Below are 72,089 nucleotides of genomic sequence, written 5' to 3'. Positions count from 1 at the left end.
GAGTAGGGCATGAGGCTACCTCAAAAGGTCAAGGAGAGATAAATCAGCTGGACATGACTGTGGTGCCCCTCTTCTATGACAAATTTCTGTTCCACACAATCTCAATCCTTTACACTGTTGTGATTAATACATTAAACCTCATACTCAGCCTTTTTCCATTAAATTCTGGGCTTAACCCTTCTTCTACATTACATTTCTGGTAGCTGGGATGGACATGGACAGATCTTGACATCACCATGGGTTTGAGTCATTGGAACACTATTAACCACCAGGGAAAATGATGCCCCAGCAGAAAGCTTTAAACAAAGCCACACTTCAATACCTTCAGATTGTTTCGTGTCCTCAAAAGCCAGGGCTTGATCCACATCCCTTATGCTGGTTGGTCTGACACAGAACCATTTGAACAGATAACTGATATTTCCCCTCTGGCTTTTGGCCAAAACTCTCCATAGGAAATTTTTATTCAGCTGACTTCTTTTTTTTTTTTTTTTTTTTTTTTTTTTTTTTTTTTTTTTTTTTTTTTTTTTTTTAAATGCTGGCAATACGATTTTGAAAGCTAGGAAAAAATGATGCCTTTAGAATGGTGTCTGTGCTTTCCTGAGCTGGGGGAGAATAGGAAAAAGAGAAATCTTTCTTGTTTCACTGTCAATAAAAATTAACCAGACAGTTTAATTTGAAAATTCCCTCTAAAATGATGCTATTTTAACAATTTTTGCTATTTTTTTTCCTTAAGAAAATGCTTATTGAAATTTTTCCTTCATTGTCCTATCACTTATTCTATAGAGGATGGTATCTCTAGGTAGAACATGTTGACAAAGTTGTTGCAAGGTAGAAGGGAGAGGTAGCAGGAGCAACAAGGTGACCTTTTATTGCTCTGTATTTTACACTGCAGAGAAGAACATCCCAGACTGAATCACAACCTCCACATTGGGTCAAAGTGAAAAGGAGACCTTGTAAGCAGATTGCAAGGCCTTGGTTCAGGACGTTTTGCCTTTTATGTTTCCATTGCATTCCCACTTAACTCTCTTCCTTCTGCAGCTGAACCTTCCATGCACATTTTTGGCCCAGTTTTTGCAGATGTCAAACACCTACAAAGCAAGATCTGCCAAAGCTGATGTAGGTGACACACTGCAGAGATCCAGCTGAATTCTTCAGCTTCTTGACCCGTGACAGGACCCAAGGAAATGGCACAAAGCGAAGTTGGGGAGGTTTAGTTTAAATATCAAGACAATGCTCTTCACCCAGAGGGTGATTGGGAATGGAACCCAGGGCAGTGGTCACAGCACCAAGCCTGACAGAGTTCAAGAAACATTTGGACAACACTCTCAGGGACATGGTGGGATTTTTGGGGTGTTGTGTGCAGGGCCAGGAGTTGGACTCCTCTATGCTGATGGATCCCTTCCAACTCATCATATTCTGCAAACAGAGAAGGAAGGAGAGAACGTGTGGGCGCCTGAGTTAGAGCTTAAATCTTAACACAGACCACAAACTTGGACAGCTAGCAAGAGGTGAATGGGGTCAAAAACCAGTGAGAGCTATAGCTTAAATAGGTAAATAAATATAACAACACTGCTGACCTGTTTTTCCTTGCCAAATCTCATTGCTCATTGAAAACAGTCAGTGATGTTGAGTATTTACGGTAATTACATCAATTTATGAGCCTTCCTCCACCCAGGCTGCTATGCCAGAGATGTTTTGAAAACTTTTGCTTATAGGAAAAATCTGTCCTAAAAGGGAATTTGTGAGCTGATCAACAGATGCTCTAGGTCTGACCCCCCCCCAAATTGGTGGCAGTATTATTGTGGGTGCAAGCAGCAATAATGCCATCTGTCTTAACCCAGTGCAAATAATTGTGCAATATTTTGCTGGCCTAAGAAGTCAGACTGTCCTCACCTGGCTCCCTGGCTTAGCCCTGTATCAAATATGGGTGATCGCTCAAGTTGTTCCAGTCTGCTCTTTAGGGACCCACCTCATCTCAACACTGTCCCTACACACTCTTCTTCCAGTCCAGCAAGAGGAAATGAATAATCCCCTATGGGCACAGGTCTGTCCAGGGCATAAACAGTGTGAACTTGTTGTCAATAAAGCCCTGTGTGATTTGAGGGGAAAAAAAAAACTTTTGCAAGTGGCAAATCCTCTTCCAGAGATTAATATTCTTATTTTATCATATATGTGCCTTTTAATGATCACATTATACTGAGCCCCACAGTGCTGCTTTAATCAGTCTTTAGGTTAGCTGTGGGTCATGTGTGGGTCAACACAAATTGCCCTGAGCCTCAGCCATGCCTCTGACAACAGAGGTAAAACAGGATGATGAGCATCAACCAGAATTATCATTATCATGACTGAATGAACAGGCACAGCCCTCCAAAGAGGGTGGAAAACATTGATTTTTTACCTGATTTATTGCTATTTATGCACATGCTTATCCTGTCTCCCGGAAATGCATACAAAGGCTTCAACTGATCTACTCATGTGAGTTAAGTACTTCAGAGTTTGCAGGCTTTGGGCCTAAATTCATGCGAGCAAAGCTTTTTGTTGCATGCCTTAAATTTATCTAGACCAGAAACCTTTATTTCAGCTTGAAACTTCCCAGACCCTCTGCCTGTGCTTTCATAAGAGGGTGACCTTAAGCCCCCAACATATTCTGTTGAAATGTGATTCAAAGTTCTGGCAGAAAGGCAAGACTGCTTTTTTTTCTTTTTTTTTCTTCCCCAAGAAAAACACAATAAACAAACATAAGCTGCTGCCTTTCTCTGGCTCTTTACTTATTCTAGTAGATGGATTCCTCAGTCAGACAGGTAAGACACAATTGAATCTGTGAGCCTAATTCATATCAGTTCATGCACCCTAGACTAGCTCCCAAAACTGCACATTACACCATCTGTCATGAATAGGTGGAGGGTAAATGGCAAAAGAAAATCTGCCTTGTGACACAGATGAAAATCATTAGCACTGGGGAAAGGGTGCTGTTACCTGAAAAAAAGGCAACACATGCCTCAGGGAATGAGAGCTCATTAGAGTGCTTGTCTCTGTTTCCTTCATTGTTAACCTTAGTGGGTAAACATAAACCCAAATGTTCATTTAAAGGATTTTAATGCTCAGTCACATGTAATTTTCAAGCACTTCCTAAATGTCTGTTCTTGCCAGGAGTCGTTTTTTCTCTCCTTCATAACATTTGGGCCTTCCCTCCATATTGCTCCACATCTCAGCCTGTGGAACTCCGTAACAGCCTCTCTCTATGAAAATACTCCATTTTCTCATCCACCCCCTCACAAAACACACCAGAAGCCCTCAGCTTCCTCCCAGAGCTGCTCTCCATCGTGGTGCAGGGCAGGGAACAGGCCAGGCTTTACCAGGACAGTTTAAAGCCAGTATCTACAACCAAGGTCCAAATCACATCACTCAGGCATTTGTTAAACATCACCACATTCCCCAGTACTTCCCCTAGTTCCAGATTGACTCAAACAGTTGTGTGAATGGGTTGTGCCTTCAGTGAGGCCTGGACTATGGTCCTTCCATATGATACAGTGGTGCTGCCATGTCAAAATCCCTGTTTTATTTTCACTCATCAGCCTAGAAGGTGACAGTACCCCCTTTCCATTCAAATGATTCAATTATGAACTTCTCCGGTGCTTGCCCTGTAATGAATTCCTTGATCAGAAATACTCGAGACATTGTTAGTCCTGGGTATAATTGGATCTTTGTTCTGTGACTTGAACCTGCTATCAATACTTATTGAAGAACTGAACACACACTTGTCCACTGAGTGCTTAAAAGTGACTCAGGTTATTATGTTGCGGTTGATTTACAACAAAACCGTCTGAATTATGAACTGCGCGAGGAAGAGCTAATTGAATTTGAAATGTTAAGGCTGATGGTGCTTCAGATTGTGATTAATACCAAGTCAAAAGCCTTCCCCAGGGATGTTGGCATCAAGAGGTGTTCAACAGCTCCACAGGCATGTTTATAGTAGGGCAAGCCTTCCATTGGCAAAACAGGATTTATCTTTTTAGAGGTGGTTAATCCACAAGTTAAGCTGCAAAAGGTTACAATGGGAAAGTTGTTGAATCATGAGTGAATTAAGAAAAACAATAAAGTCTCACATCAAACCGGTTTTCTTTCTTTACATTTTAGCCCTCACATTTACGGAGACATTTTCAACCAGGTGCCTACATGCAGTTTAACTTGAAGATTTTAATGCCAAGCAGCAAGTTTGCTGCTATTCCTACTGCTCAGCAAATGCTAAACTCTACATTAGTAATTAAACCTAATAAATAGTTGGTGGAGAGGGATAAAATCCTCCATAGTCTAATTCATCCCACTTATCTGAGCTATCTAATTTAAGAGGGGATGAATTGTCCTTTCTGAGGTACCTGTGTCTCATCAGAGACTCCGAATGGACCTTTTTGCACCTAACCTTGTGAGAAATTAAAGGAAATACTACTTGTAATGGCCAGCTGAGACAGGAGATAACCTCTTGGTCAGTTTGTGTGACCAGCCTTTGCTCCTGTTTTCCCTGCTGCACACATTCATAACTTCCTCCCAGTGATAAGACCTGGGAGTGTACTGTCTGGTCCATCAATGCATGGAACAAAAAAACTGCAGAGGTTCATTACATGCAAGATTAATACCCTTCAACTTCAGGCATTTGCCATCCAGTCTCCTGCATGTCATCAGGCTTAGCTCTTGCTGCAGCAGCGTAGAGAAACATTCACTCTGTGGACATGATACAACTGAGTCACTTTAGAGGACAAGGTGGATTGTGCTTCCAAACCCACACACCCTTCTAACTCCCAAACTCCATTGTCTATAAGAAAAGCAGATAAATAATTCATAAATAAGTGTTTTCAGAAGTGTAAGGTGTTTAATCACACATGACCCACTTTCATAGTCATTACACTGGTGACCAGGGTGGACCCAAATCACAGACCAGAGCAGGAAAGGTTCTGCTCCTTGAGCAAGAGAGATATTCAAATGTCCAGGATAGGTGTTGGAATTAGATTAATGCACTTGATGTCATGTTTTTATTTTAAGGTCGACTACATCCCTTCTGAATACACCTTCATGAGGTTCCCTCAGTACACTTTGGTCCCTCCTCAAACTGACGATGGATGAGATACTTTTATTTGTTTATTCTATGTCTGTTACTCTAAAAAGAAGACAGCTTTTAGGGGAAGGAAAGCTTTTGCTCTGATTCTGGCTCCCAGAAGTCCTATGCTCAGGAAAGATAAATTTTTAAGGTTTCTTTCATCTCTGGTTTGTTTTTCGGTTTTTGGGTGGTTGGTTTTTTTTTTTTTTTAAATGAATAGCTGACTTCTACTTTCTATGGAAAGGCACATTTGTCATAGACTTATCACACACAGTTGTCAAGATTACAGATCTGTTCCTACAGCTTTTAGTGTTAGCAAAAATAATTCCTGACTCCAGAAGAGTCAGTTATTTGTGGGCAGCTTTAAAGGATACGTTTGTATTTCTTGCTGGATTAATAGCTGCAGAAGTGGAAGCACAGAAAAATTTGAGTCCTTAACCAATCCTACCTCTGCAAATACATAAACCAGATGTTCTTGTGATTTCTAAGCTGACATATATTCACTTCAGTGGAGTTAAAGGGATTTCCTGGGTGGATAAGGATTTAAGCCATTAACCCTGGTTGTTCCCTCCTCCCATCTTCCCAAAGTATCAGTTGTCCTCAGTGCCTGTCTCCTTGAACCCCTCTGTGCTGTACCCTCTTCACCTCTGATCACTTTTTCCAGCTACACATTTTGATGACTCTTACTGCAATACTTGTGCAGATGAAAAATATATAATAAATATTTTATTCTCCAAGAACCCCATCATAAGAGCATTATCATGTGCCTGGGGAGGGGTTTGTCAGGCAGTGTTTCTGCCTTGCCTGGCTGTTAAAAAAAACGCTGAGCTTGCTGTGCATGGGATGACAGATGCCTTTTCTTTTGAGATACCAATATTGCATCCCTGACTCAGGGTCCCATTTGACTGTGAACTGATGCAGAGGAATGTGCCCATGTCTGCAGGCCCCACCACCATCAAAAGTGGGATTCCCCTCGCTCTCTTAACAATGAGATTGTGATATTGGCATTAAAATTTGATGATGGCACAGCATTAATCACTTCATGTGTGATCCCAACAGTAAATAGAAAAAGGTTCAGGCTGAGAAACAAGTTCAGGACAGAAATTTTGTGTCTGCTGCAAGAAAGCAAATACAGAAGAAAGAGCAGATCCAGGTGAGGAGGAAAGTGAGAATAAAGAGAAAGGAGAATAAAGAAGGTAAGAAAATGCAGTATCCTCAAATGGATTTACACTAAAATATTGAGCTCATGCCTCACCACACATTTTCTGGTGAAGAACACATTCTCCCATTGCTGTAAACCCCTGGCCAACAGTAGCGATCACTCTGTCTACACTATGAGAAGAAGAAACCTTCCTTTAGCCTTGGCCTACAGGATGTTAAATATAAAATCTGATCTTTTTACACAGGCAAATGTGTTGCTCCTTGACCAGACAATGATAGAAATAGTTTTCATTCATTTCCTAGACTAAACCACATCTATACTCTTTGGATATTCCTGCAAATTCAACCTCTCCCCTCTCCCTCCAGGCTTCAAGTTCCTGTCTAAATCAACTGCACAAATGGAGTTTTCTCTCTGCCCATGAGCAGCTGAGCCAGGCTTTGCAATAAGGCTGACAGGAGAGTAGACCTCTATTAAGAGAGGTGGCAGCAAAGAACAACAGAGTGATTAAATGCAAAATTGAAATCATAATGGAAATTGGGGGACTGAAAAGAAATTTTAATTAAGTAAGCAACTGCAAATCAAACAAATGTATTCATTATTTAATCAACTAGTGAGTGCAGAAATCTCAACTAATCAGGAAAGTCTCGGGGAGCAGATAAAGAAACAAATCAAGAAACCAATTTAAAAGCCATAAGAAAATAGCACACACCCTCACTACAAAAGACTGTTTGTCTTAGAAACAGAAGGGAAGTTTCTTTTTTTCCTCCAAACATCACGTTTCTTATCTTTGTAAGTTCTTTTCTTATTATTATTTTTTGCTGGGATTTGGGATGTTATTTTCTTGCATAGTTGCTTTTAATCGGTTCCATCACAGAAAGATTGACTGTAAAATGATGTATTTCTTCGCCTACTTCCACCCATTTTTCACCTGCTGCACAGACCCCTTGAGGTGTCACAATAAATGAATTTTTACTAAAGTAGATAAAACACTGGGTGCCCCGAGCTACTGCTCAGCTCCATGTATGAAGTGGGACATTAGCAGTTCAGAGCACAAAGGAGAGGTAGCTGGGCTGTTTCACAGATGTGAGCAGGGCCAGCAGAGGAATGTGATTTATTATTAACCAGAGCTTTGCCAGAAATCTGCCAACCTGCTCCTGCTTAAGATTAAGGTCTTGGAATTCTGGAAACTTAGATTTTGGGGTTTTAGTGTATAGTAATACATGTGAGTCAAGATGGAGGGCTTTGGGCATTGTCTGAGTCCTTCTTCTTCACCTTCTTCCTCCTTCTTCTTCACCTTCTTCCTCCTTCTTCTTCAAGGGTTTAGGCGGTTTTCTGTAATTGGTTGATGGAGTCCGCTTTGCGGACTTCAAGTAGTTAGTTATTGGGTTTAAAATAAAAATAATTTAGGTGGCATTTCATAATTGGACAGGTTGTCCTCAAAAAGACCGGGTAGAGATGGAGAAGTACTCCATCTTACCTCGTTTCTCTAACTTGCTTGGCTTTGAACTGAAAGAGGGGACATTTAGATGAGAAATTAGGAAGAAATTCTTTACAATGAGAGTGGTGAGCCATTGGAAGAGCTTGCCAAGAGAAGCTGTGGCTGCCCCATCCCTGAAAGTGTCCAAGGCCAGGTTGGAAGAGGCTTGGAGCAACCTGGGACAGTGAAATGTGTCCCTGCCCTTGGCAAGGGAGTTGGAATGTGATGACCTTTAAGGTCCCTTCCAATCCAAACCATTCTGTGATTCTGCGATTCTGCGATTCTGTGATTCTGAGATTCAGACCTGCATAAGGCTGTGCCTTTAGGCATGTTTCCACCCTAATTTTTTTCTGCCTGACCCATGTGAGTACCAGAGCAGGGATCCACCGTTCACTTCAATGAACTCCTTGCAAAGTCAGCAAACAGCTCAGCATGAGCACGGAGAGCCCTCTCCAGCCTCAGAGCTACTCTGGGGTAACCAAATGAGTCACAAGCAGCCATGTAATTACTTTTCCTGTCTTCCTTACTTAAGAATGTGGATCTGTGTACAAAAGCATGAATCCAGAGAGAATTTGCCATCATACCTTGTGAGTGTAGACATGTTTGCACTCAAAGCAGTTGGGTAGGGGCAGAAGATATGTTAAAGAATAGTACAAACAAGTCATTTACTGCACAGTCTTGTAAGTATAGCCTGTCTACAGTCTAATAAAAATCACACATTTAATTAGTGGCTTCATTCAGCATTGTGTGAACAGTGATTCACTGTGCCAAGCCAGAGGAAATGGGTAAAAAATAGACCTTGCATGAGATATCCGAGGGGAAAAAAAAAAAAAAAAAAAAAAAAAAAAAAAAAAAGGCAAGCCTTTTTATTCACAGAGTAAAAATCAGCTACGTAACAAAAATACATGAGAAAACATGATGGGGCTTTCAAGACACAAGTGCAGCAAACTCTTACATAGAACAGGTGGAAATTGAGTTCACCTTTGCACCAAAGGGAAAGGAGTCTGATTTTATATCCAGGCTCAGGGACTGGGACAGCAATCTCGTTTCTTATTCTTTCTCTGTGGCTGGAGCACAGCACAAACACTTTTCATATTTCTGCTTGTCTGCATTATTTGGTAGCTCCTACTGTCAAAAGAGCCAGGCACTTCACACTCCTAACATTTTTCACCTCATCACACCTTTTTGCAGCGGAAAGTGCACAACCCTTCCTCTGCACTGAATTCCCAATGGCCTCAAGAGTTGCTTGGGGCTGAGAAGTGAAACCCCTTGTTCTGCAGAGGCAGGTCTCAGGAGGCTCTCAAGCTCAGAGCTGCTAACATCTTTTTAAATTAGCAATTCCAGGTACTTCAGGCTCTGACAATAACACTTCCCAATGCACCCATCTTGGGAGTACCAAACATCCCAGCATGAAGCTGATCATACAGCAAAATTAGGAGCTACCAGGTGCAGTCTGGGCTGCAGATGTGCTTCAAAGACGCTTGCAATATCCCACTTTGCCCTCTCCAAAATTCAACAGTTCCCCATGTTCCTCCTGAAGGTCCTCAGCTGAGGAAGCTGATTTTTTTATGGAAGATTAAATCATGGTTCCGCCTCCAACAATAGGAGCAGAACCTTCCATGGTGAAAGGGGTCAGAACTAAATGATCATTAATGTCCCCTCTAACACAAACCATCATATAAGAACCAATTTCCTGGGCTCCATGGCCACAGAATCACAGGGGATGCTGAAAGGGTGATGTGTGCTTCATTCCCTGATGTTAATGCAATGTTGATCTTTGAAATAATTAAATTATAACTGGGCAGGGCTGGGAGGAAAGGAGAAGTGTAGGATTCTATAGCTTTGTGACTGAGGTGCTCCCCTATGATTCCCCTATGAGGAAGGGTAGCTGACTTCCAGTCCACTCAATAGCTTACGGCTTAATAAAGAAAAAGTTTTGGTTTCGTCCGGCTTTGCTGTGAGTTTGGTGTCCCAGCAGGGGAGAGCAGAATCATTGCAAGACCAAATGGATGCCTACCACTCCTGTCTCTGGAGGGTCCATGGAAGCATCTGCCCATCAGGAGCTCATGGACAGTGCTAGGGAAGCCCAGCTCAAGCTTGACATAGGTTTATTTTTTGCTGAATCAGAGTTGATTTGTCTTAAACTGCAGAAATCACAACAGTAAAGTAATTTTACATGGGAGTCATGCTGCTGCCTAACGCTGCTCAGAGCATTCTCAGCACAGGACATGATTCAGTGTCCCAGCTCAAGCATTATTCCAATTTTATGGTCAGGATAAGGCATCCCCTGTGCCCTCCAAGATGCAGCTGCCCCCATTGCCCAGGGTTTGCACACGTGCTCTGGTGCTGCTTCACCACCAGCAGCCAGCATCCCAGAGCATCTCCTGCTCCCTCCTAACCACATTAACAGGAGGTAATGACATTGTTGGGATCGAAAGGAAACGGCAAATTGGATTGTGACCCCCTGGCAGGAGGGGTGTGATGGGTGTGCTGTCAGCCAGCACACGCACACGGACCCACGCACATGCCCACGGAGTGACCTGTCCCTCACACACACACCAGGGCTGGGCTCTGCAAACACACTCCCAATTAATTAGGCAGAGATCAGAAACTAAGAGAGCCTCTTAGTCTGTTTTACGGGAGGTAATGCCATTCGGGGCTAAAAATAAATCCATCAGGTGGAAACTGGATGAATAAGACCGGTTTAAGGAGGGTGAGGTAATTTTTAGGTTACATCATGCAGATATGTTGCATCCCATTCAATATACTATGAGAGAATATAGCAATTTCAGCTCTGCTCTAAAACCATATTTGAGTGAGCAATCTCAGGAAAGAGGATCGAAATCTTTCCATGCTCATAAAGCTGCTTTATGAACTTCTCCATCCTACAATGAAGAAAACATTATTATCCCCAGAAAATCCATTTCCCCAAAATCCCTGCTTATATGTGGAACTGGAGGTCAGATTTCTGCTTGCTGGAGGGGAATCCCAGTCAGCACACATCTAATTATGCTCTTGTCTTCCACATCTCACATAGCTGCTCCTGATAAAAGAAGAGACAGGAAAAGTGGAATCAGTTGTAGTCTGGTTTATGATTTTGCATTATTAGGCCATTGGGGACTGCCAGACAAGCTAAGAGCTTAGTGAACTGAACTCTCTAAGACCTGCTAAGTACTCAGGAGGCACTATGCAAACCCACAAAACAGGAGCATTAATCATCAGGCAGACTTGTCAGGATACTCAATACATGAGTGACAGATGAGAATGGAGTGGAAAAGAGAAGAGGGAAAGGCAAAAAATGAGAATTAGGAGCTTTCCACAAACCCCTCCTCAAAATGTCACAGTTCTTCAGAACTTTCTTTTTTTCATTTATTTTGAGCAAGCCTTTGTTTTTCATTTCATAGGGGCATATCCATGCTTTAGCACTGATTTCACTGGAATTACTCCAGATTTACTGCGGTCTAGCTGCACGGCATTGGATCTTTATAATAATGTGCCTCATTAGTAGCTACTTACAGTGTAACTGAATTATAGCACATCTAGTTCTGGGCAGTTGCTGCAGAATGGGGCACTGACGTGACACCTAATAAAGTACTTGTTAAAGCCTTCTGGGAGTTACAGTGTTGTATTATTTACGAAGTGCCATTGTGTTTTGAAACCAGAAGACCAGATGTTAAAATCTGTTTTATTTACACACTGTCACCAAGGATTAAATCTATTGTCTTGGCTGAGAATATCCCAATCTATGCAATGTATATGTTGGCGTGGAGCATCCCTGGAGGTGCAGGGCTCAGGCATGCCAGGATACTCCAAGACCATCTTTGGAGACAGAGCAGTTCAAAGAGGATGTGGCTGGGCTGAGCCTGAGCCAGATGTTGAAAACTTGTGCAAAAATAAGGAGGGGATTGTGTTCTTCCCAGATCTGACTTCCCATGAAGCTTTTTTATGAAAACTCATGCAGCACTCCTGCTGGCTGAAGAGTGCTCTTCGACTGCAGGATACCTCCTAAATCAACAAGAGATCCCCTTTGGGAACAAACAGATTCTCGCCAGTTTTTTGGGGATTTTTTTCCTGAGAAGCAAACCTTTGTCCACAAGATCTGAATGTACATTAAGAGAGGCTTCTGCTGTGAGAAGATAAAGGCAGTGTAAACGTCAAACTCTACAGCAGCGACATGCCACAACCACACTTGCTGCTCCTGCTGCTTGGTGCCTGGGAGCAGCATGTCGCCTGGAGTCCTGGAGCACGTAGGCAGAGGTGTTTCCTGCCACGTAGGGAGTTTAGCCTGGTCCTGCCCTGAGGCTCTGCCACCAGGCTGCTGCAGATCCCACCCAGCTGTCACATCCCGGTGCTGCAGAGCCCTCCCTGCCCAGTGTTTCATGAAGGAGAGCCACGCCGAGCTAGCATCAGAGCTCTGACAGCAGAGCAGGACCCTCTCTTGGGGGGGAAAAGAAAAATAAAAATAATTTTTTAAAAAGTGGATTTGGGGGCTCTGAGGACATTCTCCTCCTTGAACTAGAGGGGATCCAGTTTTTCTGAAACCCACGCATTGGTGAAGCGTCTCTCCTGCCAGGCTGGTGCCCAAGGTGCTGCTGAGGCATTGCTGGGCAGGCAGCTCTTGTGAGCTCCCACACATCCTCAGCCATGGGGCCCATCACTCCCCTGGGCTCATCTTCAGCTCTGAATATCAGATTGGGTGAAGTCACTCCAGTGGAGATATATTCCTTGGTTTGTTTTTTTTTCACCAACATATAGAAGCAAGAAAAAATTTACCCTCGAAAATGTTGTGGTTTTGAAGTACTTTCCTGAGGTGATTTGATCATTCCTGGAGTGTGACCAGCAATGTTCAACAGAGTGAGCTGCTGTAAGCAACCATGGCAGCCCCAACACCACAGAGGCTGTGCTACAAATGTTAGAATTCCCCCGTCTGAAGCTTTGCTGAATTTTTGAGAGACACATGAAGTGGAAGTTTAACTGACCACAAGTGTTGACCTAATTAAAGTAAGTGCTTCACTAGAAAGTGGGCTTGTCCCTGGGCTCATCAGAGGAGTCTGGGACTTGCTCTTTGCTTGTGTCCTGCCTGTGCAGTCATCCACCATCCTCACTTCCCACTGGCCATATTCCCACTGCCCCAGTGTTTTCCCCATGGAAACAACTTGCCCCATGAAAATACCACCGACCCCCTCCCCACCCTGCAGCCAAGCCCCACACGTCTTTCCCAACCATCATCACTCTATGAATTCATGCTGAGTACTCCAGGGTTTTTTGAAAGATAGAAGTTTTGCTAAAATAATTCCATAGCCAAGAGGGTTTAGTTCATTTTCTAGAGGGATGAGTTTAAATTGTGAAATGCCTAAAACCCAAGACTGTTTTTGCTTCCACAACACTGAAGGAAGGCAAACTAGAAATCCTGAGATGGATTCACTGAAAAAGGTAATTTCTGTACAGAAGGCCACTGCTCTCAGATCTGCCTTTGAAGTTTTCCCTACAAAAAACCCAAAGAGGTATGAAGGGAGACGAGGTTTTGGACAGGATTTCACAGTGGAAATGTCCAAAACTACGAAGATAATTAGGATGGCAGAGGCTGGGCTGGGTGTGAGGGTGATGGGAAAGATGTGTGCTGATGTATTTACAAACAGTTCCAAGGGTGAGGAGATGGGTGTTGACGTCTTTGAAATGGGTCTTAACGTCCCTACGGAATTCAAGCCCCAGGTTTGTTACAGAGCCCAGACAGTCTGACTCCTGAAACAAGACAAAGAGTCCGTACAAGCCTGAGTTTCTGAACTTTGGGGGACAAGGACATGTTTAAAGGAGGGAATATGTTGTAGGCATCCTGCTACCTCAGCAATGGGGAAGGAAGAGGACAGCATGTTGCCAGGAGTTTGGGATAAAAGGAGGCAGCACCCTCCAGAAACCCAAGAGAGAAAACCCCGTAGGGATGGGCCCCAGGGGACTCTCTCCCTTTATTCGAATAAAGTAGCGGGACTCCTCTGTCCCCTTTGTGAACACTGACTTTTTGAAGTGAGATTTTCCATAGGAGGGCAAGGTTCTTCTTGAACAAAAAGGCTGGACCTCCAGGAAGCCACCACCCAGCACTCAGGCAGCAGTGGGACTGTGTAGGGACATGGAGTGAGCTTTGGATAGGACCAAAATCAGCCTGTGTTGCAAAATGTACCAGGAGAAAGGCTCTATTTTAAAAAATCTGTTTTCCTATAATTCTTTAAATCTTTAACAAAATACATCCCATGCGAGGTGAGCCTTAGAGTGCATCGTTCTCCCACTGTGGAGGCACCCAGGTGTTTAAGAGTTTTGGGACCTGGTCCCAGCTGTGTTCCATGGAGGTGGGATGATCATTCTTTATTTGGGAGAGTTGGAGGTGGTAAATGAGCTTTTTACAATTAAAAATTTTAAATTAAATGAAAAATGAGTTGTAAGACTGATCAGAGGAACATGTGAGGCTGATCAGAATATACCATGCAAGAAAAGCCTGGTTTTAGGACTGGATCCAGAGCAGAAACCTGTGCACTGGTGCTGAAAAAGTGATGTGTGTTTAGGAAAAATCAGGGAGAAAAGAATTATTATTAAAGTAATTATTTATTATAGAATATATATAATTAAATATTAATTATAATTTTAATATACAATTGATGATACTTGTGTATTGTATATAATATGCAATTATACATTATAATATTATGTTTGTTTGTGTGTTTGTTTGTTTGTTTATTATTAAAAGTGTTTAGAACAAATTAGGAAAAATCATAAAGAAAGATTGAGGCACTGACTGGAGGAGAGAACCTGGAAGAGGAAATTTGTGATCTTATTTGGTTCCTGAAGCACTGAGGCACCAAACATGTGCAAGACCACAGACAGCTCCTATCCCCCCTGGAAGCAGCCCGTGGACCCCTCAGCATTCAGCAGCTTCTTGACTCGAACTGGGAAACAGTAATTCCAAATTCAATGAGAGCAGTGCCGTGACTCTGATGGGTAGGACTGGCTGTCTGAGGGATAATTTTGCATTTATGAGGCCTGTGTCTGTGTCACACTTCCCTTTACACACCACCTGCTGCAGTGTTCTCCTCCCAGATCCTGCTCAGCTCAGAGCTGGGATGTTCAATCAGATGTTTGAGTACACCACGGGCAGGGAGTACCTTTCTCCTCTGCTGAAAGCTCATGAGGACCTTGTAAACTGTGTGGGATAAATTAAACCTTGACTCAGCTCCAGTGGCACGATGGAGCTAAAGCAAGGCTGGATTTAATCACAGGATGGTTAGTATCGAGTGGCAGAAGAGGCTCCCTTTGCTGTCTTTACCATGATGTGAAATGCAGCTGGTGCTGGAGAGGGGAAGCTGCCCCTTGCAGGTAACACCAAAGAGATGCCTGGGAAAGCTTTATGGACTCCCTGTTCAAATGGATACAAACCACAGCGGTCTCTATAGGCACACACAAACACGTTTCATAGGAACAGCATTTCAGAGCTGTCATATTTTTCCCCTGAGGCTACTGGCAGGAAAGTGTGAAGTTTATTGGTTTCCTACAGCCCTGTTTGTAAACACAAACCAAGCTTTAGCTTGGGAAAAGTTTTCCTTCCATCTGCCGATGCGTTTAGCCTTAGAGGGTGTCCTGTCACAGGGAGCATCCGGACGAGGCGGATCTGAGCCGTGACCCTGGGAAAGCTCTGCTCTGGAGGGGATGAACAGGAGCAGGGGGGCACAGGAAGCACAGGGGGTATCGATTTCAGACTCGCAGACTCCTGCCAAAGGGCCAGCCCTGAGGCTGCCGGTGCCCTGCCATGCCATTAGCCGCTGTCATTTCCCAGAAGCGAGGCCGCGCCGCGCTCTCTCCTCGCTAATCCGCGAGGCACATTGCCACGCTGTAGGTTTGTTTTGAGGTGGCGGGCAGGGAGGAGATCAAATTAGCCTCCTAGGCATGTACACAGGCACATTGGCCCCCCTCCTGCCTCTCCAGGGTCAGCTGCCTGCACACGGCTAACATTAAGAGAGCTTTATTAAACGCAATCAGCGGGATAACGCAGTGGGCGCTTTTCCCCTCCCCAGATCCGGGAGTGCCCCAGGACAGGACCAAAGAGCTGAACCTGTGAGCAGCTGCCCCCTGTGAAGCCTTGTAACATTTGTGACTCAGCTTTCGACTGCTCAGTGCAGAGCAATTCCCCCAGGTGGGGAAAAAACCCACTGGGGCTCCCTGATGCAGGTGTCCCACAGGAGGAGCCACGACCATCAGCCTCATGGGGCTCCGTGGGGACTTGTGGCAGATTTTCAGGTAAGGTGAGCACTACAACCACCCCCACAACATTCCCCAGACACATCCAAGATGATCTTTATGTCACTGAATACACAGTGGACCTACCACCACCACCCTAAAGAGAACTCCAGCACCCCCACCCCAAAGGGAACCCCACCACCCCAAAGAGAAACCCACCACCATCACCCCAAAGAGAATCCCACCACCATGACCCCAAAGAGAACTCTACCACCCTAAATACAACCCCACCACCATCGCCCCAAAGAGAACCCCACCACCCTAAAGAGAACTCCACCACCCTAAAGAGGACTCCACCACCCTAAAGAGAACTCCACCACCCTAAAGAGGACTCCACCACCCTAAATAAAACCCCACTACCCTCACCCCAAAGAGAATCATGAGAACACCGGGGACAAACTTGACCCGCTCATGCCCCTAATGACTATGTGTGTGCAAACACTGCCCTCTGCCTCCTGCAGAAAGGCTTTGTTGTCGGGTTCTGGGGCTCTGACAGGTTTTTAATTTTCATCTCCTATGATTACAGAGATTCCTCCAGGCTGGCTGCACGCCAGCACACAAAATGTTGAGAGCAAACCGCCGACGTGCCCAGCTTGGCACTGCTAGTGCCAGCCCAAATACTCAGAGCCATGTGGTAAGTGGGCTGTAAAAGTCTTCAGCCCTACAATAAGGAAAACCTGGAGATTTTCTTATATGTCTTATGAAAGGGAGAGATTTGGGCTTGTTTCACCCTTTAGGCTCATATTTCCCAGCATTTTTCTCCTAGGAGAAAGGTTAGGAACATTTTTGTTGGTTTTAGCTATGCTGAATCTCAAGGGAAGAGGAAAATAAAATGCCATCAGAACTAATACCCAACCCGAGACACCTGTCCAGGGCTGATTCCCAGAACATTCCTGGAGGACCAGCAGTGTAGATAAGCACAGCAAAGCTGAAGTTGAGCAAGGGGATGTGGGAGCAGAGCAATGAAATTATGTTTCCCAACATGACAGCTGGCCCAGGGCATGTCCGGAAGCCAAATCTGTGCTTCTGCCTAGCCAGGACAGCAGGATGAAGTCTCCAGGCCTGCTTGGCTTGCAGGCTGTTCCCAGCAGGCTGTTTCCAGGAGGGCACAAGGGCTGTGTCCCATTGTTGATGCCCCTGGACCTCTTGTGGGGTGCCCATGACGAAAAAGTCATCACTTCCCTTCACCCCATGAAGGGCAGCACAGGCAGAACCTCCCAGCAGAAGGGAGTTACCTGGCTCCTGCCACATTTTGGGAAACCCCCTTGGCCTTTTATCTGCACCATGTACGGCCCCTGATAATGCCAGGGTGGAAGAGGAACAGAGGGCAACAAGGCAGCAAACCAAATCCTGTGAGGGGAAGAAAATGCGTGGAGGTTGCACACAAACTGCTCACAATGAGCCCATAAGAGGAGCTGGATCTCCCAGGTGTGGCCTGTCCTTCCCCAGACTTTGGGTTCTCCACTGAGGTGGCAGCTCTGCTCCCATTTCCTGCTGTTTTGTCACAGGGAACTCTCCTCTAAAGAATGCATCCTTTTTTTTTTTTTTTTTTTCCCTTCTGGTCAATAAAACTGCATTTTGACTTTAGGGTGAAGATTTGGATCAATTCTCATTTTCTACAAAATGATTCTCTCTTATACACCAAGGAATAGAATTGAAAATGTAATCTATCTTGTTGAGAGGTAGAGTCAGGGTCATGAAAATTAACCCCCAAGTGCCATTTAGTGTGCCTTTTCACGTGCCAGCAAATAGCAAAGAACATCTTTGGATTGCTAAACAGTAATTCAGTAAAAAATACAATCAGTTTTGCCCAGGCCTCTGAAGGAATTCTGCCACCAAGTCACTTTTTCTCCACAGTGTAAAAATAACTTAAAACAACCCCTTTCAGCCATGATTTGCTAGGAAATACTCTTGCCAGATGAAAATTGGGATCTGGGTGACTTCGTCTCACTGCATTACATTCTAATATTTGGCTGTATAAATTGAAGCAGAACTGGACTCCTTCAACTAAACAATTTCACTTTTAATCCATAGGATTAAAAATTGGAAAAAAAAAAAAAAAAAACCCAACCTGAATAAAACGTTATGAGTGTTCTCTTTTAAGGCCAGGAAAATGTGACATTTTAAAATTACTCAGACTGATGACGAGAAAACGAGGTGTAGCCGGGCCAATAGAGAAAGCTGTGAGGAGACACTACCCTGATATTGCCTTCAGATTTATAATTTGGACTTTATACTGCAAGCAGGGGTATTGGAGGCAGACATTTAATTCATCATGTCATTTGGACAGTTTTACTGCTGATCACCAGAGATGAAGCTCCTAAAGGAGGCCTGGGATGGATAAATGGGCAATGTGATCCACCAGGGTGTGCAAGAAATGTCGGGGTTTGTGGATGAGGAAGGAGGATGTTGAAATCTTTCTTCACTGAAAGGGTGGTCAGGCATTGGAACAGGCTGCCAGGGAAATGGTGGGATCATTATCCCTGGAAATGTTCAGAGAATGTGTAGGTGTGATGCCTGGGGACATGGTTTAGTGGTGGACCGGGCTGGGCTGGTTTAATGGTTAGTTTTTTCCAACTTTATTGTTCTGTGAAATAGGACAAGACCTAGGAATGACTCCTCCTGGTGCAAGGAGTTTGTGTCAGCACCAAGACACACCAGTGGATCAGCTCTGCAAAAAGCAGCTGGAATCTTCTCTGGGAGTCAGGCTGATGGGGTCCCTTCTGTGAAATTCATTCAGCAATTGCCTGTCAGGGTTTTGACCAAGCACTTTATTCTCTTTAAACCAAGGAGTGACTGCTTTCCATTGCTTTGTGCTTTCCATTGCTTTGTGCTTTCCATTTGGGCTGATTACTTAAGGAAAGGAAAAAAGTGTTACTCAGGAGGTTTCTGGTGCCGGATGGCAGCAGTTCATACTTTGTGAATCAGGCTTGGTCATGTCTCAATATGCTGTTTCCAGGATATGCACAGTAACACAAGGGACTGTGATGCACCACAGCAGTGATGTGGGGGGCAGGCAGGGTAAAGACTTTTGTTAGAACCTCAAGGCTTTGATTCTTTGGGGGGAAAAAACAAAAACAAAAACACAAAAAAACCCAAACAAATGAAAGCAACAAACAAACAAATAAACCCCAAAAAACACAAACAAGCAAACAAGCAAAAAACAACAAAACAAAGAAAGAACAAACGAACAAGAAACACAGAAAGAAAACACCAGAAGGAAGGAATCTTCACAGCAGCACTGCAAAGAAACTGAAGCCAAACTGACAAAGAAAAGAGCCTTTGGATTCCATTCAAATTATGCATAAAGGAGAAAACTTTGAAAGCAGCTCAACCAATTTTTATCCTCAGGTCTGAACTACATAGAAGTGATCAGCTCTAAATGACAACACTTTAATTTGGCACTTAAGTTCCTATAGCACTTGAGAGAGTCCAGGATATCTTTGTTCCAGGGTCTAAAAATGTCAAATAAAATACCCTCACAAGAGTTTCCAGGCTGAAGGAAAGAAAACATTTAATAACAGGTGCAATGGATTACTGGGAAATGATGAAGTGGTATCTGTCAGCATCCTGGCCGTGATACTCGTCCATCAGCACCTTAATTACTACCCAAGGCTCTCTTGCAGCAATGCAAGTTCAAAGGAGGGCAATGAGGCCATTTACAGATATTTCTAGGTGTCTGTAGGAAAGCACTAAGTTGCTTGTTCAAAAATTGTATGAGTGACAAGGAGAAGGTGTGGAGCAGGTTAGAGCTGGGAATTAGGGGCAGGAAGAAACAGACAGGAGATGTTCTGAAAACACAATCTGACTGCTGCAAAAGGAAGGCAAAGCAGGGGAAAGTTAAAAGCAGAGAGGTGTGCCAGCCAGCACAAAGAGATGGTGAAATGCAGGGGTAGGACTCTGCTTGCCGAAGGCCAGGGAAAATGCTGCTGCAAATTTGGATAATGTAAATGCTCTGTGGGAGCATGGGAGAGGTTGTGTCTGCTGGATGGCAGGAAGAACAAACCAGGAAGAACAAGAAACAACCTGTGTGGGGAGAGATTGAAGGGGTAGAAGAAGATTCTTATGAAGGGCATTGGCAGGAACCCAGTTCATGCTGTCCACAGAGATTTGCCGGGGATGGAGTCAGCAGCTGAGTTTGGATGCCCAAATGCCAGTGAGATAGCTCAGCCCCAAGAATCAGAGGAACACATTTGAACACCTCCCTGCCTTTTCCTGCCTTCTCCACGGTCAGCAAGTGCATCTCTGTGGAACAAGAGCCGGCAGAGCTGCGAACGTGCCCAGGGCAGAGGCGCTTGTGGGTGGGAGACGTTTGCACAAAGCCACCCGCTGCCAGCCCCTGCCGTGACACCAGCGGGTGACAAGGAGAGATGCCACCCAGCACAAGGACCTCACCCTCCCCACGTCCCTGATGGCCAAGTCCCAAAGCAGCGCTGGTGTCAGCTTTTCCGCTCTCGCGGCAGCCGCTCGAGTGCTGCTCTAGCACTTCAAAAGGGGCTGCTGGAGAGGCACTAGGGCAGCCACCGAGCAAGCCACTGCTATCTGTCTTCAGGGATAAGATAAGACATCAAAGTGATTGATTCCCAGCTCTCCACGTCACAGCAGAGTGTGGGGGCTGGTGACAGCCCACGCATCCCCCCATCCCGCAGGAGCGCGCTTGCATGTGGGGAGGGCTGTCAGGTTCCCCATGGCTTTCCTTTTTTTTTTTCTCCCCCTTCATTTTTTTCTTCCCCACCCCCCCAACTTTATCTCCTTCCTGTTGCCAACCAAGCTTAATTTGCGCTTTTCGGAATTATTTCCTTACCTTTAAATAACAAAAAGGAACACCCACGGAAAAAATGTCTTGGTGCCCTGACAAGCAGATTTTCAATGGGAAATTGTGACCACCCAGCAGCAAAAAAATGATCATTATAGGCACATAATCCATTCTATCAGTCCACCAATCACCGCAGCATGAAATGGCCCGATTAACAGCCCCCAAGACCTAATCCTTCACCTTCCTTTAATACCCTGTCAAATAAACAGCTCATGGAAATGCCTGTTATTTTGCTGGATGCAAAAGCCTGCCTGCTAGCCAGCGGAAAAAATGAAGGAAAGTTGTAGAAAAGAACAAGTCCCTGATTTATGTTAAATTTCCTAGCAGATAGCGGTTGACGGTCTACTTGAGAAGCAGCTGTCAGGCTGTTTTGCTCCTCCCTCCTCACTCTCCTTGTTGCTCAAACCCATGGTATCATCCCTCCTCAGCAGCACTGGGAGCAGTACGTTTGTCACACTACTAACCCAAAGAAAATGAGGACATCTCTTATCAGAGCTGAGCCACCCTGAGAAGGTGCTGGCTGATGGGAGATAGGAAGAGGTTTGTTTGAGGGACCTCTGAAAGCTCCTTATGGCCGGTTGTGAGGTATCCAGATATGGGCTGCCACAGGGTGATCTGAGGGTGTGTTTAATTTGTGACTTTCAGAGTTTCTAACAGCAGAAAGGAAAATACATTGTCCCTACTTCCCCCCAGAGTGACTTCTGGGCTGCTGCAAGGTCCCAGGTTTGTGGTCCTCCTGGCTGATGGATATTCTCACCAGGGAGAACTCAGCTTGCTGTGTTGATGCGGTGTTTTTAGGGACTCTTGCAAACTGGTTTGTTCAGCCTGGAGAAGGGGAGACAGAGGGGAGATCTCATCATGGTCTGCAGCTTCCTCACATGGGGAAGCAGAGGGGCAGGCACAGATCTCTGCTGTCTATGACTAGTGAAGGGACCCAAGGGAACAGCACGGAGTTTAGGTTGGATATTAGGAAAAGGTTTTTCACCCAGAGGGTTGTTGAGCACTGGAACAGGCTCCCCAGAGAAGTGGTCACAGCACAAAACCTGACAGAGCTCAAGAAGTGATTGAAAAATGCTCTCAAGGCACATGGTATGAATCTTGGGGTGTCCTGTCAGGGCCAGGAGTTGACTCAAGGATCCTTGTGGGTCCCTTCCAACTCAGCTTATTCTGTGATTCTGCTGCTTGAGTGAAGGTCCCCAACCAATGTCTTTCACATCCTTGACATTGTGAAGCCCCCATTCCTGAGACCCACACATAGACACATATGAAGCCACAAAATTAGGAAATTACTTGGGAAAATACAAGTCTTTGTGTAAAGCAGAGTATAGAGGTGAATAGAGTGGGCCTGGAAAGCCAGAGTTGAATAAACCTCACTTGCTTTTCATTGAAGAAAGACACTGCTGGGACAACATCAAGTTCCCAAACACATGGTGTGGAGGAACAAGGATGTGCTGCCTACTGTCCTAAAATCACCTCCTGCTGCACAGCAGTGACCAAATAAAGGAGAAATTGAGTCCTGAGGCTGCCGGACCATCAGAGGAGGGAGGAAAAAAAAAATAAATAAAAAGAAAAAAAAGTGTTACAATCAGTTAAGCAACAGAATTCTTTTCCAAGGAGGCAGCCAATAAGGCAGGAACATGGGGATCCAAATAGCCTGGAGGAGCACGCTGGTGGCTTTAGCGCTTCTCCATTAGCGAGGAGGGACGGACACGAGGGGTCACTTTCTGCTGGGGCTCCTCCCTATCAACAGCTCAACCCAACAGGTGCAACCCGGTGTTTAAATCTGAGCAGGGACAGTGGAGAGCTGCCAGAGCAGCGAGGAGAGGAAGGGAGTCAGATGCCGGCAGAGATGAAAGTGGGGATAGCGGCACACGGGCTCCGGGGAGGGACGGCGAGGAGCAGGGAGCTGCAGCCCACCCCCAGCACCACGGCTGCTGCATGTCCCCTGTAACATGAGTGGGGGATCTGCACACAGTTCCAGAGGTCAAGTATCCGCATCAGAAAGCTGTGGGAATCACGGGAAGTGATTATTAATAGCCTTATCAGAGAGGCTGAGGACTTGGCAGGTGGTTCTTTCATGAGAAGGAGGTACCTGTTTTACAGGGGAAAGCAAGTTTGGCCCCTTGGTGCTGTCAATCAGGCCCTCTCTCTCTGACTGGAAAAGTCTCTGCTGCAAGAAAAATACAGTGGCAGTGGACAAGAGCAGTAGGTTGGATGTGTGCCCTGCTCTGCCCCACCCTTTATGTGAAACCGTGGGCAAAGCCTCCCCATGCCATCCCACATAAGTAAATTATTATTGATTATTGTCTCTCTTTCTCTTGTGGCCAGGCATTGGACTGATGAGGCACAAGGGAGATGGTTTTCAAAGAACCCCAGGAGCCTTGGCTCTTGCTTAGGCCCTGCTTCATGTCTTCTCAGATATACGGCAGAAATCTGTTTTTCTTACCCCTAAAAATGCAGGTGTGGGACATGCCCTGGGGTAGAGAGGATCTTCCCTGAAAAACTAGACTTCCACTTCTTCCAGCAGGCATGAGATCCAGCAGCAACTTCTGCTTTGGGCTGGGTGTCACACATCACAAGAGACACCAGGTCACAAGCCAGCATTTTGGTCACTAGTATCAACAGTTTCAGAGCTTTCACCCAAACCAAGGCAGGAACAAGGCCAGTTTCTCTCTCTGGGTGGGTGACTTCCCATGCAACAGCCTTGTTTCTGCCAACCCTGTCCTTGGTTTGCCTCCCTAACTTGGGCATCTGTATTTAATCTAGAATTCAGTTACCTGAAATTCCCAATATTACAATAATTTCCTATCCTGGGAGACACCACAATGTAACAGATTGGCGCAGAATGCTTCTCAGTAAAACACAGATCGTTTTCAAAATAGTTTAGGTTTTGGTGGAAAGAGGGCATGGGACCAAACTCCATCATCCAGGAACAACCCTGAGGATGATGCCAGGTTTGTGAAACCCCTGAGGATGATTACAAATTTGAGACAAGCTAGTTCTCTGGTCAGAAAAATTCTTTCTTTCTGGGTGTAAGGATGAGAAGGATGTGTTGTGTGCTCCTTTGAGGGGGTTGGATGGTAGATGCATTGCTGATATTTTCTTTGGAACAACTCTTTCTCCTCCATTCTTGTGGAAAAAGAGCTCACAATACCTGCATATCCAGGGCACCCTATTTGTCTTGTAATCTCAAGCCCAGAACTGTTACCCTGATGCACAATAAAATAAGTAGATGTAAAATGGCTAGAAAATCCATCGTTTGCTAAGCAGTAAGTATGATCAGCGCTGCTTTGTTCACTCTGAGAGTCTGAAAAAAAAAAAAAAAAAAAAAAAAGAGCCCCAAAATTTGAAAATGTAGATTACCAGCAAACCTTAAAGGTCATCTTGACACATAAGGCATTTAATGAATTCTGGATTGATCTTTTTCTTAGTTCTTCTGCAATTGAATTATAATGATTGTATTTAGAGAGTCTTATTTTTTTTTCCTTTCAGAAACAAAGTGTTTGGTTTCATTGAATAAACTGGGGGCTTTGCTTTGGAAAGTTTAATTGCAACTAAAATACGGATGTAGATGTTGCAATAATCATCCAGCTCCATTATTGTTTCAGTAATTCAAGTAGTCTGATGTACAAGAAAAGAAAGTAAATTCAGCTTTGAATTGAAGGCTATGTGTAGTTGGCATTTTTGACTTCAGGGTATATTTATCAGCAGATTATTTTGGGGGAATTTATGCAGGTATGACTAGGACTACGTTTTTAAAGAGATTGTGTCCAGACACCAAAATAAATGGTCAGGGCTTGTGATAGTCCAGCCTGAAGATCTTCTAATAATATAGGCCCAAGCACTTGAAAAAGCTCAGATCCAGCGCTTCCTTACGTAGAGGGCATGACATTTTCATAACTGCTTAAATCTACACAGGAATTATCACTAATTCCAACTTCCAAGAGCTACATTGAAAATGTGCTTATTTAAAATTGCTATTCAGCAGCTCCTTATTTATAGTTTACAAAGCCTGAGTGTGCAGGAACTCCCACTGGAGGATCTGTAATTTTTGGCAAGGGGCAGAATTTAAGGCTTGGCGCTTTTTTTCATGCTCCTGTAAATCAGCCTAGGGAGCTTTCTGCCATTCAGCCTTCCTGGTCCTACACTAAGGCACCAAACCTCTCCAGATGCTGTGTGCAGCTCCCTAATGCCCAGCTCAAGGCTGCAGGGTCCATGAGACGTCAGGGAAATAAAAAGTCAGGATGAATATTGTAGGATATAACCTGTGTGAGCCAGGTTTCCGGGAGGATTTTTGTCCCAGCACGAACTTCAGCAGTCAGTCCTGTAACACGTGTGAAGCTTCTGGAGCTTTATTTTCCCTTTATTAATTGAATAATACAGGCCTCTGCCTAGCCAGACTAAATGGGATTTTAATTGAATGTTTCCTTTAAAAAATCAATGGCATGGAAACGACAGGGTCAGTGTTGCTTGAGCATGTGCTCCATCCTCCCAGATGATGGCATGCACCCCCCAAACACATCCATGTGAGCAGTGCAGCTCTAGAGTAATTATCACTATTATAACATTCCTCTGAAATCTGCATTCAGCTCTCGTTTCCTTGGGCTATGGGTAGGCGCACACTTGGGGAGCAGGCAGGGAATTATAAATGTTGCAGCTGGTGCCCGTCACCTCACCCAAAAAGCCTGGGAATGCTGCAGGAATCACTGGGCACAGCCTCATGACCTTCCCTCACCATGCAGAAAGGCAAATCAGATGATCACTGTAGCGTCTCCTTGTTCCTGTCCTTGCTAAAATGAAAGTCACCCTGTTCCTCACCCCGTGATTGGTTCCCAAAGGCAAGGGCTGGCTCTCACATGGCTCCTCCAAAAACCCACGCGCAGCACCAGGCTGTGGATGGGCTTTTGCCTGCCCTGATCTGATTGCTGGAGACAGCTGGATGTGGATCTGCTTGGGATGGGGCTGTCTTTAAGGGCTGGCCTGGTCTTTGGTCTAAACAGAGGAAAAAAATATCCCTGAAAATGAGTCTGAAGGGCCAGGACTCGATGTGAGCCCTTGGCTGGTGCAGCACCAGTGTCACCCATCCACAGACAGAGCTGTGCCTCAGACTTGGCTTCAGGCACCCTTTGCCTCCCAGTTTCAGCCCTCCCTTACAGGAGAGGTGCCCTAAGCAGTATTTCCATGGTGGTGAGCTCCCAGCACCCTTGGATAACCCAGAAATGCTCCTGCTCCATCTCCTCTCCATGGATGGGATGGGTATTCCCAGCTCGGCTTCTGCAGGTGCTTCACAGTGGCAGCTGCAGCTGCAGGGCTCTGTTCCTGCATTTTTCTGCCCTTTTCCATGCCCACATCCCATGTCCCTTCATCTGCCCCTCCTCAGTAATTCCCTGTGTGCTGCCTCAGGCCTCAGGGCTGATTCTGAGCACGTGCTGTGGGCTGTAATTCCTGCTGGTTTTCCCTCCTGTGCCCCAAAAGGGACACATCATGTTTTTCCCCCAACTAAAACTCAATTAGCTTTGCCATGCATGTTCTTGGCCCTTTTCTGGGTTTCCTGGCCCCTCTGATGCACCTCTGCAAATCTGTCTCCTTTTCCTACACATGCTTTTCCCACATCATTCCCTTCACTGTGTCCAGACTTACCAAATTCTGAAGCTCTGACTGAAACAGGGACATTTTTAAACTGTGCGAACACTCTAGAGTTAAATCCCTCTCCAGATTTCCCTTTTATTTTTTTTTTTTCTTTACCCAAAAAAAGGATTTTTTTTTTTTTCTGGTTAACTCATAGTGTCTGCATCCCTCTTTGCTCCCAGCTACATCCGAGTAACAGAGAGAGAGAAGAATTCTGTGCAGCATGAGCAGGAGAGACAAGGGCTGCTGTGCAGCAGCAGCTGCTTCTGGGACCACTCCACATCTCCCTTGCCCCTTCTCACCTGAGCAGAGCTTGCATGGATGACTCAGAGCTAAAAAAGGTGTATGCACATATAAAAAAAGTCTGCACAGCAGAAATCTAACCCTGTGCTTGTGGAGCTGGAAACTAAAGAATTCATACCAAGATCAAAATGCAGTTATCCCTTTCAGATTTACTGCCAGTTCAGTGAGGATGAATATCGGCCATCTTCCAGGTCATTACAGCCTTCTCCAGCCATTGCTTTCCAAGCTTTCTTTTCCCAACCTGAGGTCTCAGGTATTTTCAAAATACTGCAGTAAAGCAGCAGCAGTTTCTGGGACATTGGTGCCAGTTTTAACCAATATGATGAAGAAAACCTTTAAAACCTTCAAAACTTCTCCTTTTTTTTTTTTTTTTTCCAGTTTAAAACTCTGCTTTTCCCTTTAAAAGAGCAGTAACTTTTCAAATCAGACATTCTGTAGCTCTAGGATGGGCTATTATTGCCCTGCCCGTGTTACAGCACATCAATCTCAGCAGCATCCAGGCAATTATTTTCCCTTTCACCTCCAGGCTTATGAGCTGATGGAGGGAAATACAAAAGCTGGTGCTTGACTTTGGGGTGAGCTTTTTTGGGGAGCAGTGTTCCACTTGTTTTGCCCCTGAGCAAGGCAAAGCTCCCTCCACATCCCCACTGTGCCTGGCTGGCTTGGTACCCGTGATGTCCCCACCAGAGTCCTTCAGACAGCGCCTTGGCTCAGCATCCATCCCCTGCACTCTCCAGGGAAAGGGCTATTAGAGAGAACATGCTTCCCTCCAACTTCCCCTGGCTCGCCCAGTCTTGGAAATTCTCCATCCACAGCTGGCTGTAGTAAAGGTCAGCGTTTTCTGTCGGCTTTTTTTTCTTCCCTCTCTCCGGCCTGGAAAAAAGCAGCACAACCACAGGTGATGCAATTTGATTAGAAGCTCCTGAGGCTTAAATTAAACAGAATTATTTATCAAATGTCTAGGCCATTAGCCCTGTCTCTGGTAATAGCCATGCCAGGACCTCTCCCTCTCTCCTCCCACATACATTTCCCTTCCAAAGGCTCAGTGAGATCAAATAAAATAAAATAAATACCCTCCTCCTTTTCAAAAAGAGGGAAATGGCAATGACAAAAACAAACAAGTGAGGGCAGAGCTGGATGCTTTGCATGACTCTGACTGTGCTGCATCCCTGGGGGGCAGTGATGCTCCCCAAGCCCCTCCAAGGACCACATGAGTCTTGTGAGGGTGGCAGTGCTGCCCACCGCCATTGTCCTTCCCTTCATCCTCATCTTCAGCCAGCCAAGCCTTCATCTATATGAATAAACCAGACCCAGGGGGGTGTAAGCTCACTGCCAGCTAAATCTGGGGTGTTGCACACTGCTCTCAGCACCCATATATTTCCTTGATCCTCTTCCAAGGGCTGATGCTCCTTATGCCATCAATATCCACCCCATCCCAACCCTCCATCCTCACTGAGGAGCACCCTGAAGAAACAAGATGTCATGGCTGAAGCTGTGGGCATTTTATTCTTTCCTTTTGGAATTTCTCTTTAGTTTGGGTTTGGTTTTTTTTCCCTTAGTTGATGGTAGAATTTAGGTTTCAGGAGAGCGGGGCTTGTGCATCTTTCACTCCTGCCACAGCAGCTGGGCTTTGTCTGGGGTGAGACCCTGTAATGAAAGTCAGACTCAGCTCTGCCTTGCTGCTGGTGCTCAGAGCCTCAAGTCGATCATCAAGTTATTTTGCAATGTAAGGTAAATCCGTAGGAGCTGGTTATGTGGCAAATGATCTCAATGTTGCTGAGAGGAAATCAATAAACTGGCTGAGCCTGGAAATTTTTACTTCTCTGGCTTTCACATTTCATCCCATAGGTTCTGCTTGTCTGATCAAGTTTTTTTCTCTGGGACAAAATCAGTCTGACAGACATGAAATTTGTGTTTACACTGAGAAACTTTGTTCTTTTCTGTTTTCCTGCATAAGCAAACTAAACACTTTAAATTTTAGTCATCTCCAGCATGCCTGCCCTGCAGGAATGTTACTTGTGCTATTTGCAGAGAAATGATGCTGAATAAAAGAGTACAACTTATCCCTTGGTATTTTACACTTCCCCTACCCTTGGCTGATTATCAAAGATTCCAGCTCTATTTAGTAGTCCTTCCCAGCTTTGTCCAAATTATTTTTCTTGAACATTTTTTTTTTTTTCCTGAAAGCGTGTTGAGTTCAGTCTCCTCCATGGGAATACCAGGATTTCCACTCCAGCCAGGAAATGCTGTGAGTGCAGCCTGTTCAAAGCAAATAAATCAGCTTGCACAAGGAAAAGTGGCAGGAAAGTCTCTCCTCTAAAATATCATTCACCTCTTGGGCCAAAGTTTAGAACCGCTTCTGTTTGACTCGCAGCAATTTATCAGTTCCCAAATGAAATTAACACACATTTAGGTACAGTCCAAAGGGGTCAGAAAACATGAAAAACCTGGGAATAAGAAACACAAAGAGCTTTTATGAAGACTTTTTACTTATTTATTTGTATGTATAAAGAGAAACTTTACAAATATAAAGAAGGTATGGGTTTACCATCTTGAGAGAAGTGAGGTCTGTTTCTAATTTAATAATTAATTACAAATATCACCCGTTAAAGTTCTTTCAAGCTCTTGTTTACTAACTGAAGGCCTGTCATAATGCTTTGAAATGGTATTCAAAGGGAACCCATGTTGAAATAAATGAAGTAATATACATGATTAAAATAAACATAGCAATTGTCTGATTAGGTATACAAGTAATACAATAAATCTTATTTGACAGTATGTTCTGACTGTCTCCTGAGTTGGGAGGCAATTAAAAATTAAAAGGCAATGAAAAATGCAGCTCAGAATGTATCAGGCCAGAATTATTCTTTAGACAAAGAGCAAAGAAAAGTCCCAAGGCTTAGTGGTCACTCCTAAAGAAAGGAGGAGTTCAGGCTTTCTAAGTGGACTCTACTTCTGACAAAACTACTCATCCTATGTCTGCATTAATTCATAACCTGAAAACAAAGGGCATTTCAAATGTCACAATGATGTAGTGCTCTGACATGGCTGTATTTTGCTAAGAAACCTATCTTTAGCTAGATTTCTCTTTAAAGTCTGTGCAGGACTCAGCATCCTTTGGATGTTCTGCTGCAGTGCCACAGAGATAACCTCGATTCTGGCCTTTTCCACTTGTCTGAGCTGGACTCCACAACCTTAAGCCCATTGTCTGAGTGTGGCAAATTTTCAGTTCAAGAAGACATTGAGGGGCTAGACCATGTCCAGAGAAGGGCAACAGAGCTGGAGATAAGTCTAGAGAGTGAACCCTATGGGGAGCATCTGAGGGAGCTCAGGGGGTTCAGCCTGGAGAAAAGGAGGCTCAGGGGTGATCTTCTCACTCTACAACTCCTGACAGGAGGGTGCAGGGGGCTCAGGCTCTACCCCTGGGAAACAGGTGACAGGATGAGAGGACACAGCCTCAAGCTGAGCCAGGGGAGATTCAGGTTGGACACCACAAAATGTTTCTTCACAGAAGGGGTGGTCAGGCACTGGAGTGGGCTGCCCAGGGAGGAGATGGAGTCTCCATCCCTCAAGGTGCCCAGGGAAGGACTGGACACGGCACTTTGGGCTTTGGTCCAGTTGACACAGTAGTGATCGGTCAAAGGTTGGACTTGAAGATCTTAGAAGTTTTTTCCAACCTAAATGATTCTGTGAAATACAGGTCCTATTTCTCCTTTTCCTTACTTTTGCTCTGGTCACTCAGACCCATGCAAAGCCAGCGCAAAATCCCACAACTGTGCTCATGCAAGGTCAGTCAATGCCAGTAGTGTTGCCTCAAAGTTAATTACCCCCTAATTTTCTATTCATAGTAAAACTACGAATATAATCCTGAATTTAACAAACACAAAAGAGCACTTAATTATTCCGGTTACATTGTTATCCCCAGACACTTTCTAGTTCTGGACAGGATCTGCTCCTCTAGGGCAGGAGGTAATTGCTTATTTCCTTGTACACTTCAGTGATGGTTCTGGAGTAGTTAATGATTTATTAGGAGAGCTGGGAATGTTCGGCTGCTCTTCAAGTCAGCCAGAATCTCTGTGCCCAGCACCTCTGATGCTGATAACAAAAAACCCAGCAGCCCAGAATCAGGGTCACTCATCAGGAGTGCTGCCAGGCGGTGACACAGTGATGACACAGGCTCTCTGCAGAGATTCCCCTCCTGCCATGAGTCAGGCCTTGGGAAGAAAAGATAATTCTGGTGTTCTGAGGACTCTCCCACCCCTTGTTTTCCTGCTGCAAAAACCTCCTCCAAGCCAGGGGAAGCCCAGCTGTGTTGGCACAAAGCCTGTGGTCGGGCTGGAACTCTCCCCAGACTTACAGGTTGTCAAATAAACATTTGCATCAATTTAATTCTCAGTGACTCATGATTGAGTGGTTCAGTCCCTCTCTGGACAGCCTTCAAATGGATCTGACCTTTCTTTCAAAGCTTGACCTCAGGTGGGGATTTAGAGGAGGAACAGGAGAGTGACTCAAGCGCACTTGCCAGGGTCAGGCAGCTTTGCCCTGACAAGGTGCAGCTCACAGAGGAAGAGCTGTCACTGCACAGATACCCCTGATTCCTGCTTTCCTGCTGCCTTGGATCCATTAGGAAAGAGCACAGCATGGGTAGGGATAGGGCAGGGAAGCCACTGCAAGGCAGAACATGAGCATTGAGACTGAAATGTGTCTGTGAGGGGAGCCCTACCCCTTGTATGAGAGCCTGCTGAGCCTCTTTGCCCTGGGGTGTCTTTTTTTGCCCAGCACAAGCTGGGACACATTGATGTTAAATATCAGTAGCAGGGAGTACGGAGAAGTATTTGTGGTGGACACACTGAATTCTCTGAAAGGGCAAGGTCCATCACATTTCAACCTCCCAGCTACATGTGTTGCCTCCAGACACCTCTCCAGTGCACAGAAATAGTGATTTAACACCCAAGCAGTCAGACAGGGGAGTCTGAAGACCAGTCCCTGTACAGGGTACCTGCAGAGGGACTGTGGAGTCATCGCTGCTGGGGAAGCAGAAGGAGCTGCAGCACACAACTTGAAGGATGCAGAAATCCAGTGTGGGGGTGATTTTTGTGCTTTGAGAGATGGCAAAGGCAAAGCTCTGAGGGGAGACAAGCACCAGAGCAGGAACCCACTGATATCTGGGTAAGATTTGCCAACCCACCACTCTGGAGGCATCTCCGGCTCTCACAAAACCAGCAAGGGAGCAAACATCCAGAGTAGGTGGTCAGTCAGTCTGAGCTCTCTCTATTGTCAATACTTTTCCAAAAATTGCCAAAATGTGGTTGGACAAGGTTGGGCTCAGCCTGGCAGTCACCTCCTAGTGCAGCTCCTAGTCTCTCTCACCACCACCAAACAGCAGCTTTTGAGGATGCCCTGGGCAAAGACCTGTACAGGCCCCAGTCTACATTTAACCCACGGTGATCATCGTCCACACCTCCCTTTCCTGCCTGTTTCACATATTCCATATCTACGAAGGTTCAGTATTAAATGGTTTCTCTTAAGCACCTACTTCTTTACACCATATCAAACAGTTCAGAGGGAAACTCAGGCTGGACAGGAGCTGCTCCAGTCCTCCTGTGCTCTCCCACTCTGTTTCTTGGAGGAAAATTAAAGGCTTTCAAGGAATAAGGAAGAATTGCTGGGTTTAGGAAGTTCCCAGAAAAATTACTGCCTTGAGCCCATCTCGCCAAGCAAAGTCTCCTGTGCTCCAAAGTGACCTCATTCCCAACACTTCCCTCCCCTTCTTCTTGTGTCTTCCCACTCTTCAGCATCCTCCACATCAAAAATTCTCCTTGCTTCACTCAAAAACTCCTTTGTTTCAGTCGTTTGACTTCCACCAGTTTTGGGAGCCACCAGTAGCCTCTGTACCCTGCTGCAGTCAAGAGGGGCACGAACCTCATGTGGAACATTCTGTCTTCTCCTGAAGGCTTGCTTTTTGGAAACTCTCTGTTTTCAGAGGTTACTGGCTTGGTCTTATCATGAAAGCTGCCCCTGGCAACACTCGTCCTTCCTTTGTGAGAAAAACATCCCAGGCCTGAAGTTACATAAGTGTCACATGGGTTTAAGGCATTTTTTCCCCTCTCACTCATAAGTGTCAGCTGGAGTTTCTTATCCAAAGGCTGGGAGTCCAGGAGCAGTTTGTGTCTCTTTGGCTCCCCTATCTCATCTCAGGGCACTTTTCACTTCAGAAATCTCTCTTCCCTTCTCAGGCTGCTCCTCAAGTCAGGAGAAGGACACTCAACTGATGTCTGAAGGGGGGGGTCAGCCCTGAAAGTGGCTTGTCAGGGGGTATTTATGAGCAGGAAAGATGCAGGGTTCTGACCCTTTCACCTCATATTTCACTGGGAGGGATTTGGACCAGTAACTTTCCCATGCGTCATCCAAAGGGGCACCAAAGAAAGTCTCTAAAAGCTGCTGTAAAAACTACACAGCAAGAAGTAAGAGTGCTTTTGCTTGACAAGTGACTGTGTTCACAAACGTGTTAGATAAGCATGAAAAACTCTGGAAAACAGAGACAAAAGGCAAGAGAAAGAAAAGTAGTCCCAAGCTGCCTCCATACTCGAGCACTGAGCCAGCCACGTGCAGGCCTAAGATGGAAAAGCCCAGAAATCTTTGTCCTTTGTTGTGGGGAATGTTCCTGCAAAAGCTTTGCCAAAATCTCCCAGAAACCACAGCATCTCAGGAGTTAGGCTAAATGTCTCACTAATGGGACAAGACAGATACAATGGGAAGAGGTCATCCCAATTTTTCCTGACCAGGAATGATTCCATTTATAATGGCTGTGGGCAGGATACTTTTAGAGGGAAGCACAGGATCTGGATGAACGCCTCTTGTACCTCTGAAATTTGCCTTGCTGATCTGTAAATTGTTCCCATGACTCAGCCACAAATTCCAGCTATGGTTTAATATAGCTTTTTCCTCCTGCTACATACGCCTGATTCACCTCCTTCACAGAATCATAGAATCACTAAGTTTGGAAAAGATCTCCAAGATCAAGTCCAACAAAATAAAATTCAGCTAAATACTTGCAATAACAGAGAAACATAGTTGCTGCCAAGCAAGAGAATACTTTCCAGAGCTGAGGTTTGTGTTCTTGTTCTCCCTTTCTTCTACTTACATATTATCATTGGCAGAAAAGTTTAATATCTAAAATCAGAGTCCCACTGTGGACACTGTGATGTTATGAATGATTCAGCCAATGCCCTTAATCTTTATAGAAGGATGTAATGCATTACCTGGTTTTAGTTTAAATAAATTTTGCATTTTTTTTTTTTTTCTCTGATCCTTCAATCCTTTTCAAGATCTTTACAGCCCACCACTGGACTCTATTGGTGTGAACTGTCACTGGTCAGGACTGATGATACAGCAGAAGTGTGACATGATGGGTTTCTTCACACCTCAGTCATCATGAGAGCATTCCAGATCAATTGTGTTGCTGTGCATAAAACCCCCTAAAATAAAATATTCTGATACATAGCTTGTTTTGAGGTTTTATTTGGTTGGGTATTTTGTTGTTGGTTGGTTGGGTTTCTTTAAAGGGTACAGGAATATATCTTATTTAATATAAACTCAAAATGAGGCAATAAATGTGGACCAAAAGCAACTTAGACCCTTGGGGCACCTACAAATAAGAGAGCAGTTGAGCTACAGATTGTAGAGCTTGGCTTACACCAAAATGTCTGTCTTTAATGTTTTTCTTTTGGTTTTTCAGTTAAAGTTTCAAGAGATTGAAATTCCCAATTAATTTTACTTCTCCAGAATACTGTAATGGGTCATTAATATGCACAGTTTATTAAGCGGGCGATAATAGCATTACAAAAGGAAAAGAAGGGAAAAAAAGTCAGCACAGTAACTTAATCAAGTGGCTAAGCCTGCAAAAGGGGGCGAGCACTTCTGGGTTTCACTGACTCCACTGTTTGACCTTGAGACAGCCCTGTCCAGCTGTTCGTTCACCCTCGGAGGGATAACTTGCGTTACGGATGTGCTGCAGTCTTCCAGCCCTCCCTCGAGAGACCTCAGGGTGCAGGTGATGTGTGGCACCTCTGTGCCCCTCACAAATCCAGTTTGCAGTGCATCTGGCAGGGAAATCCTTCACCGGACACAGCGCAGCAGAGCCTGTGAAACCACACAAGCATCTGATTCCGACTCGGCTGTTCGCTCATTTCCATTCCTTTTAGCAAACTTTTATCATCACCATTGATTGTTCTGGTGATACGGGGCAGCAGCCGACCAGCCCTCGATCAATTACCTGAGCAGGCATCACGCCCCATCACCTGCCTAATTGCAGCCCTGAAAGAAATGCTGCTCAGCCCCAGTAATGTTCTGCTGAAAGGTAATACAGTTGTGTTATGGGAAGCTGCTAACGGTGCCACGCTCTGTTTGGAAACAACACGGCTGTTAAAAACTCATTTGGGAGGAAGGCACTGACGGTAGGCATTGAGAGGAGAAGTGATGCAAAGCCTCTGTGTTTGCTGTTCTAATTGTTTAATGCAGGAAACTGGCCGAGCTTGTCAGCTCTGTATTTGTTTTAAAGACAGAGCCTGTAATTTGAGGGCACACACAGGGAGGATGGGGCACAAGGCCACTGGCAGGGGCTGGCATTGCCCACCCGGGGTCACCACAACTGTTCTTCCATCACCAGAAAATCTGGCTCTACAATTACACCTCTCCAAGGAGATAATTGCATGTTTCACAGCAGTCCTTGGTGCTGACTCCGAAATAAAAGTGCATCTCAGAAGGGTTTGACACCGGAGGCTGCAAGCACCATTTGGGTGATCTGCTGAGGGGATTGATATGTGCACAGGGACAGCAAAAATACTGTGTGCCGCGCTACACTGGGATGATCCAGACTGCCTAAATCATGTCTTGCTACACTGGGACAACTCAGATGCCTAAATCCCTCGTGCCTTCAGCAGGAGGAGAACTCTGAAGCCAGGAAGCTGGAGCTGAACCAGGAGAGTGCTGAGCGGGTAGCAGGCACCAGGCAGAGATAGGTACCTCAACTCCTGCCTTTCCTGGAGCTCAGGTCTCCCATCAAATATCTTCAGTCACTTTGAACTCCCTTGCAAAATCAAACGAGAGCTCCTGCTCTTCACAGCACCAGCACTGAGGGAGCCACCACCCAGCCTGTGCAGGATCTACGGGCACCCTGTACCCTGAGTGGGTTGTCGGATGGGAGGCTGAGCTTCTAAGCAGCAAGAACAGGGTCAAAGCTCCTCAATTCCCTCCTCCCACAGGCTGTGGGTGTGCCAAGACTCAGGCTTTCTCCATATCCATCTCTGGAGCTGGAATGGGCAAGATGGACCACTGCCAGAGGGATGGAAAATTAAACCATCACCCTGTAGTGCAGACCACACACAGGACAGAGCTGCTTTCTGGCCTCTCCTCACAGGACCATTTCTGAGTTTTTTAGTCAATGACTGTCTCCTCCAAAGGAATAAGTCATGTTAAAAGCAGGGATCAGCACTCTCAGAGAAGACTCAGCAGCACTCAAGGATCACTTGAGCCAGAGTGTCACAGTTCATGGTTAGGATGACTTTCCCTGAAGCCTAACTTTGATTTTCTTTGATGACAAAATACAGCAATTTATTCCTGCTCTTCCGGCACAGACATTCTCTACCATCCCAGATTAGAAATTCCTAGCACACGGAATAGGACTGTGTCTGCTCATTTCCACATTCTGCTCACCATTTTCTTTAGTCACACCTCTGTAATACTAATAACTCCTCACTGGATGTGACAGCAGTCATATGCCAGAAGCACAGACATGGCATTAGTCATATTTCCTCTGGGCTGGAGTAATGCAATCATGGCTGGGTAATTAAAACTTTCCCATACTAAGGTTTGGCTTCATGCTTTTCCTTTTGTATATTCAAAATCTGGTCATTTTTCCCTGCTGATCAGCCCTGTCTGAAGTGGGCAAGGCCAAAGAACCATGAAAGAACAAGTGAAATAAGGGGGAAAAAAAAAAAAGTACATGAAAACAGTAAGATGGATGGAAAAAATGATTGAGACACTATCTGCAAGTCACAAATATCTTGAGCCACTTTCCCATACAAAATCACCCCAAAAGTGAATTGGCAACACAACTCCATCTCTAAAGAGAAAAAATTCCTTTTTATGAAGAGCCCCCTTGGAAGTAAATGAGAATACTTGTGTGAATAAGGGCTTGCAGGATCACACCTGAAAACTCTTAAGCCATTTTGGGTAGGAACCTCATGCATACACAGGTGTAGCAAGTAAACATAATTCCTGTTGAATTCCTTGTCATAGTCAAGACTACGTTGGATCTGCTCTGTGCTCCATTAAAAAGGGTGGATCTACTTGACAGCTACTGGAACTGAAAATCTCATCTTGAGTTTGCAGATACAATGTCAGAATCAGAGGGACCCCATGTTTAGGATGAACTCTTCAAGCAGGCCTGTCCTTTTGTGACATTCAAGGCGTGGTTAGGCATGCCTGTACTGGTAAATTAAATAGTGGTAATACAGAATGGCTTGTATTAATTACTGTGTCTCTTCCTTTCCCTCCCACCTCAGACTGGCTGCTTTTATCCCAGTTTCTCAGGAAGAAAAGCCTCCAGCCCATGTCACCACCCCACCTATGCCCACGTGTCCCACAGAAGAGTGGCAGATGGCATAGGCCAAGCTTGGGATAGAAACGGTGCTGCCACTTTGCATTGTACCAGCATGCTCCCTGTTGCCTTGGAGTTCCCAAAAGCAGGTTCTCCAGCCCTCTGCCCAGCTCAGGCTGCCCCACTGCCTGGGCACAACCCCCTCGAGGGATGTCGGGCACCCTCGGAGCAGGGCACAGCACTGTTGTGTCACCATGGGGGTTTTCACCTGCACCAGGTGTCCTCTGGCACTTTTTCTCCTGTCTCCACCAAAACATGGTGGATCTTTGCTGCCAACTGCCCGGAGGTGGCCTCAGGAGGGACTGGGCAGCTGCTTCTGCTGTGTCCCATCAGACTCGTGTTGGCAAGCCACTGCCAGAGTGAAAGCAGATCCTTTTGGGATATGAGCACACTGAAACCACATCTCTGCTGTCCCTCAGCTTAAAAACAATACTACACTTCCTTTTGTAAGCCTACTCCTTCTTTCCATTTCCCAGGGATCTCTGAAAGGTCGTGAAAGCTGCAATAACAGTCTTTGGCAATGTTCCTTTTCTACTTGTGCTATGCGTTGGACACTGCTTAATAAAATATTTACCTGAAGGGCACAAAAGCACCCCTTCAGATGCACACACATATATCCTGTGGGTAAAAGATCCTTCTAACTGCAGCAGGAAATGTGACATTTCAAACTGGATGGATGAAGGCACAAATCATCCCTGGTGAGGATTGGTCCTGTGGGGATCGGGAGAGGGGCTGGGCAACGGAGCTGCTCCTTTCTGGCTCAGTGACAGTGTACTGTGGAACATGTTTTCTTAATTTAATAAACAGGCCTTCCCTCCCTCACACTACCCACTGCTCAGGAAGCAAATCCAAAGCGGGGAGAGCCTGTGTTGCAGCAAAGGTGGGAAGTTGGTTCCGGTTGTGAGAAAGTTCCTCCACTTGTTTGTGCCGCATGCAAATTATCTCCTGCTTCCAGGGTGTTAAAGAGGCAGGTGGTTCATTGCCATTGACAGACTTGTAGTTACCATTTAATTCTTTTTTATCTCAAAAGGGAGGAAATCTGTTTCACATTTATTTGAATACAAACATATATCTTAAATATGCCACACATAAAGCTGCTTTGCTGCCTGTTTTTGTCCACTCCCCCAGGCTGTCACAGTTTCTGCAGGAAAGCCAAAAAATTATTGTGGATTCAGACCTTCACCTCAGTGTCAACCCACATATATGCAATGGAATACCACTAGATGAAAGGTACTTCAAATGACACATAGACACGTTAACACACGAGCACACAGACAATAAATTACCTAACTCTAATTAAAAAAAAAAAAATTAAAAAAAAAAAAATCCTATATCCCCTTTTCTCACCACCAATCACTCCCTCTCAGGCACACATTGGCTGCATGGATTATATGGATTATTTTCTCTGTTTTTCTTCCTTACCCTGCCTCCTTTCACAGGAGCAGCCTCTGCCATAGGGTGGGAGGTGCTGGCAGAAAGGTTCAGTCCAGGGTGCCCAATGCCTGGAGATCCAGCACAGGCTCAGCACTGATTAGGTGGGCATGTCTTGGTTTAGGAAGACAGGCATCTGCCAGGGAAAGCTGGAGCTTCCCTTGGAATGGAATATGTAAACCCCCCTCCCGCCAAATTATTATGTTTTTGAAATTAAGGGGCTTTCAGGCAAAGATATGGGCATAGGAACAACAGTTCTTTGCTAGGAATATTAAAAATAAAATTGTAGTAGTATAAACAAAAACAAACAAACAAAAAGAGAAAACACTGATCGAGTCAGAACACAACCTGACATCTTGTTGGTCAGGGTGTTGGGAGCAGTCCCATCAAGTCCTCCTGGAGTGACATCATCTCTTGGGGCAGAGATGATCCTGTAGAAGGGTGTTGTTTTCTCTGAAGGTCCAGTGGTGGTGAGGTGGGTCCAGTCTTCCTCTGGGAATCCAGTGCAAACAGGCTGTGCTGGTGTTCTGAATCTCAGTCTTTATCCAGGTGGGAATACTTGGCTCCTCCCCCTGGGTGAAGCATCTCCACGTGGGATGATGGAATTGTATCAGCCATGCAGTGAGCCTCGATGGCCCATGAACAGCAGATATCCCCTGGAGGGAGGATGGGTCCTGGAAGAGATAAAGAACGCTGCCCCACCTGGTTTTTATAGCTGGACCATTAACAGAAGATACCTGCCCCCTCCCCTCCAGAGTCACGAGGGATGGATCATAGAAGAGGAAAAACACCTCCCCAGCTGGTTCCAACAGATGGTAACAGCACACATTTGGTTACATCTTGCATTGCCGCCTGAGACAGGGCACAAGGTCCATGAGAAGCCACCAGGAAGGGCTGACTGCTGCACGCTTAACTCAGACTCCTCAAGGCTTGAACATGCCAAACTTGGGACAGTGTTGCCATCACCAAGGACACCTTCCTGCAGACAGATGCTCAAGATGCTTTTTAGAAAGTCTGTCAGGGTGGCACACCTCCTGACCCTCCTTTGGGCAACACAAGAAAGGTGAGATTCGTCTTGGATTCATCCTGTAAGTGCCATCCCTCCCTGCCCAGGCCTTGCCACGGCACATAAAGGAGAGGGAGACTCCCCATGAGGGAGGTTCTCCCCATGCAGAAGCAGCATCAGAAGTGTTTTCAATGAGCAAGCTGTGCAGGATCAGGCATCAGGGACAGACGGATCTCCAGGCATCACTGGGATGCTCACATAGGAAACAGGAGACACCATTCCACGGATTGAGGGAAAACTGAGCATTTCCTCATTTCCTTCAGTGACAGTTCAGTGTGAAGTGGGTGGTTTAAGCACCTAGAGCTGGGAAACATTTCATGGTGGGCACCTTGTCCTGGGGCTTTCCTTGCTCCAGTGGTAGCCATGGCCATCGGGGTGGAGGGGAAAGTGTCAGGAGGGACACATTCTGTGCTCCTCCCCTCTGCCTCCCATTTGGTGACAGTTTGGTGACAGGTATGGACAAGGCACATCAGGACAGGTGACACCCCACGCAGGGACACAGAGGTAAGTACTGGGGTATGAATGCTTTCTTGGGATACCTAAAAACAGAGGCCAGACAAAATTAAGAGAATAAAAAGTGATTATATTTATTGAAGGGCCTTCAGGTACACTTCAGGCAGATGAAGCCCCACCAGGGGCTACACCCAAAATGGACAATGGGTCACAGGTTTTCATATTTTTATAAATTTGGTTCATTTGCAGATTGGGGGTTAATCTTCCAATTAGAGCTTCAGGTAATGAAATAATTTACCCAAGTTTGTTTCCCTCTCCCCACCCCAACTCGTGTTTGTTTACATTTCTTGGGGCCTGAGACAGTGGGGTGTCCTTGATTCCCAGGCCTGGAGAGGAATTGGTTTGTCTGACCAAAATGGGAAAGCAGTAGCTAAGACTCTGTATGGAGTTTATGCACTGAAATATTGCAGGATTACAGATACTTGAAAAATACAAAAGCTAAAATTCTTAGGAATCAGATATTTGCCTACAGGATACCGACCATGGAACAGGCAAATGTGACTCAGTGGGAAAAGAGATCTGGGTGAAAGTGACAGCATCATCCTGGGAGCAGGGATGTCCCTTGGCAGGGTGTCACCACTACCAGGTGTTTCCCAGCCCCTCTCTATCTTTGCCTCAATGCCATCTTGCTTTTCTTCAGCTTCTCATTTCAGTGTTACAGTACAGCTGTACTTGAGGTATAAATTTGTTGTCTTGGCAGAAAGAAAAAAAAAAGTAATTTACTGTGAAGCACTGGCTGAAAATCATTTTCTGAACCGCTGCACAATTTTAATCAGACGACCATACTGTATCCAATCAAGGGAGGATTTGTGAGGGGGGCACAGGGGTGTTTCACTGTGGCCTTCCCCAGAGGACAGTAAATCCAAGCTCTGCTCAGGAAGACGAGACATCTCGGGCTTCACAGCCTGCCCAAACCTAATTTGCACTAGAATTACATGGCCATTACTAATGTATACAGTGACTCAAATTGATTACCTTGCTATTAGTAAGAGCAACACACTGGTTTTGGTGATGGCAGCTTCCAAGGGAGGAGGAGGACAAAGGGGCAAGAGCAGAGTGAAATTGTGCTTTGAAAGAGTACATGGGGATGAGGGGGTGAGGAGGACCATGGGGGTGAGGAAGGTCGTGCTCCAGGGAGAGTTCAGCATGAAAAAGAGCCTGGACTTCACATCTTCTGTGTTTATCACACGTTGCATTAAAAAAATATCACCTGGCTTAATCTTCAAGTCCCTGAAATCTCAGCGCATGTAACAGGAGTGTCTCTAACTCAGGATTCCTAAGGCCGTGGGAAATCCCAGATCTCACTGGGTTCTCCTGTTCATGTGTGCAGCACTGGGGATGCTGCAGTGAGGGGGACCCTGAACATGCTCCTGCACAATCCCACCCACCTCTTGCCAGCACTTAGAGCCTCTGTGGGGCACAGATTTACAGCTTGCAGCACCCACAGGGAATATTGCACCCTCCCTTGTTGGCCCACTGGCAGCCAAACATTTTGAGCAGTATAGGGACAGTAGATGCATTTTAGCAGGAGGGTTCCCATCCCACTTTTTCCTACATCCCCACTAAGGATGTGCCCCCTGAAACTGGGAATGTGGAGTTCAAATCCCCAGTGCAAATCAAGCACAGGGGTGGCTGAATATTGGCCTCCAGCATTTCTAATGTGTGTGTCTGCTTTTCATACGACTTTGGAGAAGAGCGTGGCCTGCCCTGGACACAGAACACCTGGTAAGGGCTCAGGACAGGCAAGACCAGAAGAAGTGAAAATGCTGCTCTGCTCCCAGTGGGACTTAGCCCGATGGCAGCAACGGCAACTTCTTTACTGAAATCTCCCACGCGCCACAGCACAGACCTCACATAATGAAAACACAAGCCCGGAGCCAAAACTCCTCTCCCACACAGCCACACACTGATCCCAACTCCACGTGAACACACATTTTACATTCCTGCCCACGGGAATCTCCCCACACTTTAAAACACCTGAACACTAGAACAGAGACAAGAGAGGACGGGGAAATTTCCATGCAGATTTTTGCTGCTCCTGCACAGCTTCTCCCTGTGCAGCTTTTTCCTTTTAAACTTGCTTGACATTCCAAGATGTCTGTGACACAGAACAAGAAAAGGAGTAAGGTGTTGTCTCCCAGGATAAGCAATCCAAGCAATCTCTGCAATTGCTCTTTAACCTTGGCAGTACTTGCAGGGCTCCAAAGACCCCCACAGGCAGAGTGGGCAGAGGGAATGGCAGCCCTGTCACCAAGCACACCTCTCACCAGCAAGGTCCTGAACTCTCAGTGAGAACTGCTGGATTCTCTGACTAGATTTCCCATGGCTGGAAAGCCAGTCTGATGTATTAATAATGCAAAAATAAAGTTAGCAATAGAGTAGCAGTAGGACTAGCAACACAGAGGTCTTCAAGATGCAGATAAACCTTTATCTGGAGCTCCAGCACATCAGGCCTTGAGGTGAGCTGATGCCTGATGTCAGGGTGATGCTCTGTAGTCCTTCAGCTCCCACTGCAGCAGCTCAGGTTCAGTCCAAGGAACCTGCTGAGGGGCACAGTTTGGCATCCTCTGCTCTAGCAATGCCATCGGTTAGGTCAGATCTCTCACCTGCTTTCAAATCTTCCGGTTTTGGCTCACCTCGCACCTTACAACACTCTGTAGCCAAAATTCAAGCTTAAGCCCAGTTTTACAGCCAGGCTGCCTAATCCTTTGTGTCCCAGTGTGGTTCCCCTCACTTTTGGAGACATTGCAGCAACAAAGAGTCTCAAAACAGCTATGCAGACAGGAATATTATTTTCTTAAGCAAAAAGAGGCTGGCAGGGAGACAGGATGGTCTTTCTCCATGTGGATCCAAGGAAATTTTCCATCCAAGGAAAGATGGGACAGGACTTAGGGCTGTGAACACCAGTAGCTCAGCTGGTGCTCCCACTCCCTCCCTGGCTCCAGCCTGCTCGATGCAGAGCCCTGCCCCATCAGCTGCTGAGGGTTTACAGGGAAAACTTGCATGGGTTTTATTTGTTGCTTTGGGAAATATTTACTCTTGACACAACCCAAATTTACTTCTGTGATCTGCTAAATATCCCTGCTCTGTTTCTTCAGCAGAGTTGGAAGCATTTCCTTCCAGACCTGTTTCCTGCCTCTCTCCCCACCCACTACTGAAGGAGACACCGGGACGGCAGCCATCGTACTTCTCAAACCGACATTGTCAGCCCTGCATTCAGCTCTTGGGAGGGGGTATTTTGGGAATACTACGTTGCCACAGCTGTTCCTTTTTCACACAGCAGGTGGGGAACCTGCCCTGTTTGAATGGCATGAAGGGAAAGGCCAGTTGCTCCATAGTAATTTACAACATGGGAAAGTGGGGGGTGTTGAGCACCAAGTTCCATCCTGGAGCATACACACACACACACACACACACACACACACACACACACACACGCTACAGATATTTTAAGCAAATACTCAAAGCTCAGTCTTTTCCTCCATGCTACGGCAAAAGCAGAAAAGCCATTAATTTCACAGGCAGATGGTTATTAGGAAGTGTGTGAGATCTGGCTACACCACCGCTGTGTGGGTGGAGCTGATTAGATGGACCTGTATCAAAAAATAACAAAAAAAGAGAAACATTGAAACATTTCCTACATTTCCTTTGCTGCGAGGTGAGAAAAGCTTTTCCCATGTGACTGCAGAAGTGAATTCAAAAATAACAGCAAAAATTGCTCCTCACCTCCCCACTGAGCCAAGTTACCAGCAACAGCACGCTGGTGTTTGTATGCAATTCCTCCGCAGCTTCACTGCCGGGAAATAAACACATGGGCACCAGGATGGGCACAGGAGGCTTTGGGGGCTCCTTCACCGGGCTGGCAAAGGTTAAACACGTAAAGAGACCCAGGTGCTACAGTACCAGAGGTGTCACTGCTCTGCAAACTGCCTCCAAAACACCCCTCCCTCTTTCTCTGCTGTCCCAGCTCTGCTTTACCCATCTGGATGGTCCCACCCGGGGAAACATCTCTAGAGATCCTTCACTGCGGAGACCTCCCACCAAAACCAGCCAAAGCAAGGTCGCTGTGCTTCAACAAGCCCATTCCACCCACCAGCACAGATGACAAAGGCACCTGGCAGGCAGGAGACTTTCGGATTCTCATGGCTGTGTCTACAGCGAGCAGCCCCAGGGACAGCACAGCTTTAGCTGCCCACTTTGGCAGGAACTGAACAAACTGGGAGCTCCCACCAGAAAGGTCAGGGGCTTCAAGTCCACGGACAAAATCAAACAAGGCTGGAAAAGCACATCTGATTGGACACCTCACTAGACCAGATGTACTGGAAGAAGTACGGAATCGTAGAATTGTTGAGGAAAGAAATCCTCAAATTTCTGGTTATCTTGGTGTTTCTTCTACCCTTCCAATTGTTGCATGGTGAATCCAATATGCTTCACTTTTTCAAGCGAGAAACTGTTTCTCCACAGTTCAGTGTAGCACTCAACACAACTAGCAAAGATCTTTAAAACTACAGGACAAATTGAAAATTGCTCTGAAATAAACCAACCACACAAAAAATTAAAAGGAGAACTTTTGATTTCATGCCCCTCTCCCCACCCAATTGTGTTTATAGATGTAAATCAACAGCACTGCAAGACATCAATGCAGGGTTAAATCCTCACCTAGAATGAAATTCATGAAGAAGTTGGAGACAAAATTGTCTTTGTAGAAGATACACAACTTGTGTGGTCAATGTGAATGCACTTCCAGACATCACTGTCAAAACCCTTATCTAGGGAAAATCATTAGCTTCATGCTGCACTTGATATAATGCTTCAATACAGCTCATTTTAAACCTGTATCTCAGCATCACAAAGAGAAATACAGTTATTATGGGCCAGAGACACTCGAGCCGCGTCCCCCATCATTTTTGGCTGCCGAGGCTGACACTGTGGAAGGAGTCTGCCCTCAAAAGGCCAAACACTAAAGTGCACCGAGCACAACACAAAGTCCACGAGCACAGCAGCAGCTCCTCCAGGCATTCCCTTCCCATCTGCCTCACCACTACCACCCTGATTCCAGCCCAGCAGAAACAATCAAGAGCAGCCAGCCAGGAGAATATCAGAAAATCACTGCATCCGTCTGTGGACAGCCTAGCTGTCAACTTTCCCCTGTGATTTGGTTATTTATCTTCTGAAACAAACATAGAAGAACGGTGAAAGAACAAAGAACAAGTTTCTCCATTTCCAGGACTCCTGCTGCTCAGCTGCAGCACAGAAGTTCCCACTGTCACTACAGATGCACATGATTAATTGTACCACAGGAATGACAGATGGACACGGACACCAGCACAGTTCTCTCGGGCGTTGAATCAATTACCCACAGAGGTGGCTCAAACAAGTCTGTAAAGCCTCACCCCTTTGCTATTACTCATCTTGTATTTCCTACTGTAAAGAAAGCACATTTTTTTTTGCTCCGTGCCAGACTCCACAGTTAATTGGGATCAGGAAACCAGCAGGAGGGGAGCAGGTGAATGTTCTCTTTGGCATGGAGCAGCTCTGGAAGTGGTTTCACGGTTCAGCACCTGCTGCCGCCCTCCGAGGGGAGCTGAGGAACACCAACCATGCTCAAACGGGGCTGAAAATGATCCAGGGAGGCCAGGCCATGCTGTAAGCCACAAAGCATGGAAATTATGGTAATTGGGGCTCACAGGAATCCAAGGGGGCATGTAAGGCCTGAAGAGGTTCTCTTAGGGAGCAGCTGTCTCCATAGCAGGACTCCACAGAAATGCACTTGGTGTTCTTGCTGCTGTCACAGAGGAGAGCTGTCAGCAGCAAGGGCTGGTACCTGGAGCTTCTCACACACACCTGGAGCTTCTCACACATACCTGGAACTCCTCACACACACCTGAGCTCCTCATGCACATCTGGAGTTCCTCATGCACACCTGGAGCTCCTCACGCACACCTGAGCTCCTCATGCACACCTGGAGTTCCTCACACACACCTGGAGCTCCTCACGCACATATGGAGTTCCTCGTGCACACCTGGAGTTCCTCACATACACCTGAGCTCCTCACACACATCTGGAGTTCCTCACACACACCTGAGCTCCTCACTCTCTGGAGTTCCTCATGCACACCTGGAGCTTCTCACTGACACCTGGAGTTCCTCACGCACACCTAGAGCTCCTCGCGCACATCTGGAGTTCTCACTCACACCTGGAGCTCCTCACGCACACCTGGAGCTCCTCACACACATCTGGAGTTCCTCACGCACACTTGAGCTCCTCACACATACCTGGAGTTCCTCACTCACACCCGGAGCTCCTCACACACCTGGCACTGCCCCAAGACAGGTTTTTGCTGTGGATGGACACCAGTCTTTAGCACTGAGTTCTGCTTCAGCCATCCACGGGTGTATGAACACCGCAGGGGAGATCTGTAACCTCTCAGCTGAGAGGATGAAGAGGAAGGTGGAAGGCTGAATTAAAAAATGTAAATAATTCAAAGAATGTGGAAAAAGAGAATGCAAAGGGCAACGAACAGGCATTTGTTTCAAAGGGTGGCACCACGGCAGTGCCCAAAGGCTGCTGGGACCATACTGAAGCACTCACTGGAGCACCAAGAGGCACATGAAGAATCTGGAATTTTGATATTCCAGGCAAGCCCCCTCCCCGACATCTCTCACATCCTGCAAAAGGAAATGTGGCTTCTTGTTTTGCAATTTACTGCTTTTGTTACATCTGACAGGAATTACAACCACAATTCTGGGCCAAAATCGAAATGAGTAAACATTTTGTCAGCATTTCACCCAATTTCTCTCTAATTCATGTGAGCAGTAGGCTTTTATAATGTCCTTAGCTGGTGCCATTTCTCTAGATTGAAATGCCTGGATTTTGAGTGCATGTTCTTGGCAAACACGAACCGCAGCTTGCTTTATGAAGTGCTCTCTTTGGGATACTGCAACTGGGTAGAGAAGAAAGAAAGTTACAGAGTTCTTAGAAGCCCCAGCTGATGATTCACAGCATCCAAATAATGCTCCTGATTCATCCTTTATGAGAACACCCCCATTCAGCCTGGCACTACGTGACCCTTCTTCCATGTGAAAACTGCTGAAGGTGTTTTTATGGCACAAACTCCAACTGTCTGTCAATTCTCACCATCAAAAAAACCTTTCATTACTTCCAGATTTTACTCTTTCTTTCCAGATGTAAGATGTCAGAGGATACAAGTCACAGTAAGTCGCACAAATAAAGTGTGAAACTAACGAAAAAAAAATCATTTAATCTTCCAAGTAGATGCAAATCTGATAAACATCAGTTGCCACTGAAAAAGAACTGGAAACACATTTTCAGGTAATAAACAAGTTTTGTTGCAGAGTTTATAATCCAAAGGCAGATGTTGAAAAAAACCAGAGTGACTACAACAACCAAAAAGAAAGTAGTGGTCACCTCTGAAATCAAACAAAATGCAAGAAAACATGTTTATCCAAACTTAGTGGTGAAAATTAAACGTTAAACTTACATTAATTTGTTAAAACCCAAACTACATTGGTACACAATTGATTAAACTTTAGTTCTATTGGGGTTTTCTTACCAAAAAAATGCAGAATTATACATGATGGAGGAAGTTTGCTGCAAATGAGAACAATTGTGAGCTCCTGACATGGTGAAGTATTTGAAGCACACAAGATCAGGACAGGTTTTGGTTAATACAGCTAAGGGAAGACCAGATTATGTCTTACATGTCTCTAACAAAAGAGCGTTAAATGAAACATTTCTTAGATAATTTAATTTTCAAAATATTCCAGAAAGTAGAATTACTTCTACAGCACTGCAGTGAGAGACATCTGCGGGCGGAATTCCATTGAAACATGTTCCAGTTGTACTCCCAAGGTGTCTACTGTCTATTTTTGTGGTATTCCCAGAAGGGATTCCACACAAAACCTAAGTCGGACATCCCAGCTGGAAAATAGCACAAAGCCTTTCCTGGAGGTCCAGTGATGTACTCGGGCCAGAAAGGGGTCATTTACACTTCCCATGTCTAAGCAGTGCACAAGAATGAGCGTTATTCCAAACACATTAGCTTCCAAATATTTCTTTATTGTTTTCACATCTCAAAAAAGGATGATTCAAGACCTCATCTTCGTGTTTGCCTTCAGTTTCCCTTTCCAAAAACTCAAACAACCTCCTGAATACTCAGCCAGCTCTCCCCTCTCTAGCTGCTACTGGCTTTTCCTGCAGCAGTTCTTCCTCCTTCTTCTTGTAAAGCTTTAGGAGATACTCATCAGGCTCAACTCCTGCCTCCTGTAACTCTGCCATGGCTTTCTCCAGCCGCCGCAGCGTCCGGGCGCTCTGCACTTTGCGGGCAGTGATGTACAGCGTGAATTCCTTGAAGCCCATCAGTTTGCAGGTATCCACCTCACAGATATTTTTAACATCTTTGGTCTTGTCCACCTGGGGGAAGAAAACTAAACCTGACATTTTTTCCAGGTCTTCAACGCTGACTTGGAAGTCAGTGAGCTGGTGGCTGAAGCCTATGGGATCGTTTGGCACCACGAAAGCCCCCAGGAGCAGGGGCTCTGAGGACGTTCTGCTCCGCCTGGCGAGGATCACCTTGTACAGGTGGGATGGTACAGCCACATCATCCTTCCCAATTACCTGCCAAAGGGAAAGGACTGTTACAGATACAAAATCATAGAATTGTTTTGGTTGGAAAAGACCTTTAGAATTATCAAGGGCAATCATCAATCCAGCACTGCCAAGTCCACCACTAAACCATGTCCCTAAGCAACACAGCTTCATGGTCCCTCTCCCTGGAGCCCCTCTCCTTTTTGTAACTACAATAACTTATATTATAACATACAATAAAAGTTCCTGACCTGACAGTTGCGAATCATGGAGGTTTTAATACACATTTCAAATTAACTCTAAGTTACTGTCACTTATTTTTTTCTCTCTCTATTACCCACACCCAGGTAGCATTTAAAAGTTACTTTACCTAAGTAAGCATTTCTTGAGGGGATCCAGATATAAAGTACATTCAGTGACTCAGTATTTTCTTGGAAGAGAAGCCTATCCAAATAAAATGCACCTATTTCTTCCACAAATTCCCTACAATCCAACTTCAGTGCTTGTACATGTTTGGTTTTCTCCTGTGTCCCTCAGACCAGGATCCAGGGATTTAAGGGGAACCCCAAGAATGGAGGATCAGGACTGTTAAAGTCTCACACTCACATGTACACAGGAGGCACCCCACTCTGTGCCAGGGATAACTCCAAGGGAACACACCTACTGATGGCAAATGCAATCTCTCCAGGACTCAAAAAGTTCTGACCATACATGCACTGAATTAGGCTTTTTTGTTTCTTCGCTATTGCTGAACTGAATCTGTCATCTTAAGAGAGTGTAACAGGCTCACACACAGAAAATCTGAGTTTTGCATAACCCTTCTGTAAGTACCCTTCTCAAATCCGTGCTTTTATTCTAATTGCAACAGAAGAAAAACCCTTACAAAATCTACAAAGGCATTTTGTTCTATATATAAAATCCAGCAATTTGGTGCTGTTTACAGGATTTGCAACACCTGCAAAAGTAAAGACTGATTGTTTTGATTTTTTTGACAGCTTTTGTTAGATACAGTTAAAATATCATTTCAAGGAAAGCAGGTATTTATCACATTAATTTAAAGTATTTTACAAACTAATCCAGTGTCAACAGTTCAGACATCCCTTGTCCACACATATACTGAATATAACCCAATCACATAATAAACACTTCCTATGTACACTTTTTTTTCTGAGTATTCAGCCCCTCTGCAAATGAAAATATATTTTTAAAATTAAATTTTGCCTGTGGCTACTGAACCAAGGTTCATGTTGGTCTATTCCAACAGTTAATTAAATTTCAGTTACAAATTCTTTCAGTGATTTGCATCCTCTACTCTGTTGCCAGTTTTTTAAATGACTGGTCCTAAGATCTTACTGGTTAGACCAAAACCAGAGTTAAGTACCTTCAGGAGAAAGTGTGAACTCTGATAATTTTTTCATATTTTGTGCAATAGCATAGTAGAAACATTACTCCTTTCTCTGGAAAACAAACACTCTTAGATTTCTTTACTGTGTTCTAAAATACTTCCCTCCCTTGCCCTAAATTAGGCTATTTAATAGTTTTCCTGTAGTTTAAACTTTTTTGATTGTTTGGCTTTTTTGGGGGGGCAGGGTTTGGTGTAGCTTTTGGTGAGTGTATTCTTGTGGTTTTTTTTATTTGGTTGGGTTCGGTTTTGGTTTTATGAGGGGGAGTTGGATTATTTGGCTTTTGTTTTCATACAAAAATTATCATGGTTATGCCACCAGCCTTCTCCCAAGGTTCTCCCAACTCTGCCTAGACATCAAACAGTCTCTGAAACTGGTTAAGGAATAAATGCCTTGTGCCAAATCTCCTCTCCCTTTCAATGATGACAGATGTGTTGATAGGAAAATGAAAGCTCCTGAGTCTCAAGGCACTTTTCATTTAGCATTCTGCATATGTGAAACCAGAGCTACAGCACCCCAGGACCAACACCACAAATAGTCAGACCTGATTGATGCACAGGTAATGCTAAAATGTCCTAAAACCAATGCAACAGCACACTGTCGTACGTGGAGTTAACACTGAATTACAAAATGAACGGTGCTGGGAGTTTTAACCTATTTGAGATCAGTGGCACTCGAGCTGGGGAGTACCTGCAAAATACTGGGGGTGAGAGGGAAGGAGCCAAGAAAATCCCTGAAGGGGAGAGTAAGGAGTTGGTATTTCCACCCAAGGAAACCCAGTGATGACACTGCCAAAGGCAGGAGGCTGGGGCTCCTTTTCTACCCTGGAGCAGGGAGCTTGCAGAACCTGCACTGCAATCCCACCTGCTGCACATTCCCAGGGCAGGGAGGACAGTGAGGAAGAGCATGCCTTGGATTATATAACCTAGAAATGTGTATTCTATTTCATCTGTTGAGACTGTTTTTTTGGGAGATGTTTTGTCCTTCTCTTGCCCCTCCAGGGGGGAAGGAGGAGGATGCCTCCTGATAATGGCCCACCCATTAAATCCAGGTGGGGCAGTGTTTCTTATCTCTTTCACCACCACTCCATCCTCCAGGGGGACATCTTCTGATAATGGGCCATTAGTGCCCACCAATGCCATGACACATTCCATCATCCCACTGGGAGATGCTCCACACAGTGGGGAGGAGCCAGCTGTTCCCAGCTAGATAAAAACTGGGACTGAAGGACACAAGGTATTTCAGTTTTTCCACTGGATTCCTGGAAGAAGACCTGACCCATCTCGTCACCACTGGATTTTCCACAGGACCATCTCTACTCCACAGAACCACATCTGTTACTCCAGTAGGATTTATTTGGACTATTTCCAACACCCTGACCAACAGGGTGCCAGGTCATATCCTTGACTCTGTCAGGGTTTTCCCAGGATTTTTGTTTGCTTCCTTGCTTGTTTTTCTGTACTACTACATTTCTGTTTTCCTTTTCTGTTTTTAATATTCCTAGTAAAGAACTGTTACTCCTATTTCCATATCTCTGCCTGAAAACCCCTAATTGCAAAATTACAACAATTTAGAGGGAAGAGTGTTTACATTCTCCACTCCAAGGGAGGCTCTAGCTTTCCTTAGCAGACAGCTGTCTTTCAAAACCAAGACAGAGGAGGAGCAGGCTGTAGCCTCCTGAGAGAAGGCAGCAGTGAGGCTAAAGCCCAGCCCTCAGCATCTCCCTGGGCCAACAATCTCCTGACCTGCAGCATTCCCGTGCAGTGCAGCCTTTTCCAGGCCCCTTTGCACACTTTTCCCAGTACAAATCCATGGATGTGTACCAGGTCCTCCTCAGCTGAGCTCCCTGCTTCTCCACACCTCCCACACACATCCACATCCTGGCAGCCTCGCTTTGGTGCATAAAAGACCAGAGGAAGGGCGAGCACACAGATGGAGCTGCACAAGGATCTCAGTCAGGGGGGTACATGGAATACGTAAAACAAACAGGTGAACGTGTGTGGAGAGAGCTGAGGGAATTGGGGAATGAGGCTGAAGGCTGAGTGGGTGGATAGAGAGGCTGGGGATGAATAGAGCTGCACACAAAACAGTTAGGTGTGAGATGGAAATGCTGAATGCCTGAAGTGGGTGTACAGGGAAAACAGACCCGGTGCTTATGTAATATAATGCAAATATATATATTCTATGCAAAATAATGCATTTATGCATAGTATGGACACCTAGGAAGAGAGAGGAGAAGAAACAGAGAGGACTAGTTCAAAATGAAGGAAGGGCTGGCCTTCTGAGAAATGTAGATCTAAATTCAGAATATGTAACTCATGTACCATTTCAGTTCAATGTGAACTCTCTTTTGAGAATTTAAATGAAAATTTAAGCAATGTACAGGCTTCACACCAATTTCTCCGAATAGCAGCAAACTACTACCGCAATGACTTCACTGAGTGCTAACACTGTTTAAGCGGTTAAAATCATCCTCAGCCTGCCAAACTGCCAGAGTCCACAGGTGTCCCTTCCTTACTCAAAACTGGGCATAAAATTTGTATCCCCAGCTAATTCTGTAGGAGAAGAACACCATCAAAGGGCAGTGCCTGATTTCTCTGACAGAGTAAATATGCATGACTAAGAATAAATGTCATTTCCTGCAGTTTAACACTTATGTGCACCATGCACAGTGTGCATCACCAGTAATTTCTGCAGTGTGACCCATCAATTTCTGTTAAAGAAGGAAATGCAGTTCTGGAGCATGGTAAAGTATTTCCAACGCTGCTCCCTGTAATACTCCACACTTTGCTGTTTTATGGGAGTAAATAGAGAAGCTGCAGAGAAATGTTTCCATAGTTGGCCCCCCCTACCAGCTCAACTGCCAGAGAAAAAAGTGTGATCCTGCAAAAGTGAAGTCTGGAATAGGAGAAAGAGGTAGGAAAAACAAACTCCACAATTCCATTTCCTATTGCCACCTAGAGGATTTTCCTCCCAAACTTCAGCAGCCTCAATCACCATCTCATTTGTCTCAGTGCTTTGCCTGACAAAGGCAGAGAGCATATGCTCCGATTGTAACAGGATGGAAAATGGTTCAAGATTATCCATGCACAGATGTTGACTTTGATTTGTGCCTGTCTATCCACAGGCAGCAAGCAGATGATCTTTCAGAAATCAAGGCCTGAAACAGCTCTCTGTCCCAGCCGGAGAAGAGCAGCAGTTTTTTAAGAGTATCTGTGATTCTGAAAGGAATTCTGTGCTCCAATGTAAGCAATACAGCAATGGCCTGTTGAAACCACTGCTTTCCCACATGCTTTTACACAATGTTGGTAACAGCCCACAAGGCAAATTTCTGTGCAATCCTTTGAAAATTCCCATTTTGCTACTGTGATAAAATTTTGCTTAATCCTCTGAATTTTCAACAGGCTAATAACATGATAAAAAAAAGGCCATTCAAGCTAAAATCCTTCTTTTTATAGCATTAAATGTATTTCTTTCCCATCATCATTTGGGAAACCAACGTGAAATTTCAGATGCTTTGCTGTCTATATCAATTCAATGTAAAAATGTGCACTGCACTAAACATTTGCAGCTACTTATTTCTTTCATTTTTGTTTTGCTTCTTTGACTGAACTGGTATCTCCTAATAATGTAACATTATCATAATGTCATTTTCAGAGGAGTGTTTATTATTTTTCTATCATTATGGACATTGTTACTGACATTCCATAAGTGTGTGTGAATTTGGTATTCTTCCCAAAGCCCAATTAAAAGTGGACAGCTGTCACAAGGGCAGGCCATTAAAATGTGTGCAATTCCTGACATTCAGAGATGTTTACATATCACTAAAACAACAAATGCGTTGGTAAGCAGTTGTACAAGAAATCCAAAGAGCTCACAGGGGCAGATAAGGGCAGAATATTTCTTAAACTAGAGAGAATTCAGAGAGCTTTGATAAATTCAGTCTCACAGCCGAGTCACTGGATAAGGATTTATCTTAAGCTCTCTTCCCAATTTTGGCCAAATCCTGTTCTTGACTGCAGATTTTCAAAACAGAGGAAGCAAATTTGTGGAGTCCTTAAGTATCAAAATAAGTAATGAAGACATTTGCTAATGGCATCTAGGGTAGGTTTAAGCATCTAGCATTAACTAATGTTACCTTTATGGTGGTAATCAGATAAATACAAGGCAGTCCCTAAAAACGTCAGTTTGGAGTTTATGAGATAGAAAACTCCATGAACAAATGAAAAGGGATATAAGAAGTATAATGGCAGAAGAGATTATATGAGAAGAAAACAGAGTGTTACTATTACTGGAAATTTTGAATACAAACCAATGTTATCAAATTTTCACTTTACACTGGACTTGTTACAGCTTCCCAGACTGCAAAAAAAAATTATCTTCCTCTGCAAGGGCATGGATAACTTTTAAAATAAAGGGCTTGTGAATCCAAAAGTGGAATTTTGCCACCTAGTGGCTAGAAACTGAAAATCCACTGTGCACAGAATCAGCAGAAGGGACTAACAATCCCTTCATCAGAGAGAGCCAGCTCTGGATTGTCAACTATCTATGATTCTTTCAGAACCTGGCAAACAGAAATCACCATCATGCTTTAACCACCAGCACACGTTGCAGAGTCCTTGCATTTGATGGTACCACCATCAAAATGTCAGGTCCCAAAATTCGCTTGACACTCTAGTAGCTGTTTCTTCACTCTGTGGATTTCTAACCTGAGTTTAGAACTGAGCCAGAACTGCAAACAGAACTGTCTGAAAAGAAGCACACCCAATTCCCTGTGCCAGAGTCCTTCCCCCTCCACCTGGCAGTAGCAAAATTAACACTTCCATCACATTTCCTGGTGGACAGAATTCAAGCAATCATTCCTGTCCCCCAAGCCTAACAGATCTTTCACTGTAGATGTAACATCACTCCTGCTGATGTGATCCCACGCTTGACAACCCAGAGCTTTATCATAATTTGGTACTGAATTCTGTATAGAAACAGACTTTTTGGCAGTACAAAACATTCCATTTACTATCCTAACTTTATTTACTCGATCATTGTGACAGCATTAACTGCCTTCACTCAAGTTCCTTCTGGGTTTGTTAGGCAGCACTGATTCTGCTGAGGGTGTTTTCCCCCAATATTTAAGAGAGCTCTGTCAGATGGCACTGAGAAGAACAGGGGGGTGTGAAGGCAGACCTAGCAACACACAAACCAGAAAACACTACGGATAAAAATCATAGTAACAATCTGCACAGCCAAGCACTCCAAAATGCAAATGCATGTACTTCAGGAAAATTTAATTTGTTGTGGCTGGTCTGATTGCTATTGCCAAATCATTAGGAAACCCTAAAAAGGGAAGGAAAAACAAAAAGAGATGGTAAAAAAAAAGCTGTTCCTGAATAAAGAGTTATGACATTAAAAGACAGATGCCCTAACCCCTTTTTACTTTTCTTTAATAAAGAGGGTATGTATATATACCATGTATGTACTAAACTATATTTACATGATGACAGACTATTGCTTCCACAGAATCCACTTGGATTGACTTAAAAATTAATCCATCACAGTCCTTAACACACATTTTTCTGTAACAGCACAACCTTCAGGATGGATACAGTGCTAAATAAAAGAATCCCAATTAATCTCTCCTGCACCTTCAGTGTCTCCTCTCTCCCACCTTAACCCAGTGTCTACTGCATTCATTTGTACCTCACATCTAAATTTAGGGCTGACAGAGCCCTGGTGATTTACACCAGCTGATCTAAGATTTAGCCCTTTGCATAAAGTTTATGGGACATCTATAATGCACCTATATCCAATAGTTATCTCTGTAGCCTTGGGACCACTTGGAGCAGCCAACAAACAAGGAATAGTTCCCAGGTTTATCTCCCCCTTTAACAAGCTTTCCTTCATCTATAGTATCTTAGTAGGAGACAACTTCTACTAGTTCTGAAAGTTAACTGGGTCAAGCCATAAAGTACATTTTGTACTGGAGAGGAGCAATTTGTTTCCCAGTTATTTGCCACAGACACAGATGGCGACTGTACCTTCTGGAATGGTTACTGCGCCTCTCTGGCCCAACCTGGTGATTCAATCTAGAAAATTAAACAGCAAACACAATTCCAGTACAAACCTCATGTATCAGTAAAAAGTACATTAAAATGTCTTTTTCAAACAACAAACAAAACATTATCTAAACTGTATTTTCTTTTGCCAGCCACAGCTGATTCTTCTTAAATTAGCATTCACTAGGATGGCCTTGGGAATGAGGAGGGTGGAGCACTGAGCATGAGGTAGTTAATTATTGCAAAATTTGTATTTCAAACTCCAAATCTGCTGACAGAGGAAAATCACTAAAGTGACAGTCACTGGAGAGCAGTAATGATAAAATAAGACAATGTCATTTTGATTTGATCTGGACAAAGATGAAAAACCTGCATCTGCCTCTCCAATGACACAGAACAGATTTTTCCTGTTGGCATTCTATTCTACATATATTCTCAAAATATGTTTTCCAGATACCAAGCACAGTCATCAATCTACCCTTTGCAATAAAAATCTCTGCTGGAGACAGATGAAATGACAGAACATATCTGAGGATACCACAAGTTCAGCCAGTAGACAGAACAATGCTGGCATCTAAGGAGTTCAAGGTTAATTCTCTTTCTGGAATTAAAGAGCAAATGGTACCAGAGTCCAAGCAGGAACTGGGAACAAAGCCACGACCAATGCTCTGTTTCTCCTCTACAGTGATCTAAAAATAACCTTTTTGGATGTCTGATGAGAAAAACACCAGCATGTAAAACCATGGATACGTATCTCACCACTCCTTTAGCCAAAAACAAGGAAACTAAGATTGAAGAGAGGATCTGAAACAAATCAATGCAGACACATTCACTGTAGCACTTCTGTGTTTTCTTTTATTCCTTTTCACAGCTCTAGTCTGAGAGGACAAAATTAGAGAGGAGCTGAGCCTTAACAGTGGCATTGGCAGATTGCAGGTTGTGAGTTTCAGCACTCTCCTGTGTACCGCAGCACTTCTCCTTGAACAGCACAGACAAAGGAAAGGACATCTTCTCACATCAGCTTCTCATGCCCAAACAATGAGGACTAAAACCCCTTTCAGTCTGAAGTCATTTGTGTGAACTTAGCAGAGTTCACTCTGAAAGAAGACTAAGAGATACCTCCCCTTCACAACCCTTAGTGTTCCTTCCTTAGGGGCATAATCCCAGACTACCAAAATCAATTGCAGTGACTGCAATTACATCCAAGGTGGCTGTCTGAAAAGAACTTCTCTCCAGTGCTTTGACACCGTGTGTTTCCTCCTCTAAGTGTATGTATTGATAGAAGAAAAACAAACAAAAAACCTCAACACACCCCTCTACTCTGAAGTCTCTCTCCTCGAAGTACAACTGTAATGCAAAGCACAAAAACTTTAGCCATGAAGAAATTTCAAAATAAAAGAACCCAAACATTCCCTACCTGTATTTATTTAGAGGACTCAAATCAGACAATTTAATATTTTAAACAAACAAACAGAAACCCCACAAAATCATTATTTTCCTCTTCCCACCTGGAGGCATCATTATGTGTACTTAAAAAAAAATCAATTTACATAATTAATCTCACTTTAGGATGCTGAGTGAAAGGATTTATGAATGTGAACAACATTCATAGACAAACAGGAACACCATCACTTCAACATTTTCAATCCCACGCTGAACTTCAGTTCATTTTAAGACCAAAACTAGTAAAACATTCCAAAAGATCTCAGTTGTCATCAAACCCAGAGATGATGAAGACAAAAGACAAGAACTGAACGAGATGACCATCCCAACAGCATGGGCATTTTGTGCCACTGTTATTTCACCACTGTATCCAGGTATCAAGTTGTTTTGAATAAAGCCAGTAAGATGCAGTGTCTGCTCTGATTTTTACCCGTGGAATACTAAAATTTACATTTCAAAACCAAGACTGAGAATGACAATCATTTTTCAGAAACTGCAATCTTCCTCTTCTAAGTAAACACTTTCTCTAGAGAAGGAGAAAAAGATGAGCAAGATTAAAGTGAAGCCACTGATAGATGCAGTTGATAGACGATTTAACATCTTCCTGGAAATGATTTCCACTTATAAAATGTTGAAGTCAGCTCAGGATTTTTAATTCTTTGCTATGTAAGATGAATGTATTTTTTAAGGATGAAAAATAAGTGCAATATCCTGACAGCTACAAGGAAGCAAATCCCAGCAAGCCATGTGCAAGCCTGCAGAACTCTGAGTGACAGGAAGCCAAATGCTCAGTTAAAGATTGTTGAGAGGGAACATCTCCCTCCTGCTCCCAGCTATGTGCTTTTGGACGTATCTCATGCTGTCACTAGAGAGCACTGGACTGCTCTGTGTGCTGCCTCAATCTTTCCACAGCAGTACAAAACAAGCCCAGGAAACCCAGTATGGATGGCTTTCTACTGCACTGGGTAATTAAGCATTCTGTGGAAGAATCTGGCAGTCATCAGTGCTGGCGGACAAAAGAAAGGCAGAGGAAGGCCTGGAAGGTAGAAGGGGCAAGGGTGAAGTGAGCACTTGTGGGTGGCACAGGATGATTGCTGATCTAAAGCTGGCTTTGCCACTAATTTATCATCTGGCATTGGTCATATCCCTTAACCACTGATTATTTATCCACTTGAAAAATGAGCACAGACTGCACCTCCCTCACACAGATGTGGCGAGAGCTGAAGTTTGGAACTGCCACTAAGCATGAAGGTAACTTATTACTACTGCACTTTCATAACTCCCCGCAAAAATAACAAACACAAATCCAAAGCTGTGATTTTGTGACAGTCAAGGTTTGACATGTGTGGTTTGGGACATAAGGGACAATTTCTCAAGAAGTAAAAAGGTAAAAGGAAACAGGAAAATCACATTCTATCGTGACTGAGTTCCAAGTTCAATCAAATGGAAATCAGCTGTGTATTTCTAAAGGAGAAATAATGTCTAACTCTTACTACTAAACAAGCCAGTGTCAAAAGCTGAACATCTCTCCTTTTGTGTCTCTCACATCCATCTGAAATAGCGGGTTGTTCAGGCAAGCTCATTCATTGCTCCTCAGAGAACTGGTTGGAAGTTGAATTGCTCACAAACTGAACTGCTCACAAGCTGAAGCTGCAGTTGATCCAACTACTTATTCTCAAGGAAAAGTGTTTTTTCAAGAGGTGCAAAATGCAGCATTTATTATTTGCATTATGCCAGCTTTCATCTGCAACTGCAAATAGCAAAAATATCTCATTGTAGGGGGAGCGGAAGGTAACACTGACTTGAATAACTTAATATGCTCAAACCTTACAGATGTCTAAACACAAGCCTACTTAGAGTAAGTCTGGGTGAGCAACAATAAATTCACCTCTCAACTTCATAGCCTGTCCCATCTGTCTGTCAGTGATGGGACTACAGACTGTGCATGATAAATCTTCAGAGTATTTTAAGCAAATAATAAAAATAGAGGGTTAAAAGAAGGGAAGTATCAGGAGCAGTGATTACACTGCACTAGAGTGAAGTCTTCCAAGTGACTCTGGCATGCTCAGAATCTCAGCTGCAAGGCCTCATCCAAGTGATGCCTATGGTGTAGCACCAAACAACCGCTTGTGAAATTAATAGAGCACTGGCACTCCAACACCCTGTAGAGTTTTGAGAGACCCACACTACCTTTGCATTCCACTGTTTCTAAAGCACATCAAGAAACTGATTGAATAGATGCCTTTGCATTAACAAACCCCACTGATTCTGACTGGAAAAGCAGTTCTACTGCTGACTGTGGACACAAGATAGATCTCTGTAAATAAACAAATTATTTTAAAATTATGCCCTTTCGTGTACTGGCATGATGTAACATTTCTGCTAATCTTGTCTCTGCAAGTATTGCACATTTTATTCATTTTGCCTGTACTAAGATGCCCAACTTTTGTTTTATCAAGTTATTATATCAATTTTAAATAAATAATTGCTGCTGCACTATCACCTCAGCAATATATATACGTACCTGATAAGTAACACTCTTCTTTCCATCATCATTTGTCTGAGGCAAGGTAAGAGGTCCAGAAACAACCCAAACATCTTCAAATCTCTCAGTCAATTCCCGACAGTACATTTCCATCCTGGAACATATCGTCAGATAGGGCAAAGTTAGCTGGGAAGATTTAATCTTTGAGACACACTGGGAAGGGAAGGGTGAACTACTGACAGGGAGCATTTTTCCAGATTCACCTGAGTGATTCACAAGCCAAAGAAGATAAAATGTCCTGCTTCCCATTTGTCCTCTGTAAACAAGGCTCATTTATTTACAGATAGACATGTGTAACTGCACACATCTGAAAATGGTTTCTGCAGCCTTAGCACATGTCTGAATAGCTGAGTTCTCTACTTACTCCCACACTTGACATCAGAAATATACTGTTGGTGGTCACTTGGGATTAGAAAAATAGAATTGTTCTAAACAGCAAGTTGAGGCATTTTTACTTTGAAAGGTTTTATCATATTATTGGATTTGTGTGTTTCTCCCCAAGGAATCAAAGTCCTGCAACACAGTTCTTTCTGTAGTTCAAAGTACAGAAAAAAAGTTTCTGTGTGCCATTTCCACTAACTCTATTTTTTTATAGATATAAAACTCTTCAAAAATTAAGTAGTAACTCCAGAAATACTATCATATTTTTACTCTTTAAATTGATTCAGTTTACAGCATATAATGTTTCTCAAATAATGTAGTTTCTGGATCACACCTGTTTTACAGAAAACAAAAGATTATCCAGGTTGGATGGGGCTTTGGGCAATCTGATCTAGGGGAAGGTATCCCTGTGCATGGCAGGGGGATTGGAACTAGGTGATATTTAAGGTCCCTTCCAATCCAAACAATTCTATAATTCCATGATTATAGCACATCTTTGATTTGACACCCCAACTGTTACAGAAATCACATGCAGTAAGCAAGCATTGATCCTCTACAAAGGTAAGAGTTGCACTTCACACAAATGGACAGAGTAGTATCAACCAGATTATCCCAGCTAATCTGGCTGCCTCTGAAAGGGGGATGCTTCACCCCCTTCCCTCATTCTTGTTCCTCACACCTCTCCCTTGGGCCACTCGATCATTTTTCATCTGTCAACAACCCTGAACAAAACCGGTATTTTTCTTGGTGCTGGGTTAGTGAGCTGTATCAGAAAAATGAGACACGCAAATGAGAATGAGCAAGAACGAGCCCTTTCTTCATGTGATACACCAAAGCATTGACTACAAATGAATTATTTTCCTACTGCCACCAGCTTTTTTTCCAAGCAGCCCAGCTCCTCAGGCTGTCTCATGGCATGGCAATAAAAACACCACCTGGAAAGAATAGGAATAAAGGCAGCTAGGGAGCAAACTGCTCCTGGTGGCAGGAGAGGCAGAGATTGCAGTGACCATGAAATCACACTCAAAACAAGACAGAAAATAGTTAAAAAACAGTTGGAAGAGAATTAGGAGTACTAAGGTGGAGTTAGAGCACACCACAGAGCCAGTCCAGCAGTTTCCTATTAACAGCTTGCTGGATGATTACAGTCCTGCTCTCCCTTTTCCCACTGCTCCCCTTGTCTGTCCCAGCTGACCACTCCTAATCCACCTTCCATGTTGGTTCTAGAACTCATCTCATGAGCTGACCAATTTTCTAATCTGGCAGAAACATAAGCAAGCAAAACAAAACGAGAATCAGTTTTGAACTGGGCTGGCAAATGAAACTGACTCACAACAGTCAGGCTACTGCCAGAGCTGGAACGGGGGAACCAGCAAAAACACAAGGCAGGAGGGCAAACACCACTTTAGAAAACAGCAGACACTTACACTGACTAAGCTGCATTGTCTACCTGCAGCTCAGATGACAAGTCAAGAAGCAAGCAATTAAAACAAGACAGAGGAAGAGAATACTGAAGCTAGGAAAGGATACAACCCATGTGAAATATGGTATCCTTAAAAATATTTATTATTAAAGAAATGACTGACAAAAAAAGTGGCATCGCTGCCTTTTTCATGCATTTAAACTCTAAGAACAGGGTGCTGGGGTTGGGAAAAAGTGGCAATAATTGCTTAAATTGCAGGGTTGATAGTGCCAGAGGGAATTTTCAAACACTCCCCACAGTTTCCTGATTAGGCAGAGATCCTGCTTAAGGGAAACAAAGAGGGTATCCCTACCTTGAATTGGCAGAAATGCCTAGCTTTAGTCTAAGAAAAATTTACGCTCAAATATTTGAGCTATTAAAATAAGAAAAAAAAACACCTCTTAAAATATTATGGCACTTTATTTGTCTATAAAACAGTATAACTACTGAATGGCTCATCTGATTTTACACACATTCTTGTAAAACAGGAAAAGCAGCGTGCAGATGAGTGATGATGCAGTTCTGATGGACTTCTATTACAGCACTGTACATAATTTTGCTGACCTTCCCTTGAGTGAGCCTTGAGAAATCTATGATTTTCCCCTCCTGTTTCTGAGCCTTCACATTCTGTAAATCCTACGCAAGAAGCACTGGATGAATGAATGCCACTTTCAGTATGTTCTCTGCTCAAAGGAAGGGAAGAATAAAAATCTTACATAAAGCAAGTTGAAATTTATCAACCACTCCACCTCAAAGTCGATCCAGTCAGCACTCACAAGTGACAGAGATCCTGCCTGACTGCTCCTCAGGAGCCAGGACCTGAAGGAACACCTCACACCCGAAGCAGTGACGGCTCAGCAGGGAGCGCTCAGTTCTCCGATTCAAAGGGAACCAACATCCACACACAGCCATGGGAACACTCTCACACTGCAAGTGCTTCTTTGAGCAGGATTTAAACCCTCTCCTGCTTCTGCTGAAACTTCCTTAAGGACTGCTAAGCCTGGTACTTTTACTTCACATTAGCCAGAAGAAACAACTTTGTCTGTTTTAAATAAATGTCCTCGACAGTTTGACTGAATAAAGAACTAAAGTAGTCGTTACACTGTTCTCTCACTGAGAGAACTGAGCTGCCTTTCATTTCAGAGAAAGCTCCTATGACCTCTACAGATAAACTGCTCTAAAATACCTAGATGTGAAGAATCTTTAAAAATAAAGCATTTTTGATTTATGCTGCTGCCTGGTATTTTTCACTTAGTTTACTTACAAGTAATTTCTCACCTGTTCCAAAACCCAGCATTATTTTCATAATTCTGAGGCACAATGTTAGACAGATAAAACGTTTCAGCCATAGCTCTCTGCATAGAGAAAGAAAATAATATCATTTCACTGAAACATTCATGAGCTGAAGACACATTTTAGCAGTTTGTGGATCAGAATTCCATTTCTAGTTTAGTTTTAGCATCTGCTAACACAGAAAATCAGAAAAACCTAAGTCAGAACACCTATAAAATTATTTTGGATTAGGAGGTGCACAGTTGGGGTGAAACCCTGCAAAGTTATCTACTTTTTTTTCCTGGCAGAAACAGCGTAACAATGTCCAATTGTAGAGACACAGGAATTACTATCACCCAGCCATCAGTTTGGTAGTGTCTTTGAAGGCAGCTAGTCATTTTTCATTTTGAATGGGAAGGGCACTTTCAAGCATGCTTTTCATTTATTTGACTGCTTAATGGCTAATTTTTTTCTTTCCTTTACAAGAAAAAAGTTTTATTAGATATACTCATCAATATTTTACACATATATAAGGAACACGCAATGAAACGATTTACGAGACCATAATGATCAAACATCCATATATCTGCTTAATTTCATCTTGTAGAGTGTCATAAACATCTCTGAACAGAAGCTCACATTACCTCCAGAAATGAAGGACCTGGTGCTAAAACACTAGACATAAGCAGGGAAATACAGAGAGAAAAAGTCCCAAGATCTTAATCCAGAATTTTCACAGGTTCTGTATTTGTCAATATTTTTCAGACTACTATTGCAAAGTGATGGGACTGAGAAGTCTTTAGGATAACGAGCAAACACCACCTCCACGAATTAGACTGTAAAATTCAATTTTTATAATCCTGTATTTGAAAGACTGAATCACCTCACTACATTTCAAGCCAGGTCCAGGAGCTCTGTGCACAGGGAGCTCAACAGCAAAAATTCCTGAGATATCACAAATAAATAACAACAAAGATACTCTCAATAGAAATAAAACTACTGATTCTTTCATTTACCACATGCCACTGTGCTGTCACTCCACCCCATTGAATACTATCTGCCTGGAGAAATACAAATTCAAACTGCTTCTTAATTAACAAATTGCTGCATTAGGCACATTTCACAAGAGGATCCAATAAATTCAAGGCTGTTTTGTAAGTCAGCCAAGGCATTAAGGCATGCTTCTCTTACAGCTTGAATAAATGGCAGGTGAAGACATTTTATAGACTGAAAGAACTATGGCAAAAGGGTCTAATTTACCTCATACACATTGCAAGAAAGGAAAAAAGCCTTTTAAATCATCCAGGCAATCCCCTTGCCAATAAAGAACAGTACTTAATAGCATCTTTGCTTTGCCCAATCTAGCCTTAAATATCTCAGCAGCTGCTGGCCACAATGACATCATTGTCCCTGTCTCCCTTTAACTGAGCTTTGAAGACTTTCAGGGTTTTCTTGGTGAAGGTTATCATCTTTTTATGGGTAGACAATGAGACATGTAAGAGGCTGAGAAGACTTGATTAACACCATGCTGCTCAAGACATCATCCCTGCCAAACAAGCTGATGTAGGTGTGATTTAATGAAGAGAGGTATGTCATCAGAGCATGCACCTGATTTAGATGCCTGAAGCAGACTGTGAGAGCATCCTACACTGCTCAGTCAGGAACAGACCTTGTAACTCCAAATCCAGCTCTGTGCATCAATAATGACATCATGTTCCACATTTCGAAACAAATTGCAAAAGGAACATTGCACATTTCTTCTAAGGGTCTTTTGACCCTTTCCAGCTGATAAACACAAATGAAAAAGATGGGAGAAAAAAGTCCTACTGTTGAAAATTTGTTATCTCCTGCCGGTGCCATGTGTCCTCGTGACCATCCGCTGCCAAGGTAGTCTTCATTGACAGCACTGAACATCAGAGGGATGTTCGGGTCTGGCCTGAATTTACAGTGCCTACGATCTGCATCACCTGAAGAACAACACTCAATGGTCAGATTATCATGAAATCATCATAACCACGAGAGAAAAAGATCTAAATCTGTCATACCTTGCCAGACAACCCATTCTTAAGGAATTACAGACTACAGTAGTAGTCTGAATTCTGTAAATCTCATTTACAGATAATGCTAATTTCTTTCTGCAGTGTGTTTTAGAAATTTAAGTTCTTACCAATAAAATGTGTGAGTTTTTGCAACCACGACTTTTCAGTCTTCCTCAAACAAGACAGGTATGCCTCAAATCTCAATTCCAGTAGCTACAGACATAAATCAGAACTGAATGCCTCAAGATGCTTAACTGCAGCTTGCATGTTAGTTGTATCTGGTTATTTGGAAAGCATTTTAATGATTCAGATGTTAAGGCCCACTTGAAAGTAAGTCTGAAGTGACTGTTTTCTTCTCAGAAAGAAGTGGGATCAATGATGCTACTTAAGGGTTGGTCATAATGTTTTCAAGATCTTGCCTTTAATTTTGAAAGGTCATTTGAAGACAGTGATTAAGACATATTTAGAGGGCTATTGCTTTCAGAAAACATTTTACAATTACATGGTTACCTCCATTACTAATAATCTGCCTTATAAAACTGAACTAATGTTATAAACTTAATTTACAATGACTGTATTCTGTTCACATTTCATTCACCACTGACAGCAAAAAATCACTGAGCCTCTGTCTTGCATAAAGAACAGGGGAGAAAGTATGAGAACAAGTATCAGAGCAAATAATGGCTGCAGTGAGGAGGCAATGTCCTATCTAGCTCTGAACAATTGCTGATGTCCTTTGCTCTGTTTTTATCTCACAAATGGTCATTCTCCTCCCATTCTGAGCAAATCCCTAAGATCTGTACATTAAAAGCTCTGGCTATCACTGGCATTGACTCCACTGACAAAAACTGGACCTCAGAACTAACTCCACTACTAAGGAAGCAGGAGCCATTTTTATGCACTCAAACAACTTTGCAGATCCAAAACAAGTAAGGAATCGTTAATATTCATTGTGTCGTCTTCTCTCCATTAGTGTTATAAAAAGGCAAGTTCAGCTTCCCTCCCAGAGATCACTGTCGGACTTTTCTCCCTGACTACTCCAGGGTCCTCCTCCTGTGAGCAGCAAAGCCCGCTCAGAGCATCACAAATTTAGGAAATGAACACCTACATACCCAGCATCTTTTGTTTTGAAATGTGTTCAATCACCCATCTAGGCACCCGTTTTGCCTGGTCATAAGACAGTGCATGATTTGTGTAACATCTGGTCTCTGTTCCAGCTTCAGGAAATCCGTATCTTTCCAGCAGAGCCTCTTCTATTGGTTCTAAGGAAAAAATAAACAGAAAACCAAAGATGAAATGTGATCATAAATGGGACAGGAAAAAAAAATCTCAGTGGGTGTAAACCCACTGTATAGGGAATTACTTGAGGTTATAGGGAATTACTTGAGGTTACAGCCACAATTAAGACCTAAAAAATATTAAGAGAGCTATTCAGTGAAACTCTCATCTGCTAAAACAGTTGTGGTTCTCATCATGTTTTAACACGAGGCTCTCAGCTCTAGGACTAACTCATCTATCTACTCTTAATGCCTATAGAAGGCAGAAGAAATGCTATCAGGTATTTTCTTTCTATGGAAGAAAAGCTATCAGATATTTTCTTTCTACGGAAGAAAAGCTACCTGATGTTTAGGGACAAATTCGGTAACAAGGAGTTACGGACACAGGACATCAACACATACATTATGTTGGAGCAGGAAATCAAATTCCTCAGAAACTGAGATTTACAAGTTGGGCACAAGCAAGTTCTGCCCTCACTGGGAAAGCTTATGCTCTGCTGAATGAATGAATGAAAGCTTCACTGATTTTTTTTTTTTTTTTAAGCAATAATTTTTTTTCATGGAGGAATATTTACATCCATCTTACTGTCTTGTTCATTCTCGAGCCATCTGTCCAACAGCAACTCATGTTTTTAGAGCCATTCTTCCTCTGCTTTCCAACAATCCGGTACTTTTAAAGCCTTGAGGCTGCGGAGAAAACCATTCACTCCCTCAGGTGCCCCAAACATCTCTCCCCATAACTGAACCCCGCAGACCCCAGACTTGATAAACGAGCCTCGGCTCATACAGGGCAGCAACAGCTGAAATTCAGCTATGGTCTGACCCGAAATGTGTGTTTAAATCCACATTCCTCTCCTGCCACCAACACTGCCGTGAGCAGGTGCAAAGGGAAGCGCTTTTAATTAAAAGCTACAGCCCAACATCCCCAAATAACCTCCTCCCCGCTCAGCCCGGCGCAGGTACTAGGGGAACCCCACGATCTCCCGCCAGTATTTGGGCATTCCGGAAATGGGGGAAGGAGGGGAAAAGGTTTTTCTGAGGAGAAGGGGAGAGTTTAGGGACAGAAGCAGCTGTGGGGAGCGGGGCTGCGGGACCCGGGGCCGCGCTGAGCCGGCCGCTTCCGCCTTGCCGGGCGGCCGCCCGCGGCGTTCCCACTACCCGCGGCTCTTACCCTCTGCCGGGGCCCGCCCGGGGCTCGGCTCCGTCTGGCTCTGGCTGCGGAGGAGCCGCCACGTAGCCCAGCAGGACGCGGCGGCCCCGGCCGCGGCCCCGCAGACGAAGCCGCCGAGGAAGCGGCGGTGGCGGGGCAAGGCCGCCATGGCGGCGGGAAGGGAAGGGAGGGGAAGGGAAGGGGCGGGCGCGGCCCTGCAGCGCCCCCTCACGGCACAGCCCTGGGGGCGCCGTGGCGGCGTCGCCTCGCTGCGGTGCCCCTCGCGGCGTGAGGGGACACGGCGAGAGAGGCGTGAGCCCCGCGGGGTTTCCCCGATAGCGGTGGAAAAGTAAAGTGAGTACCCTCACGGGGACTACAGTGGCTAAACTGCCCCCATCCAGCTTGGCTGGGGGCGACCACGCCGGGCTCCAAGTGCAAAGGATCACTGAATCATAGGGCCATGTAATGGTTTGGGTTAGAAAGAACCTTTAAAGTCTTTAGCTGGAGAAGAAAAGCTCACCTGCCTTATGAGGCGAGGCTGCGAGAGCTGGGTCTGTTCAGTCTAGAGAAGACTGCGAGAAGAATCTCGGGGTCTGTTCAGTCTAGAGAAGACTGCGAGAAGAATCTCATTAATACATTTAAATATCTCAAAGGTGGGTGCTGGACTCTTTCCAACCCCTCTGCAATGACCAGGGACACCCTCAGTCAGACCAGGTTGCTCAGAGCCCCATCCAACCTGACCGTGAGTGTTTCCAGGGATGGGGCATCCACCAGCTCTCTGGGCAACCTGTGCTGGTGCCTCACCACCCTCATTGTAGAACATTTCTCCCTTATATCTAATTTAAATCAGCCCTCGTTTGGCTTTAAACCATTTGCAACAGACCCTATTAAAAAGTTTGTCCTCGTCTTTCTTATAAGCCCCCTTTAGGGCCTGGAAGGTCACCAGAAGATTTCCCCAGAACTGTATCTTCTCCAGGCTGAACAAGAAGATTGTGGTATCAGGTTGGCTTTAGACAATATCAGGTGATGTTACATTGGGCATCTTTTCAGGAAAACCACCAGCCCGATTATTACTATTTTTCCCTGCCAAATGCCTGCTAATGTTCTTATTTGCTTTATATCCATCCACACTAAGCATTTTCATCCCAGCGCCAAGCCAGAGGCTATTTTCTGGGAAAAAGGATCAGTTTAGCAATGAAAAACACCAGAATACAAGGATTTCATGGCCACACCATCACTTTATTGCAGGCAGTTTTCCCGGAGAGGTCTGGCCATGCTTCAGTGTGTGGCTGAGGGCATCTCTTACCTCATGTGAGGATTACAGACCTCAGTGTGGTGCTATGAGTACAGGGAACTCAGGCTTTGGGGTGGTGTTTTTTTTTTGTTTTGTTTTTTGTTTTTTTGTTTTTTTTTTTTTTTTTATCTTTTTCCTGGTCAAGTTCCCCTGCCTTTGGCTTCTGGCAGTTGCAGCTACGTTGCTGGACTGTCTTGATACAGCTTCACATGCACATATTGCCCTGTGTGAACAGCTCTTTGCTAGGAGTGATAAGCAGCGTTACCACAGCACTAGAAGAGGCAACATGCTCAAAAGGGCAATTAAATAATGAGTTAAATAACAATAAAATACTACTACTACTAATAGTAATACTAATAATAGAGCAGAGGTTGCACAGAGATGTTGTGGATGCCCCACCTCTGGAGGTGTTCAAGGCCAGGTTGGATGGGGCTTGGAGCAACCTGGTCTAGTGGAAGGTGTCCCTTAGCAGGGGAGTTGGAACTGGGTGGTCTTTAAAGTCTCTTCCAACCCAAACCATTCTATGATTCTTTGAATTTGGGATAACTCCCACTTCTCTTTGGAACTGTTTGCAAGTGATGGATAGTAGAGGCAGGTCTATGGCTCTGCAGGGACTTTTAAGGGATTTTGGATAGCAGTAATGCAATTGAAACACCAAAAACATTCATCTACGAAGGAGGAAATCCTCCAGCTAGATGCCAAAGACAATCAAGTAACAATGAGTTTGAATGTCACACCAATGAGGGAAACAGTTTTTTGTAATTTACTGTTTATTTTCATATACAAAAAGATAAACTTGAAATAGTTCTTTCTAGGGTTTTTTCCTCCTATCTGTTGGGGTGTAGCTGCTTCACACAGGGCAAATACTACATTCATACTGGTTTATTCGGACACCCAGTGCAAAGCTGAAGCAGCAAAACTCCAACTTGGCAGATCTAATTTCAAACTTGAGACTCATTTCTAAAATACCACAGTAAAAAGGAACAAAGATCCACTGCAAATTCATGAACTATGATACAATGTTCTTTCCAAAATGTCTTCATTTCATAACTGCAATACAATGGATGTCTGCATTAGGCCATTTAATACATACATTTTATATATGTATACTTCTGCAGAATATATATATATATAAAATGTACATATATTAAAAAATCAGCACACTTCAATCCAAAAGGGGTTACAGCAACGAGCTTAACTCTCTATACTTTTTTCTTTAACAGGATACTTTAGTATAACTTTTGTTAACTCAGTAGTACAAGCTATCTCTGTTCTACATTTTTATAGCTACAAGAGTGAAATATAACCTACAACATTTACATTTCACATATCTTGGTATACAAACAGTACTTAGTGAATTTGAGCCAAGGACCAAAAAACTCTTTAAAAATTATTTCACCATCTGATAGAGCTTCCTGTAATTTACACTCAGTTTATTCTGCAATCTTCTAAATCATTTAATCTCATAGTTTGAGTTTAAATCCATTCCAACTGGAAATCCTGGAGAAACAGGTTACTGCAAACTCTTATGTATACTCTATATATACAAGTTAAGTAACACAGCGTAATAAGACTTAGCTATTTATCCTAAAACTGATATACACATATTTCACTACGCTAGACAAGTCTTAGGATTTTTATTTTATTTCTTTAAATAAAGCACAAATTTAGAAGTAGCTGGTAAAACTTACAATAGGATGGTTTTAAAATGACAAATGGTTAGGGTGAGATTTCTTCCTGCTGGTGCCAAAACATTTTCTTGTGAGTTTTTGTACTATGCTGTGTTGTTTAACTGTATGCATCTAATGTTACATGCAGAAAGCTCTTTCCACAAGAATTGACATCAAACTGTACTTAAGTCAACTTTACAGTACAAAATTTGTCAAACTTAAGGACAAATGTGAAAATATTAACAGGTGAAAGATCAGGCTTTCAACTCTTATCATGAGAATCATGCAGAATTCATAAGCAGATAGTTTAAACAGATTGACAATGGCATTGTGCGGGCTTATGGCATAGAATTGAGGCCAAAAATGTTACTTAGTTTGCAGTAACCACCTCCTTTAATCCTCACACACTACGAGATTTATTTTTGCATCATAGTTATTCCATTGGAAGGCCAGCATTGCAAAATACCTCCTCCTGGGAGATTTTAGTACTTTGATTTTCCAAAGATAATAATCATCAACCATCAATAGCCATAGAAATATTAGGCAGTCATGAAAAAAAATGGGGAAAGGGAAATACCTTATTCTCTTCCTTTAGTAACAGTAAATTAATTACTATCCATGCATTAGCAGTAATTAAAAGAATTACTAGTAATAGAAAATTAATTAGTATTTGGACAGGAAAGCTACTGTGCTGTCCAAGTAAAATACAGACTAATGTATCAACTACATGGATACATTTAAAAAAAAAACAACAAAAACAGACATTTGGGAGGGGAACACATGAAATAAAATGGTAATTTAAAAAATGGTCCAACTTTTTTTTTTTCCCCCTCTAAAATATAGCCTGAACATAATTCAACATAATTCTCTTCAGCAAAGTACCATTAAGAAGTTGCTGTAGTTGAAGGTCTGATTTTTTGGGTTGGTTCTTGGGAGTTGATATTTGGAAAAGGAAAGGGCCAGACAGGTTCTAGGTCTTGCCAACATATTTTTTGTTACTCACAAAGTTGCTAAGTCCACTTTCCAAAGCTATGAGATGCTCTAATCTCTTCCTCCTCTATCATGGCT

General features: G+C 44.1%; 1 protein-coding gene across 1 annotated transcript; it reads right to left on the bottom strand.

The window, feature by feature from the left end:
- Positions 1 to 48,486: 48,486 nt before the first annotated feature.
- On the bottom strand, positions 48,487 to 68,229 carry EXOG (exo/endonuclease G). Its single transcript, XM_040082402.1, has 6 exons — positions 68,079 to 68,229; positions 66,743 to 66,892; positions 65,419 to 65,558; positions 63,598 to 63,674; positions 60,456 to 60,570; positions 48,487 to 49,065 (listed from the first exon to the last, which is right to left on the bottom strand). Exons 1-6 carry the CDS (start codon positions 68,224 to 68,226, stop codon positions 48,604 to 48,606), a joined length of 1,092 nt encoding a protein of 363 aa, XP_039938336.1. The 5' UTR covers positions 68,227 to 68,229; the 3' UTR covers positions 48,487 to 48,603.
- Between the last annotated feature and the right edge of the window lie 3,860 nt (positions 68,230 to 72,089).

The sequence above is a fragment of the Hirundo rustica genome, chromosome 1 (genome assembly GCF_015227805.2).
Source record: "Hirundo rustica isolate bHirRus1 chromosome 1, bHirRus1.pri.v3, whole genome shotgun sequence".
Lineage (NCBI taxonomy): Eukaryota > Metazoa > Chordata > Aves > Passeriformes > Hirundinidae > Hirundo > Hirundo rustica.
The sequence above is the reverse complement of the archived record's forward strand: the minus strand, read 5'-3'. Positions and strand labels throughout refer to the sequence as shown.

Bases quoted from the DNA above. Each gene is read 5' to 3' on its own strand.
- EXOG (XM_040082402.1), bottom strand. From the start codon at position 68,226: ATGGCGGCCTTGCCCCGCCACCGCCGCTTCCTCGGCGGCTTCGTCTGC. The intron at 65,559-66,742 runs GTATGTAGGTGT...GTTGTTCTTCAG, and splicing joins TTCAAAACAAAAGATGCTGG to GTGATGCAGATCGTAGGCAC. The intron at 63,675-65,418 runs GTAGGACTTTTT...TTCTCTATGCAG, and splicing joins GAGATAACAAATTTTCAACA to AGAGCTATGGCTGAAACGTT.